Source organism: Manihot esculenta, chromosome 2, assembly GCF_001659605.2.
Source record: "Manihot esculenta cultivar AM560-2 chromosome 2, M.esculenta_v8, whole genome shotgun sequence".
Classification (NCBI taxonomy): domain Eukaryota; kingdom Viridiplantae; phylum Streptophyta; class Magnoliopsida; order Malpighiales; family Euphorbiaceae; genus Manihot; species Manihot esculenta.
This window is the reverse complement of record NC_035162.2, coordinates 24,960,924-25,033,012: the sequence shown is the minus strand read 5'-3', so window position 1 is coordinate 25,033,012 and position 72,089 is coordinate 24,960,924. Positions and strand designations below refer to the sequence as shown.

The following is a 72,089-nucleotide window of genomic DNA, read 5'->3' as shown; positions in this document are numbered from 1 at the left end:
TTAATATGATTTAATAATAATAAATTTATTACTAAGCATATTAAATTACCATTAATAAAATTTAGTGACAATTATTCTGTCAATAATAATGTTAAATATAAAAATTTATGTAAAATCATAAATTTATAAATATATTTAATTATTAATAATATTATAATTAATTTTAATAAAAGTTAAAATTATTTTAAAATTATTTTAATAATAATTTTAATTATATTAAAACCTCTATTATAATTTATAATTTAAATAAATTTATTATCTAAATCTAATAAGTAATACTAATTAATTTAAATTATTTTATCTATTAGAATAAAATTAATAAAATTATATATATTATTAAAATTACTCATGATAATTTAGAATTATTATATAAAAACTAATTTTAATTAAAAAATAATATAAATTTACTATTTATATTTATAAAAATTTAAAATTATTATTTATATACTTATATTCTAATTTTATTATTTTTATATAAAATTATATAAAAAATAAATTATATAAAAATTAAAATTTTATTATTTATAAAATAAATCATGAATATTATAATAGTATAAAAACATATAAGGCACTTAAATAAAAGTTAGTAATTATAAAAGAGTATGCGTCTTAAAAATATATACTAAAAGTGGTAATTTTTTTTTTATGAATATAGATAAATATGCCAAATAATTTTTATTAGACTGATAATGAAATTGCAAATACTTAGCTAAATTATTTTAATTTTATTAGTTTGCAATTTTATTTATTTTGTTGGAGCATTTATTATGGAATATTTTATTTGTGATATGTTTATTCATAAGAAAATATTATTTATCAAAAACTATATAATAATGAAAATAATTTTAGAAAAACTATAATAGTAATTTGGAATATTTATGATACAAATACAACCAATTGTCCATACACAAAATATACAAGATAAAGAAATGAAAGATGTTTATTTACAAAACAATTGGACTAATATAGCATTACATATAATAGGAAACCAATTAGACAGGATGGAAGAAAAAATAGATACAAACCATGAAGCTATAACAAACATAGAACATATAGAAGTACCTCAAACACCATCTCCTATAAATTTAAAACCAAATACAACATATTTATCGCAGAGATATAGTAATGCAAAACCATATGATATAGATCCTGCTAAAAAACCAACAAATAAACCATTTACAAAAATGATACCACCATCAAAAAATCCAATAGACATAACAACTATAAATCCAAAAACAGAGTTAAATGATATGTCTAAATTATTACAGAAAATTATAAATAAACAAAATAATTCTCCACGAACTAGTAACTCAGGAGGAATTAAAATAAATGAACCGTTACCAACAAAAGAAGAATTAAGCAATAGTAAAGACAAAGGTAAAATTACAATTTTAACTGAATATAATGAGTCCTCTTCCTCAGAAGACGAAATCATAAATAATCCCTTGGAAGCATCAGACTCTGACCAAGACATAGAGTATAAGATCCCTTTAAATGCCATAGAACGACAATATGAAAAGAAACCAGATGATCTAAAAATTTTAGATAGGAAACAAAAACAATATAATGCTAAAAATATATATGAGTGGAATATAGATGATAGATCTGAAGTAGAAATAATACAAATAACCAAGGAAATGGTAATTGTAGGAAATATATATAAACAAAGAGTTGGAGTCACTGAAAGAGAAGCAGCCGAAAATATAATATTAGGCTTTACCGGTGAATTAAGAACTTGGTGGGACAAATTACTAAGTAATGAAATAAAAACTAATATACTAACAGCCAGAAGAATTGACAGTACTACAGGAGAATATATTATAGACCCATCTACAGGACAACCACAATCTTTTACTCTAACTTATTTAGTTTACAATATTATCTCACATTTCATAGGAGATTTAGATCTATATACAGAAAGAAATAGTGAAATATTACAAAATCTTAAATGTAGAAAACTAGAAAATTTTAGATGGTATAAAGACAATTTCTTAAAAAGAGTATATGCATTAGCAGATCCAAACGCTTACCATTGAAAAGAGAAATTCCTAACAGGATTACCTAGGTTATTTTCAACAAAAGTAAAAGAAACAATTGAACAAAAATATGGACACATTTCATATGATGATTTAACCTATGGAGATCTAATCACATGTGTAAACTTAACAGGAATAAGATTATGCAGAGACATGAAATTACAACAGAAATTAAAAATGGAAAATAGACAATCTAGAAAAGAATTAGGAAATTGGTGTGAACAATTTGGTTTTGGACCAATAAAGAAACATAAACAAAAGAAATATAAACCTTTTAAGACAGACAAAATTTATAGGAAATATAAATGTAATACCCGGCATGTTCAGACATCAGAATTCCTATCGTTCGGTGGAATCGAGGATGTCAGAGCATCCCTGAAGGGAGAGTGGAGGTTTTCTAAAATGTTTTTAGATGTTTTAAGCTTTTGTTTTAGCAAAGGAATAAGTTTTGAAGAAACAAGGCTAAGGAAAGTTTTGCCACTTTCGGCCCCCTAAAGTGTAAGTTCGGCCGCCTAAAGTAACTCATGTTCGGCCCCCTAAACTCAATGTTCGGCCCCCGAACGTGATGAGGTGTTACATGTAGCTTTGGCCACCGAACGTGAAGCGGTGGTTCACTTTTTTTAAGTGGATATGGCCGACTATGGAGGTGCTTAAGCTCTCCTTTGGGTCAGGAACAAGCACATGTTTCCCCTTGGTGATTTTCTTGAGTTTCTAATCAAATCTTTCAAAGAAAAATAAGTTTATGGTGAGTTTTAACTAGTTTTGAGAAGTTGTGGAGTTTGAGAACTTGTGAAGCTTGAATCTTCATTTCTTCAAGTTTGGGGTCACGCCAGCCTTTGTTCTTCAAAGGGTAAGAGTGAATCCTTTGTTTTTATCATGTTTTTAATGAGTTTGATGATGGGAAAGGGGAGTTGTGCTTGAGTATGCATAAGTTGTCCATATTAGGGTGTATGGATCCTATGCTTTGTGTATGGTTGTTGTGTGTTGTTTGTTGGAGTTTAATTTATTTGAAGCTCCTTTATGCTTATTGAAGTGTTTATGCATGTTTTAGAAGGGTTAAATGCATGTGTTGAGGTCTGAGCAGGTGATGGAGGGATTGGCAGGCGTCCTTGTGCACGAAACTGAGTTCTGGATGAACTCAGGTTCGGCCCCCGAAAGTCCAAGTTAGGCCGCCGAACATGCCTGACTTTCGTCTCTGGAAGGGACATTCGGCCGCCGAAGGTGCCCCCGAAAGTGCCCTGTCCAGCCTTCCTTTGCATGTTTTCTATGTTTGGTCTAAGGTGTTTTAAGGGGTTTTAAGGGGAGATGTTTAGCGGTATGTCCGAGTATGTTTGGTCCCTCATTTGAGTCTATCTGTGTAGGCACAGAGCAGAGGAACCAGAGAGAGCAGCAGTGAGTACTGCTCCAGAGTTTTCAGAGCCTGCAGAGTCAGTCAGTCCAGATAGCCAGAGGTGAGTGGAACTAAACTTAATGCTTTTTGAATTGATCAAAGACATGTTTTAGCATATCTCATGCATCATGATTATGCCATAAGTTGATTGCATTAGTATCCACGAATATGTTGCATTGCATTGTTATTTGTTGATGTGGGTAAATGCTGAATGATCCCATAGTCACAGACAGGAAGACCAGGAGCCTTTGACTACGCCCTGGCAAGTATAGCAAAGACCAGGAGCCTTTGACTACGCCCTGGCAGGTATATAGTAAAGTCCAGGAGCCTTTGACTACGCCCTGGCAATGGTAAGTACAATGGTGTTATATACACATATACATATATGACAGGAAGTCCAGGAGCCTTTGACTACGCCCTGGCACAGAGTTACTGGGACTATGTGGTGACAGGTTTACTCTTGATGTGAAATGTTTGTGTTATGACGCATTCCATGAGAGCATCTGTTAATGAATTGTTTTACTGTTCTACTCACTGGGCTATAGAGCTCATCCCACTCCCTTAACCCCAGTTTTGCAGGTTCAGTTTACCGTGTACAGGGACAGTCCAGCAGGGTTCAGAGAAAGAATAAAGAGAAATGTAATAGTCTAGAGTGGACATGTACTGTTAAAGAGATGTAATAGTTATATATGTGCTTGACTTAGTAGTTGTAAATCTATTGTGTTGTACATGATCGGTATATGTATATGTTTTACTGTATGTGGACTACCAGGCTTAACAGGTATGAATGAACCCATCTAGAGCAAGCTCTAGTCAGGGGTACAGAGTACAGAGTACAGAGATAGTGCATGCACAGGTTAAGCCTTGGGCCAGAAAAGAGTTTTCATTTTCACAGAAAATGTATGATCATGTATGAGATTTACAGGTACACAGAGAGTATAGCAGGCTTGCTACGGGTTCTGGCGGCCTTAAGCCGACCTGAATCCTAGCGCCGGTGACGGTCCATTTTGGGGTCGTTACAATAAATATAGAAATAAACAATATAATAAACAACTAAATAAAAAACCTTTTAAAAGAAAACAATTTAAAAGAAATAATTACAGAAAAAATAATTTCAAAAATAATAAAAATAATATAACATGTTATTTATGTAACCAGAAAGGACATTATGCAAAAGAGTGTCCTGCAAGAAGAAAAATACATGAGTTAGGATTAGAATTAAAAATAGATAACATAGACCAATTGTTAGAGAAAATTGACCAAATTAAGTTATCTTCATCAGAATTAGACGATGAATACAGTAGTGATTATTCTGTAGAAACAATAAGCAGCACAAATAGTAGCCATAATTGTAACGGAGAAATTTGTAATTGTAATAACAAAATAAATGTGTTAACAGAATATAACCAAGTGTTAGAACAAATAGAACAAGTACAAGACTCAAGCATTAAAAGAAAGTTCTTTAAAAAACTAACAAAATTAATTAATGAAGAAATAAAACAAGAAACCGAAGCACCAACTAACTTTGAAGAAATTGAGCAAATGTTTAGGCATAAAAATTGAAAGATCTCAAATTTTATTTTCCTAATTCTCAATTTTTATTTAAAAAAAAATTTACAAAATAATGTAAATTTTTAAAAATATAATTCGAACAATTTCAAACAAAATTTTATTTTAATATTTTTTCAATAAATTTAACAAAACACCTCTTTGGTTAATATTTAAGTCATTAATTATCATTTGATATTATTTTAGTAGATACCTTTTTTATTATTGTTTTAGTAATTAACCTAATTTTGTCCCTTATGTTTCGGAACTTTACTAAAAAAGAAAAATCCCAACAGTTAGCAAAATTCATATATTTATTTATTTTTTTAAATTAAATTGAAAATTCCTTAATTTTAAAAAGAACATAATCCTTTTACTCAAAATTTTCATTTTTCATATTTTCCTTCTATTGAATTTAAGAATACAAAAATGCATTTTTAGAAAAATAAAAATTATTTTTGTTGGACCTAAATGTCCTAATCCTTGTTTTGATGATTAATAAACAATTAGTGTGCTACTAATTATCTTCAAAGGTGTTTGTTTTGAGCTTGCAGGTTCCCTATTGAAATAAATGAAATTGCTTCAATCACAAAAGTGAAAAGTGCCATACATGGAAGCATACCACAAGAAAGGGATAAGAAATTATTTTATACTTTGATAAATTCTATTCATTGTGAATTTCAAGTAATTGATTGTGATGGCTCAAGGTTTCTTTCATTTCTAAAAGTTCTTTTAGATATGGCCAATTTTTTTTAAGTACTTGACCTTCAGGGACCAAAATGAAATTTTCCAAAAGAAGTGCTTTTGAAATTATTTTTTCATCAAAATGAAAGATCTAAAAATATAGGTTACAAAAATTCAAACGGTTTGAAAAATGGATTTTTACAGCCTAAGTTATGATTTTTCAAAGTTTTAAAGAAGGGATTTTTGTGCCCCCTAAACTCAACCTTCGGCTTCCGAAAGTCAGGGACAGAAACGAAAGTCCCCTATGTTCGACCGCCGAACATTGACTTTCGGCCGCCGAAAGTGGGTTTTTAAACCAGCCCCCAAAGTGTAACCTTCGGCTTTCGAAAGTGAGGGACAGAGACGAAAGTCCCACACTTTCGGCCGCCGAACTTTTAACCTTCGGCCGCCGAAAGTATGTTTTGGTTCTGCCTCCGAAGCCTAAAGTTTGGCTTCCGAAAGTGAGGAACAGAAACGAAAGTCCACCATGTTCGGCCGCCGAACCTTGATTTTAGGCCGCCGAAAGTTCAGTTTTAAGGGAATAGTTTCTTCACCCCAAATGGTTCGGCCGCCGAACTCTAAGCTTAGGCCGCCGAACCTGAGTTTTTCTGAACACGGTGTAACGGTTATTTCTGAACATAAACGGCTTTATTTGCATTTAATGCACCCCAACAGTCATATTTATGATAGAACTATAAATACAACTTGCTTTTGATGTGAAGAGGTTACAACAACCATCTAAGCAAATATTTATTGAGATCACAGTATTTTTCATTCTCTCTCTCAAAACCTTGAGCCAAAGCATTAATTTCTTGAAAGCTTGTTTTGAGTTGTAATTGGTTGGCTTTTCTGAGTAAGTAAAGGTTGTTGAGAGATTCTATTGTTGTGAGTGTGGCATTGAGCAAAGTATTGCTCTTGAGTGAAAAAGGAGATTTGTAAAGAGCAAAGGCTTGCTCTAAGATTGTAATGGTTTTGATCTTCACCCAAAGAAGATTTGATAGTGGAGTTGAACTCTCAAGGTGGACTTGAGGAGAGGACGTAGGCTTGGATAGCTGAACCTCTATAAATCATTGTGTTGATTTTTCTCTTCCCTATTCTCTTCTAATTTCTTGTCTTTGCCTTTAAATTTTTTATAAACCCAATTCACCCCCCCTCTTGGGTTGCCTCAAGGGACAACAAGTGGTATCAGAGCTAAGTCTCCCTATATTGAAGATATAATTATCTTGGAGTAAAGATCAAATGGCAGCCCTCAATTCTCAAGAAGGTCAATCGGTTGTGAGACCACCTTTCTTTGATGGAAATGACTTTCTATATTCGAAAAATAGAATGTATTATTTCCTTAAATCGGAAGGAGTTGATTTGTGGGACATTGTAGAGAATGGTCCTTTCTTTCCCACAAGATTCATTGACGGAAATCAAGAGCAAAAACCTAAGAGTGAATGGAGTGAGCTAGAGAAGAGAAGGGTAGCCCTCAATGACAAAGCCATTCACATCTTGTTTTGTGCCCTTAGTAGAAGTGAGTACAACAAAGTATGCATGAAGTCCACCGCCAAGGAAATTTGGGATGCTTTGGTTGTCACTCATGAAGGTACCAATCAAGTCAAGGAAAACAAGATGGAATCCCTCATCTATCAATATGAGTTGTTCAAGATGAAATCCGATGAAACTATTAGCCAAATGTATGATAGGTTCATTGAGATCATTGGAGGGATGAAATCTCTTGGGAAGACATTCACAAATGAAGAGTTGGTGAAGAAAATCCTTAGATGTCTACCTAAAGAATGGCTACCAAAGGTAACTTCCTTAAAGGATGCCAAAGACTTGACCAAAGTGCAATTGGATGAACTCTTGGGGAATCTCATTGACTATGAGATGACTCTAAAAAGAGAGCAAGTGGAGGAACCTAGCAAGATGAAAAAGAACATTGCTCTAAGGGTAGCCTCCGAAGATACTAGTGAGGAAGAAGAAGAGATAAGTGAGGAAGAATTGGCTTTGGTAACTAGGAGAATAAGGAAGTTGCTTCTCCAAAATAAAAGGTTCATCCCAAGGAAGAATTTTAGAAAGGAAAAGGGTGAATCAAGCAAAAAGGAAGTAGTCATTTGCTATGAATGTAATAAGCCGGGTCACTACAAAGTGGATTGTCCCAAGTTGAAGAAGCCTATCAAGAAGTTCAAGAAGAAGGCCTTCAAAGCAACATGGGATGAGTCAAGTGATACCGAAGAAGAGGAGGATGGTGATGAAATTGCCAACATGTGCTTCATGGCTCTAGAGGAAAGCTCCGATGAGGTAACTACTCTTGATGAATTTACTTTAAATGATGATGATGTTGAGTTTTCATATGATGAACTTGTAGGTGCTTTAAAATTGATGAATGATGAGCTTGAAAAGAGTCATAGGAAAAATAAAATTTTGAAATGTGAGTTAGCTAGCTTTAAAAAGGAAAGTGAGAACTCACCTAAGGAACCTTTACCCTCAAATGATTCTTTACAAAAATCCTTAGATGAGCTCTCACTAGAAAATAAAAATTTGAAAAATGAAATCGTTGAGTTGAAAAATTCTCTTTCAAAATTTTTAAAAGGCAAGGACAAACTTGATGAAATTTTAGACTCTCAAAGGTCTCTTAGCATCAAGTATGGCCTTGGCTATGATAAATCAACTCAAGCAAACTTTTCTAAAACCGTTTTTGTTAAAGCTACTAACTCACATGAACCTACGGTTTCTAGCTCAAATGGAAATGTGCCTAAAGTTTCTAGTAGCAATATGTCTATGAGGAATGCACCTACAAGGAATGCACATGTACACCAATTCACTAGTTACAACACTCATATAAGACACACACCTAGGCAATTTGCATATAAGAGAAATGATCATTATAGAACACACACTTCTAGTTCACAAAATCACCACTCTAATCATATCTCTTGCTCACATGCTTTTAATAAGCAAAGGAGAAATGGCCACATGAGAACTCAAACATACTCACTCATCTATGGACCTAGAGTAAGAAGGTTCAATGGTCATTGTCACTATTGTGGCAAGTTTGGTCATACCAACTATAAGTGCTCTATTAGAAAATTGCATCTTGGATATGGTAGCATATGGAAATTGGATAGTGGAATGACTAACCCCCAAGGACCCAAGTACATTTGGGTACCTAAAAGTGTTTGAATTCTTTCTTTTAGGTGTGCTTGAAATCCTCAAAAATTGAAAGCAAATGGTATCTAGATAGTGGATGTTCAAGGCACATGACCGGAAATTCAAGTCACTTCATCTCTCTTGAAAAGAAAGACGGAAGTGGACAAGTAACCTTTGGAGACAATGGAAAAGGTAAAATTGTTGGTATAGGTAAAGTCGGTAAGGAAAACTTTTCTATTCTTGATAAAGTTCTCTTAGTTGATGGTTTGAAGCATAATTTATTAAGTGTAAGTCAATTATGTGATAAAGGTTGTAGAGTTATCTTTGAACCAAAATCATGTTTTGTTTCTAGAATGTCGGATAACAAAATATTGTTTGTTGGTGAAAGAGTTGAAAATATTTATCTTATTGACTTACAAGCTATGACTAACCTAGATTTGAAGTGCTTTGTGTCTATTAGTGATAACTCTTGGATTTGGCATAGAAGGCTTTCTCATGCTAGCATGGATCTCATCAAAAATTTGAGCAGAGATGAGCTAGTTGATGGTCTTCCAAAGATCAAATATGAAAAGGACAAAGTATGTGATGCATGTCAAATGGGTAAGCAAGTTAAGAGTTCCTTTAAAGCTATTAATAAGGTAATCTCTTCTAGACCTTTGCAACTCTTGCATATGGATTTATTTGGTCCAACTAGAGTAGCTAGTCTTGGTGGCATGCATTATGGGTTTGTAATAGTTGATGACTACTCTAGGTATACTTGGGTTGTGTTCCTTGCTCATAAGGATGATTGTTTTGATGCTTTTAAAAGTTTTACAAAGAAAGTTCAAAATGAAAAGGGTTTTCAAATTTCTTCTATAAGGAGTGATCATGGTAGAGAATTTGAAAATGAAAAATTTGAAACTTTTTGCAATAAGTTAGGGATCACTCATAATTTTTCATCTCCTAGGACTCCCCAACAAAATGGTGTTGTTGAAAGAAAAAATAGAACTCTTTTAGATATGGGGAGGACTATGTTAAGAGAGTATAATTTACCTACTTATTTTTGGGCGGAAGCCATAAATACGGCTTGTTATGTTTCAAATAGAGTTTTAATTAGACCTCTCTTAAATAAACTCCTTATGAGCTTTGGAATGGAAGGAAACCTAGAGTTAGTTATTTTAGAGTTTTTGGTTGTAAATGCTTCATATTAAACAATAAGGATAATCTAGGCAAATTTGATTCCAAAACCGATGAAGGTATCTTCTTAGGATACTCTATATCTAGTAAATCATATAGAGTATTCAATAAAAGAACCTTGATAGTTGAAGAGTCAATGCATGTTATTTTTTATGAATCTAATCCTTTTGCTCCTAGAAAGGAGGTATCTTGTGATGATGATCTTGTAGGTAACCTTGATGAGTTGACCATTGAAGATCCTCAACCTCATGGAGATCAAAGTCAACCCAAGGAGAATTCAATAAAGGCAAAGGAAGATGAAGTTGGACCTCAAGAGCAACAAATGCAAATTACACAAAGTCAAGGAGTCCAACATGACTTGCCAAAGGATTGGGCCTACAAGAAGGATCACCCCAAGGATCAAATAATTGGTGATACATCAAAAGGGGTAACTACTAGATCCTCTCTTAGACATGTATGTAATAATATTGCATTCATATCTCATATAGAGCCAAAATCTATAGATGAGGCTATTGGTGATGAGAGTTGGGTTCTTGCTATGCAAGAAGAACTCAACCAATTTGAAAGGAACAAGGTTTGGACCTTAGTGTCTAGACCAAAACATCACCCCATCATAGGCACCAAATGGGTGTTTAGAAATAAGCTTGATGAAGATGGCAATATCATTAGAAACAAAGCTAGGTTGGTAGCTAAAGGCTATAACCAAGAGGAGGGCATAGACTATGATGAAACTTTTGCCCCCGTAGCTAGATTAGAAGCCATTAGAATCTTGCTTGCATATGCATCATACATGAATTTTAATCTCTTTCAAATGGATGTAAAAAGTGCCTTTTTAAATGGTTTTATTGAGGAGGAGGTTTATGTTGAGCAACCTCCGGGGTTTGAAAATCATGAATTTTCAAATCATGTTTTTAAATTGTCCAAAGCTTTATATGGTTTAAAACAAGTTCCTAGAGCTTGGTATGAAAGACTAAGTAATTTTCTTTTGCAAAATGGTTTTTCAAAAGGCAAAGTGGATACAACTCTTTTTGTCAAAAATCATGGAAATGACATCCTTGTAGTGCAAATATATGTTGATGATATTATATTTGGTGCTACTAATGTGTGTTTGTGTGAAGAGTTTTCAAAAGTTATGAAAAGTGAGTTTGAGATGAGCATGATGGGAGAACTCAAATTCTTCCTTGGGCTTCAAATCAAACAAGCTAAGGATGACATCTTCATCAACCAAGCCAAATACACAAAGGAGCTAATCAAAAGGTTTGGAATGGAGAATAGCAAGCCAAGTAGAACTCCAATGAGCACAAACACCAAGCTTGACAAGGATGAAAAGGGTAAGCCTATTGATGAAAAACTCTATAGAGGTATGATCGGAAGCCTTTTATATCTCACTGCATCTAGACCGGATATCATGTTTTCCGTATGTTTATGTGCACGTTTTCAATCATGTCCTAAAGAGTCTCATTTGCATGCCGTTAAACGCATTCTTAGATATTTACATGGCACATTGCATTTGGGGTTATGGTATCCTAGAAGTTCATCCTTTACTTTATGTTCCTACTCGGATGCCGACTTTGCCGGAAGCATTCTTGATAGGAAGAGTACCTCGGGTACTTGTCAACTTCTAGGACAATCTCTTGTTTCTTGGTGTAGCAAGAAACAAAATTCGGTTGCACTATCAACCGCCGAAGCTGAATATGTGGCGGCGGGTCTTTGTTGTAGTCAAATCCTTTGGATTAAACAACAATTAAGAGATTTTGAAGTATCTCTTGATCACATTCCTATTAAATGTGATAATACAAGTGCAATCAATCTAACCAAGAACCCCATTCAACATTCTAGAACTAAGCATATTGACATTAGACATCATTTCATTCGTGATCATGTGTTAAATGGTGATGTTGTTCTTGAGTTTGTGGATACAAACAACCAACTAGCTGATATTTTCACTAAACCTTTAAATGAAGAAAGATTCAACTTCATTAAAAGGGAATTGGGAATGCTAGATGGTGGTTGTTGAGTGTATATTTTTTTTGTATGTATCTTTTTGAAAGCATGTCAAAATTGTTTGATATAGTTTTATTTTTTTTCTAAACAAAAAGGGGGAGGGGAAGCCCAAAAATTCCAGGTTCGGAGGCACTTTCGGCCCCCTAACCTTCAATTTCAAGGGCAATATGAAAAGCGGGATATTTTCTGTCTTTTTTCTTTTCTCTTTTTCGACCGCCTAACATTCTATTTGGCCGCCGAACATTGTGAAGTTCGGCCGCCGAAGTTTAAGTTCGGCCTCCTAAACCTGCCCAGGTTCGGCCGCCGAAGATTAGTTCGGCCGCCGAAACTGCGCGTCCCTTAAAAACCCCCCGCGACAGCTCATCATCTTCCTCGCGCGTCCTTTCCCTCTCGCCGAAGCTTTCTCTCTCTCCCCCGTAGCTCCCTTCGTCTTCCTCTCCCAAATCGCCCGTTTTGAGCCTCATTTCCCTCAAAAACTCCATTTATACTCTGTTTTTCTCTCTGAAACACCAAAAATCAGCTTCGTTTCTTCCCACGGAACCCATTTCGAACTTTTTCATTTAGGTAAGTTTTGTTTTTCCCTTTCTATTTTTCTTTATCATTGTTTATTTTTTTTCTGTTGATTTGATCTTTAGGGTTGTGATTTTATCATGTTTTGTTGATATGGGTATTTAGTATCTGCTGAGTATATTTTTTATATATATGCTGTTGTTAGCTGGGTTGGGTTATTTGGTTTGTTTGGTTTACATTTTTTTGTGCATATTATGAAGCATCAGTATTTTTTTATTATTATTATTTTTGGTTTTGAATGTAGGCATTTTTTTTGCAGTAACTGATTAGCTGGGTTATTGATAGCTATGTTTTTTTTTAAACTGCCTATTTTTTTCTGTTTATGTTAGCTGAACAACAAGTAGCTGCTATATACATATACTCTTTTTGTGTTTTATTGCTCTCTGTTAGCTTGTTAGCTAGGCTATTGATAGCTGGTTATATACATATACTCTGCCTATTTTTTGTTGTTGATCTCTGATTAGCTGGGTATATATATATATTTTTTTTGCTATCTTTATAATACATGTTAGCTGGGCCATTTGTTTGGTTTGTTTTTATTTAGCTGGGTTATTTGTTTATGGGCTGAGTCTTGTGGCTGTCTTGTGCTTTGTTGCTTATAGTTAATCTTGTTTTTCTTCTTTGTTCATATGCCTCTGTAGCTGTTGTTTGGGTAAAATGGGTAGAAAATCCACAGCCCGTAGACACCCATACTTTAGAGGTCAGTCTAGTAGGCAGCCTCCTAGGTCTCCCTCCCCTGACCCTCCTACCTCTCCACCCTTTGAGTTCCCTGTTGTTAGAGAGCATGATCCTGCTTTTCAGCCTTTCTCTCTCAGGTTTGTTCATCCTGGGAGAACCATTCATGCTAACAGTGTTCAGCTCTTTCGTTCTCATGGTTTTTTACAGCCATTCATTGTTCAGGGTTGGGAGCACCTTCTTATCACTCCATCAGACACCCATCCTAGGATTGTTAGGGAGTTCTATGCAAACCTACACACCTTTACCCGTCACACTCCCCCCCACCTGGTCAGCTTTGTAAATGGTCAGAGAGTTTTCCTCACTTCTGACATCATTGCTCGGCATCTAGGTGTCTCCAACTCTGGGGCTGTTGTCTCTACCACTCATAAGTGGATCACTGGTGAGGTCTCTTCCCTTCACCAGACTAGGATTATTTCAGGAGACGTAGATCGTGAGGAGCCCTCTAGGCTTAAGGCCTGTGACCTCAACACTCTCCCTAAAGTTATTCACCACATAGTCACCTATGAGGTTCTCCCTAGATCGGGTCATAGGACTGCACTCTCCTACTCTGACATGTTTGTAGTGTCTTGTCTGCTAGAGGGTCGAGCCCTTAACCTGCCACATATTATGATTCACTCTATAGCAGACTCCCTTAGGCTGAGTCGAGGCTGTCTCCCCTTTGGTCGTCATCTTACTCTTCTTCTCCGAGCCCTAGGTGTTGACCCAGGTACCGAGTCGGCCTTACCTTTGTCTAGTGAGTACACCCCCTATACTGAGGCTACCCTCCACCACATGGGTTTGACTAGGAGAGGCAATGAATTTTATAATTCTAGGAGAGATTTTGCAGCTCGCAGAGCAGCACATGCAGCAGCACAGGCACATGATGGTTTTGATGAGGAGTCAGATGATGCTTCTCCTGCTGATCTTGAGACAGAGCGAGCTCCCAGAGGCGATGCTAGTACTGGGCGGTCCACCGAGCAGGGTACATCTTCACGGACTGCATCTGATTTGTATGATGCCATGGGTCGTCTGGAGCTGCAGGTTGCTCAGATATTTGATCGCCAGGCTCAGATGTCTGATCACCAGACTCAAATATCTGATCGCCAGACTCAGATGGAGCAGCAGTTAGCACGACTTACAGACCAGCAGCAGACCCTGATTGAGCAGCAGAGCCAGATTTTGCACCTTCTTCAGCAGTCATCTGGAGTGCCACCTCCTCAGTCTCCTCAGTGATCTTTTTGTTTATTTAGTTACTCTTTTTTCTCTCTCTTTTGGTATTGCAATATTTTTTTTTGTTTTTGATGATGTCAAAAGGGGGAGAATGGTATAATGGTATCATATATGTATATATTTGATGTTTTGGATTTGGATATTGGCTATATTAGTTTAACTCTTTTGGTTTTATGGATTTTGATACATTGTGATATCTATTTGACTCATGATTATTGTGTATAATTATAACTCTTCTTGAGATGCATTTTTTGTTGGAACTCATTCATTCATATAGGATCCATCCATTGCATCTCATTGCATTGAGTCAAAACCTCCCTTATGTGCCTTCTCACATTTTAAATATGGCATAAAGTATTTTTGACAGGGGGAGCACATTAAGGGGGAGTAATTTTTAAAATGCACACACTACACCTATGATTATTATTTTATTGATTACCAATTGTTTGTCATCATCAAAAAGGGGGAGATTGTTGGACCTAAATGTCCTAATCCTTGTTTTGATGATTAATAAACAATTGGTGTGCTACTAATTATCTTCAAAGGTGTTTGTTTTGAGCTTGCAGGTTCCCTATTGAAATAAATGAAATTGCTTCAATCACAAAAGTGAAAAGTGCCATACATGGAAGCATACCACAAGAAAGGGATAAGAAATTATTTTATACTTTGATAAATTCTATTCATTGTAAATTTCAAGTAATTGATTGTGATGGCTCAAGGTTTCTTTCATTTCTAAAAGTTCTTTTAGATATGGCCAATTTTTTTAAGTACTTGACCTTCAGGGACCAAAATGAAATTTTCCAAAAGAAGTGCTTTTGAAATTATTTTTTCATCAAAATGAAAGATCTAAACATATAGGTTACAAAAATTCAAACGGTTTGAAAAATGGATTTTTACAGCCTAAGTTATGATTTTTCAAAGTTTTAAAGAAGGGATTTTTGTGCCCCCTAAACTCAACCTTCGGCTTCCGAAAGTCAGGGACAGAAACGAAAGTCCCCTATGTTCGGTCGCCGAACATTGACTTTCGGCCGCCGAAAGTGGGTTTTTAAACCAGCCCCCAAAGTGTAACCTTCGGCTTCCGAAAGTGAGGGACAGAGACGAAAGTCCCACACTTTCGGCCGCCGAACTTTTAACCTTCGGCCGCCGAAAGTATGTTTTGGTTCTGCCTCCGAAGCCTAAAGTTTGGCTTCCGAAAGTGAGGAACAGAAACGAAAGTCCACCATGTTCGGCCGCCGAACCTTGATTTTAGGTCGCCGAAAGTTCAGTTTTAAGGGAATAGTTTCTTCACCCCAAATGGTTCGGCCGCCGAACTCTAAGCTTAGGCCGCCGAACCTGAGTTTTTCTGAACACGGTGTAACGGTTATTTCTGAACATAAACGGCTTTATTTGCATTTAATGCACCCCAACGGTCATATTTATGATAGAACTATAAATACAACTTGCTTTTGATGTGAAGAGGTTACAACAACCATCTAAGCAAATATTTATTGAGATCACAGCATTTTTCATTCTCTCTCTCAAAACCTTGAGCCAAAGCATTAATTTCTTGAAAGCTTGTTTTGAGTTGTAATTGGTTGGCTTTTCTGAGTAAGTAAAGGTTGTTGAGAGATTCTATTGTTGTGAGTGTGGCATTGAGCAAAGTATTGCTCTTGAGTGAAAAAGGAGATTTGTAAAGAGTAAAGGCTTGCTCTAAGATTGTAAGGGTTTTGATCTTCACCCAAAGAAGATTTGATAGTGGAGTTGAACTCTCAAGGTGGACTTGAGGAGAGGACGTAGGCTTGGATAGCTGAACCTCTATAAATCATTGTGTTGATTTTTCTCTTCCCTATTCTCTTCTAATTTCTTGTCTTTGCCTTTAAATTTTTTATAAACCCAATTCACCCCCTCTTGGGTTGCCTCAAGGGACAACAATTTTATTATTTAGATAATTACTATTGAATCTTTGAGTTTTTTAAAAATTCATTAATTTATTTTTATTTTAAAATTATTTTATTAAAATATTCATATAATTTATAAATATTTAAGAAACAAGTAAATAAATTTTAAAATATAATCTTCAGCAAAGAAGCATCAAAATTTGCTTTTATCTTTTTGTTTAGAGAAAGTTGCCCCATGTGAGGTATCTCAGATATATTATAATTTCAATTATATATATTATTTAATTTTTATAGTTTTAATATTTATATTATTCCGTTCTCAAATTAAAATTAAAATAATTTTATTAATAGTTTCTTTAACCGAAGAATTATATAATTTAATTTTATAAAATATAAAAATATTTTAATTAAATAAATTTTAAAATATAATAAAATAATTAATTTCTTAAAAATTTAGCAATTAAATAATATTTTTATTAGTATTTTTAATTTTAATTAACTTTTAATATTTTTTAATTAATGTCTAAAAAAATACTTTTTGACGATAAAACTGATCAATCCGAATTCTTTTTTTTCTAAAATCTCATAGAAGTTTATCGCGTCTTAGTTAGAAAGAGCACCGATCCATTTAAGTTTAATAGTTCGGTTAATCGAAATATTATGTTTGATTTAATTAGTATTTTTTTCAGTTTATTCAATTATTTTCGGTTTGGTTTAAACGTGTTAAATAATCGACAAACTGAATAATCGATTTTATATATAGTAAAACACTGATTTTATATGTGCTTTTAAATTTCATATGAATTTATATAGATTTTTTAAATATTATTATTATGTATTCAGACAATATTTATTGATAAATTTATATGAAATATTTATTAAATTATTCGTAAAAAATTAAAAAATATTATAAATATCGGTTTGAAATAACCAAATCAAATCAAACCAATTTTTATCGATTCGATTCGATTTGATTATATCTTCATAATCGATTTTTTCAGTTTTTAATATTTTTACAATTCAATTTTTGATTTTTTCGATTCAATTCGATTTAAAATCAAATCGACCGATTCCATAATCCTAATCTAAATTGAGTCTAGAAGTGGTAATTATATTTTAATTTGAAAAATGAAATTTAATTACTTATTTTAAAATTAAATTAAATTAAATTAAATTGAAGTATGAGATTAAAAAAAGCTCATTTAACCTATATTTTTAAAGTAATAAAAATAGTAAATAAAACATAAAAAATAAAATAAAATGATAAGGCATTCCATCATTTTCTTGTTTAAAAGATGAAGGAAAATATGAAAAATGAAAATTTTGAGTAAAAGGATTATGTTCTTTTTAAAATTAAGGAATTTTCAATTTAATTTAAAAAAATAAATAAATATATGAATTTTGCTAACTGTTGGGATTTTTCTTTTTTAGTAAAGTTCCCGAAACATAAGGGACAAAATTAGGTTAATTACTAAAACAATAATAAAAAAGGTATCTACTAAAATAATATCAAATGATAATTAATGACTTAAATATTAACCAAAGAGGTGTTTTGTTAAATTTATTGAAAAAATATTAAAATAAAATTTTGTTTGAAATTGTTCGAATTATATTTTTAAAAATTTACATTATTTTGTAAATTGTTTTTAAATAAAAATTAAGAATTAGGAAAATAAAATTTGAGATCTTTCAAATTTACTCAGATCAAATACACTTACCATCAGATTAAGCCTATGAGTAAATATTATTTCTTAAGGTTAAAACTTAAGAAAAATTATACAAGAGAATACTTCATGATATACAAAATTAAAGAATTTATATAAATATAATTAATGTAATAATTATAACAAAAAGTATATTTAAAAATATATATACAATTTCGGTAGAGTGTATATTTAAATTTATTTATAAATCCAACTATTAAATTAAAGAGTATGAAAAATAATATAAAAAATGGGTTAGATCAAATAATATTTTACAGTCTAAAAAATAAAACAATTCATATACTAATCTAATTATCCTAATTTATATTATATATAAAAATAAAAAAAGCAAAAATAATAAAATTTTCATAATATTTTAAAATTTAAAATTATTTAAAAATAAATAATTTATCTTATAAATTAATTTATTTTTTAAATTACTTTTTTAATAATATACTTATTTTAATTAATAATCTATACTATATATAAAAGTGAGAATGAGAAACTATATAAATTTTTAAACCACTCGTATTTAAATATAATTATTGATTGTTTTGACCAACCAACATTTAAAATATAAAAATTAAACGTACTTCACTTATAACTATTTCATTAATAAAAATATAAAAAGTCTTAATTTATTGATGGTCTCTTCTTGATTCGTGTTTTATAATTATATTGAAAATAAAATATCATTAGAAATAGATCACATAAGTGTTAAGAAAATATTAAAAATACTGGTATCAATATTAAATTAATTTTTAGAAAAACTGTTAATTAAATTTAAGGCAAAAAATAAATAAAAAAAATAAAATTCTTAATTAAAATATATATTACATACTTACCATACAAATAAAACCATTCTCTCTTCCTATTTATTAGAATCTTATTTTATAAAATTGATATTTTATTTTAATGATATTTTTGTAAAATGTTGATTATCGTATGCGTATTGACGTATTTTTTATTTACTCCATTCATATTTTCCTGAACTTTGTCCTATTTCTACATTTTGCGTTAATTTTTGATTTTGTTCTAAATAATCACATCTTAATTTTAATTGTCTTACTTCCAATTTTAATTGTCTTATTTCAGATTGTAAATCCATAGAGGAAATTGTTGTTACGGGTTTCTTCTGTTTAAATAATTGTTCAATATCTTCGAACTTAGTTGGTGGTGCAGTTTCTTGTTTTATTTCTTCATTAATTAATTTTGTTAATTTTTTAAACATTTTTCGTTTAAGATTAGAATCTTGTACTTGTTCTATTTGTTCTAATACTTGTTGATATTCTGTTAGAACGTTTACCTTATTGTTACAATTGCAAATTTCTCCTTGACAATTATGGTTGCTATCTGAACTACTTATTGTTTCTGCTGAATTATCACTACTATATTCATCATCTAATTCTGAAGAAGATAACTTATCTTGGTCAATTTTTTCTAACAATTGTTCTATATTATCTATTTTTAATTCTAAACCTAATTCATGTATTTTTCTTCTTGCAGGACATTCCTTTGCATAATGTCCTTTTTGGTTACACAAATAACAAGTTATATTAGTTTTATCATTAGATCTTTTAAAATTGTTTTTCCTATAAGTATTTCTTTTAAAGGGTCTCTTTGTAAAAGGTTTTTTAGTAATTTGCTTATTATATTTATTATATGGCTTCCTAGGATACTTATATTGTCTATAAATTTTTTCTTTAAAAGGTTTATATCTTTTATGTTTCTGTTTCTTTATGGTTCCGAATCCAAATTGTTCACACCAATTTCCTAATTCTTTTCGAGATTGTCTATTTTCCATTTTTAATTTTTGTTGTAATTTCATGTCTCTACATAATCTTATGCCTGTTAAATTTACACAGGTTATTAGGTCTCCATATGTTAAGTCATCATAAGAAATGTGTCCAAATTTTTGTTCAATTGTTTCTTTTACTTTTGTTGCAAATAATCTTGGTAGTCCTGTTAGGAATTTTTCTTTCCAATGGTATGCATTAGGGTCTGCTAAAGCATAAACTCGTTTTAGGAAATTATCTTTATACCATCTAAAATTTTCTAACTTTCTACATTTAAGATTTTGTAATATTTCACTATTTCTTTCAGTGTATAAATCTAAATCTCCTATAAAATGAGATATAAGATTATAGACTAGATAAGCTAAGACAAAAGCTTGCGGTTGTCCTGTTAGTGGGTCAATAACTGGTTCGCCAGTAATGCTATCGATTCTTCTAGCATTTAGTATATTTGTTTTTATTTCATTGCTTAATAATTTGTCCCACCATGTCCTTAATTCTCCTGTAAATCCTAATATGATATTTTCAGCGGCATCTTTTTCTGTAATGCCAACTCTTTGTTTATAAATATTCCCTACAATGACCATTTCCTTGGTTATTTGTATTATTTCTGTTTCAGATAGGTCATCTATATTCCATTCATAAATATTTTTTGCATTATACTGTCTTTGTTTCCTATCTAATATTTTTAAATCATCTGGTCTTTTTTCGTATTGTCTTCCTATGGCATTTAAAGGAATATCATTACTTTGGTCAGAGTATGATACTTCTAAGGGATTATCTATAATGTCATCTTCTGATGAAGAGGTTTCATTGTATTCAGTTAAAATAGTTATTTTATTTTTATCTTTGTTAGTACTTTCACTTGATATCTTACTCTGTGTAGGTTCTTTTATTTTGATGCCTCCTGTCATACTAGGTTTTGGAGACGTACCTTGTTCTCTTATAATATTTTGCAAGAATTTTGACATATCATTTAATTCTGTTTTTGGCTTTAAAAGTTACTATTTCTATGGGATTTTGTGATGGAGGTATCATTTTTGTAAAAGATTTATTAATGGGTTTTTTCGCTGGATCTATATCATATGGTTTTGGATTGCTATATCTCTGAGATAAATATATAGTGTTTGGTTTTGGAGTTATGGGAGATGGTGCCTGAGGTGTCTCTATGTGTTCTATATTTGTAATTTCTTCATGATTTCTATCTATTTTTTCTTCTAGTCTATCTAATTGTTGGCCTATGATATGTAATGATACATTGGTCCAATTGTTTTGTAGGCTGATGTCTCTTATATTGTTTTCCTCAATATTGTCAGTTTTTACTATTGGTTGCATGCCATGAGCTTTGAAACTGTGTCACGAAAACCATAAGTCAGGCAGAGAGTGGTAAGACCTGCAGTGTGAGTAGAGAAGGAAGTGTATGTGCCAACCCTAGAAATTTAAGATGAATATGTTTAGGAGAAATAGATCTTCTAGGTCTAGGAGACCAGACGACGAACTCATAAATGATTTAAATATTCATACAGATCATAATCAAACAATTTTATCAAGAGAAAATATATGGAATGACCAGCAATTAACAAATTGGAAACCTCCAAAGACACCAGTAGATACAATTTATAAAACAGGTATATTAGATTTCAAATCAATTAGAGCAATTAAAACGAAAGAAAAAGTTATACCCTTATATGCTGATAAACAATCTATGAGTTTATTAAGTCAAAAAACAATAATAAAATATTTAAACCAAGGTTATAAATTTATGCACATAGGATTAGTACAAATTGCTATAAAACCATTAACTGTTGAAGGATTAAATACTAGTATGCATGTAGCTCTACGGGATTGTAGACATATTAATTATAAAGATTCACTATTAGGATTATTTGAAACCAGCCTCACAAATGGACCAATTTATTCAAATTGTTTTCCAAATTTCACTATATCATTAACAGATCCTCATATAATGAAGATTTTAACATTAGATATTCTAACTCATAATTATAATATGTTAAAAGGATCTCACATATATGAAATATTTTATAGATTAAATTATAAAATAATGAATACAGGATTATGCCCTAATGCCATAAATCATAAAAAGGCAGATGGAGAAACAATATTTTGGGAAATTGATCACTCTAAAGCAAATATAACCATCCCCAGAACTATACAATGGAAAGATGTAACTTTACCAGAAACTTGGAAATATCCAGTCAAGACAATCCCAAACAAACCTTTTAAGGAAAATAAAGAAATAGACTATATTATTCAAAATGATGATGGATCATTAGAATTAAAATACAAGAGATCAAATTCCTTTAGACAAGCAACTCCTAGTATATACCAACCTTCTCGACATTCTTTAGATACATCTCGTAGAAGACATAGTATAGAGATACAACCAGATAATAGTATATCAGAAGACTCTACTATTCCTCTTCCTCATTATTAAGGACCTTTTGTAGGAGAAACCTCTGGAACTAAACCAATAGAAGAAACATTTGACCAACATACAAAACCACAACATACTACGCAAGGTATTAAAATACAAGAAGGTGTCTTTCGACAAGGCCAATTTAGTCAACCATATGAAGATAGTGATTTTACTATAAATACCTTAACCCAACCTTTCACCCTTGATAAGGACCTCATTCAAGCTGACTATATGTCAGATCAAAACCGGGGGAAAAGGGACCTATTTTTGCAAACCTATTCCAGAAAAGAACAAAGTTTAATTAAAAAACAATTCTTTACATTCTGTAATCAAGTAGAAAAAACTATACCATTCTTTACATATTTAAAATATTTCCATGACAAAAAATTAAATGTATTAGAAAAGAAAATACATAAATGGCACAAAGTAAATAATGAAGGAGGAGTTAGTGATCTAGCTCATGAATGTGAAAGACCACCATTAGACAGAGTATTTTTCAAAAAGAACCAAATAGCTCATGGCATGCAACCAATAGTAAAAACTGACAATATTGAGGAAAACAATATAAGAGACATCAGCCTACAAAACAATTGGACCAATGTATCATTACATATCATAGGCCAACAATTAGATAGACTAGAAGAAAAAATAGATAGAAATCATGAAGAAATTACAAATATAGAACACATAGAGACACCTCAGGCACCATCTCCCATAACTCCAAAACCAAACACTATATATTTATCTCAGAGATATAGCAATCCAAAACCATATGATATAGATCCAGCGAAAAAATCCATTAATAAATCTTTTACAAAAATGATACCTCCATCACAAAATCCCATAGAAATAGTAACTTTAAAGCCAAAAACAGAATTAAATGATATGTCAAAATTCTTGCAAAATATTATAAGAGAACAAGGTACGTCTCCAAAACCTAGTATGACAGGAGGCATCAAAATAAAAGAACCTACACAGAGTAAGATATCAAGTGAAAGTACTAACAAAGATAAAAATAAAATAACTATTTTAACTGAATACAATGAAACCTCTTCATCAGAAGATGACATTATAGATAATCCCTTAGAAGTATCATACTCTGACCAAAGTAATGATATTCCTTTAAATGCCATAGGAAGACAATACGAAAAAAGACCAGATGATTTAAAAATATTAGATAGGAAACAAAGACAGTATAATGCAAAAAATATTTATGAATGGAATATAGATGACCTATCTGAAACAGAAATAATACAAATAACCAAGGAAATGGTCATTGTAGGGAATATTTATAAACAAAGAGTTGGCATTACAGAAAAAGATGCCGCTGAAAATATCATATTAGGATTTACAGGAGAATTAAGGACATGGTGGGACAAATTATTAAGCAATGAAATAAAAACAAATATACTAAATGCTAGAAGAATCGATAGCATTACTGGCGAACCAGTTATTGACCCACTAACAGGACAACCGCAAGCTTTTGTCTTAGCTTATCTAGTCTATAATCTTATATCTCATTTTATAGGAGATTTAGATTTATACACTGAAAGAAATAGTGAAATATTACAAAATCTTAAATGTAGAAAGTTAGAAAATTTTAGATGGTATAAAGACAATTTCCTAAAACGAGTTTATGCATTAGCTGACCCAAATGCATACCATTGGAAAGAAAAATTCCTAACAGGACTACCAAGATTATTTGCAACAAAAGTAAAAGAAACAATTGAACAAAAATTTGGACACATTTCTTATGATGACTTAACATATGGAGACCTAATAACCTGTGTAAATTTAACAGGCATAAGATTATGTAGAGACATGAAATTACAACAAAAATTAAAAATGGAAAATAGACAATCTCGTAAAGAATTAGGAAATTGGTGTGAACAATTTGGATTCGGAACCATAAAGAAACAGAAACATAAAAGATATAAACCTTTTAAAGAAAAAATTTATAGACGATATAAGTATCCTAGGAAGCCATATAATAAATATAATAAGCAAATTACTAAAAAACCTTTTACAAAGAGACCCTTTAAAAGAAATACTTATAGGAAAAACAATTTTAAAAGATCTAATGATAAAACTAATATAACTTGTTATTTGTGTAACCAAAAAGGACATTATGCAAAGGAATGTCCTGCAAGAAGAAAAATACATGAATTAGGTTTAGAATTAAAAATAGATAATATAGAACAATTGTTAGAAAAAATTGACCAAGATAAGTTATCTTCTTCAGAATTAGATGATGAATATAGTAGTGATAATTCAGCAGAAACAATAAGTAGTTCAGATAACAACCATAATTGTCAAGGAGAAATTTGTAATTGTAACAATAAGGTAAACGTTCTAACAGAATATCAACAAGTATTAGAACAAATAGAACAAGTACAAGATTCTAATCTTAAACGAAAAATGTTTAAAAAATTAACAAAATTAATTAATGAAGAAATAAAACAAGAAACTGCACCACCAACTAAGTTCGAAGATATTGAACAATTATTTAAACAGAAGAAACCCGTAACAACAATTTCCTCTATGGATTTACAATCTGAAATAAGACAATTAAAATTGGAAGTAAGACAATTAAAATTAAGATGTGATTATTTAGAACAAAATCAAAAATTAACGCAAAATGTAGAAATAGGACAAAGTTCAGGAAAAGATAAAGTAAACATAGAACAGAAACCAACAGAAATAACGTCAGAAAGTGAAGGAGAAACAGCATTAAAATTTAATGACATTACAAGAATAAGATACCAAAAATGGTATGTAAAAATAAATTTGACAATAAAAGACTTTACACTCGAAACTATAGCAATGTTAGACTCAGGTGCAGATATGAACTGTATAGACCAAGGTATCATACCTAGTAAATATTTTCATAAAACAAAACAGACCCTATCAGCAGCAAATTCTACAAAAGTAAAAATAGATTATAAAATACCAAAAGCACATATCTGTAATAATGGGATATGTTTTAAAACCAGTTTCATGTTAATTAAAAATCTCAATACACAAATTATCCTTGGAAATCCATTTTTACAAATGTTATACCCCTTTAAAGTCACACAATTAGGTTTAGAAACCAATGTATTAGGACAGGATATTATATTTCAATTCCTAACACCAATTAATTACCATGATGTTAATTTATTTCAACAAGAAAACATAAGTAAAATTAATAATTTAGAAAACCAAATAAAATTTTTAAAGAAAGATTTACATTATATCCGAATAGAAGAACAATTAGAAAATCCAAACATTCAACAACAAATTAAAAACTTGCAAGAACAATTTGAACAAGATCTATGCTCAGATTTACCAACAGCATTTTGGGACAGAAAACAACATATAGTAACGTTACCATATGAACCAGACTTTAAAGAACAAGATATACCAACTAAAGCCAGACCTATACAAATGAACCAAGAAATGGTAGAATTTTGTAAAAAAGAAATTCAAGACTTATTAGCCAAAAAATTAATCAGACCAAGTAAGTCACCATGGTCATGTGCAGCTTTTTATGTAATGAAAAATGCAGAAATTGAAAGAGGAACACCTCGATTGGTCATAAATTATAAACCTTTAAATACAGCTTTACAATGGATAAGATATCCGATACCAAATAAACAGGATTTATTAAATAGATTATACAAAGCACAAATATTTTCAAAATTTGACATGAAATCAGGATTTTGGCAAATTCAAATAGCTGAACAAGATAAATATAAAACGGCATTCACAGTACCATTCGGACAATATGAATGGAATATTATGCCTTTTGGATTAAAAAATGCACCAAGTGAATTTCAAAAAATAATGAATGATATTTTTAATCCATATAATTTTATAATAACATATATTGATGATGTTTTGATTTTTAGTGAAAATATAAACCAACACATTAAACATTTAAATATTTTTTATAAAGCTGTAAAACGAAATGGTTTAGTCCTATCAAAACCAAAAATGAAATTATTTCAAACTAAAATTAGATTTTTAGGACATGAAATATACCAAAATACTATAGTACCAATACAAAGAAGTCTAGAGTTTGCTAGCAAATTTCCTGACGAAATTAAAGACAAAAACCAATTACAAAGATTTTTAGGATCATTAAATTATGTTGCTGACTTTCTACCAAATCTAAGAATTTTATGCAAACCTTTATTCAACAGACTAAAAAAGAATCCTAAACCATGGACAGCTGAACATACGAAAATAATACAAGAAATCAAAAAACATGTTACAAGATTACCATGTTTAAATATTTGTAATCCAAACTACCAAAAAATAGTTGAAACTGATGCATCTGACCAAGGATATGGCGGTATACTTAAACAGCATATAAACCATAAAGATTATATTATTAGGTATTATTCTGGAATTTGGAACTCTACACAAGAAAAATACTCTACGATTAAAAAAGAAATTTTAGCCATTGTCTTATGTGTAACAAAATTCCAAAGTGACTTATTAAACCAAAAATTCATCATTAGAGTAGATTGCAAGGCAGCTAAGGATGTATTAACAAAAGATGTCAAAAATCTAGCAGCTAAACATATTTTTGCACGATGGCAAGCTTTTTTCTCTATATTTGATTTTGAAATTATTCATATTAAAGGAACTGACAATTCTATTGCAGATTTTTTAACAAGAGAATTCTTGCAGGGAAGATGACAGACAAAGGAAAGGAAGCAGAAAAGATCTCTTTGAGATCACAAAGTTCACAAACAAATTTGACAAAATTACAATTATTTACTCCAGGACATAGTTCTGTCCAAAATATCACGGGACAGTTATCTGTACCCAGACCATTGTATACAAATACTACTAGTATAATAAATAGACCCATTGGTCATATATCAAGTGCTTTGATCACACAACCACATTATGCAAGACCAAGATCGCCCAGACCTCATTTTACTTCCTTCAACAAATTCAGCCCATTACAAACAGTACCAATAACTCCATCCACATTTAAACAGGCCGTCACTAACACATCATCTCCAAGACACACAATACCTACAAGCCCATCTTCTTCAAGCCAAACTGATTTAGCCCAATATAAATATAAGCCCATTGAAGACCAGATTATTACCATAGAACCAGAATACTGGGCACAAAATCCTCATTTAAATGAATATCAACTTTGTGAAACCATTTTTCCCAAAACTCATTATTACATCCCTGACAATTTCCAAAAATCCCAAATCTATTATGAAGCCATTCTTACTCATACAAATTCTATCCTCATACAAAACAATTTTGATCCTCACAATCATACCAAACTCAGATATTGCAAAGTAAGACTACTCAAGGTATGGACTCTTACTGAGTGGGGACAAGAGCCCCATAAAACAAAAGAATTTACTTATACCAATGGACAATTGAGACAAAATGCAAAATATAACTATTATGATTATCAATTTGCTTGGGAAAGAACATTTTTCAAGCAAAATGAACAATTATCCATATCTTTCTTCTTTTATATTTCTGACAATTTTACCTATCCCATCCCATTTTGGTTTCACCAATGGTGGAACAAATTTGGTATCCATGATGATATTATCCCAGATCAAATTACACCTGCGAAAACCCAATTTTTTGATAAACAGCAATTACCAGAAACCATTATTTGCTCTCCCCAGTGGCTTATTTATTCTCATTACTTTCATATACCTTGGATTTTCATGACCGAATACCATATTAAAGACCAAATTATTGACAATTTCCAAATTCCCATGTTAGTCAGAAAATACAAAACTAAATGGTGGACTAAAACTAATCTCCAAGGTTGCGACCAAATAGCAGTAGACCAGTTCTTTGTAAACAATCCACAATATTGCAAAACACCTAGCCCAGCCGCTATTACTAAACAAGAAACCTTTTTAGCAAGAAAACAACAAATTATGGCACACATGGCTGCTTGTACCTCTGAACAAGAATATGAAAAATTACTTGAAGAAATAAAAGAAACAAGGAGTACTGCAGCATCACCATCACCAATTGACCTATCTGATGACAATGATGACTTTTTTACACAAGCAGAGATATAAGACACATTGTAACTTAGCAAAAAAGCAGATACCCGACAAAGTGGCCGACAGAAGAAAGAGAAAAAGACAAAAGCATGATGATGTCACAACACATGTAGCGGACAATTGGCCGACAAGATAAAATGATGGCCGACAAAGTTAAAAGTAAAAGTAAAAGTAAAAAGAAAAAGAAGAAAAAAACAAATGACTCAGCAGCAGACAAAAGAAAGTGGCGCACTAACCGACATTCTTCACAAATGAAGGAAAGACAACTCAGCACGCACTATCATGGACCGCTCAACCAAATTCAATAAACATTTGACATCCGCGGCTATAAAAAGGAACTCTCCAGACCAACGAAAACACACCGAAAATTCATAGAGCAAATTTTCTCTAAATGTATTTTGCAATTAGCCTAGTTTCTATTGTTACAACTTGTAAGGAGTTCCAAGTTTACTACAACTGGAACGTAGCAGTTTATTTTTAAATCTGTATTGTACAAAGTAAGTTGTATTTTCTTTTCAGTCTTTAATACAAAGTATTTTATACAACTGTTACTATATAAGTCCGTGTTGACGGCAAACTATTCTCTCTCTCTTCGCGTACCAATCTGAGTTAATTCTGGGATTCCAGATTAACATTGCAGGAACCCTGACCATAATAAGTATGCTCTGTGCTTGCAGTATCAACTGATCTGGCACATCAGAAATTGTCTTCACCATGGAAATTGAAATAGGCATATTCTATTGTCATATTTGTAAACAATTTTATATACTGTATTATTGTTATGATTGTAAACAGTGGTATACTGTTGATATTACCGACCCTTATTGTACTCTTAATATTGTATAAATAAAAGAATGTTTATCATTTTATTTGATATTATTCAATTAGAACATGGTTATATTCTTAAATATTATATGTCAACTAGAACTGATTATGTTATTGCTTATTGTTTTTATGAATACCTAATATAACCATGAGATTTATTAAATCAGCATTAGAAGATTTAAGTCTAGTTGATATTAAAAATTATTATTATTTGATTTTATGATATGAGAAAAAATTATTAATTAGTTTTTTAGTTTTAAAAAATACATTAAATTTTTTTTAAAATTTTAAAAAGTTCATCGATATGTTTTTCAATTAGTTTTAGCTATTAAGTATTATAAAAATAAAAATTATTATTTAGTTAGTGTAGTATAGAAAAACTTAATAATTAATTTATCAAATTAAAAAATAAATTAAAATATTCTTAAAATTTTAAAAAATTTATTAATTAATTTCTCTATCAAATTTAACTTTTAACTATTATAAAAAAAATTTTAAATATTTTCAACATGAAAAAACTAATTAATAGATATTTTTATGAAATTGAGAGACTAACTAGTGAATTTTCTATTGCTACAAAGATTAAATAGTAAAATATTTAATAGGTAAAACTAATGAAAGACTAATTAATATATTTTTAATATTTTAAAAATATTTTAGTGTATTTTCTAAACTGAAAGACGAATTAATAAGTTTTTTTATATTGTAGAAATTAAATAATAATTTTTTTTTGTAAAAAATTTAAAGTGATTAATTAGTAGATATTTTTATAAAATTAAAAAATTAATTAATAACTTTTTTATATTATAAAAATTAAATAATAAAATATTTAACAAGTAAAACTAATAAAAGAACTAATTAATATATCTTTTAAAATTTTAAGTGTTAATTTTAATTTATTTTTTAAAATCGATGAATTAATTAATGAGTTTTTTTATATTATAAATAATAAATTTTTTTATAATAATGAAATAAAAATATATGTTATAAATTAATTAAATAAATATGTATTTTTAAAAATATGAATTTGATTAATAAGATAAAACTTTAAAATTTGTGATAATAATTTAATAAAAATTATAAAGAAAAATAATAATTCAATAGAATATATAATAAAATAACTAATATTTATAGTTCTAAATACTAATTAATTTAAATTATTTTATCTATTAGAATAAAATTAATAAAATTATATATATTATTAAAATTACTCATGATAATTTAGAATTATTATATAAAAACTAATTTTAATTAAAAAATAATATAAATTTACTATTTATATTTATAAAAATTTAAAATTATTATTTATATACTTATATTCTAATTTTATTATTTTTATATAAAATTATATAAAAAATAAATTATATAAAAATTAAAATTTTATTATTTATAAAATAAATCATGACTATTATAATAGTATAAAAACATATAAGGCACTTAAATAAAAGTTAGTAATTATAAAAGAGTATGCGTCTTAAAAATATATACTAAAAGTGGTAATTTTTTTTTATGAATATAGATAAATATGCCAAATAATTTTTATTAGACTGATAATGAAATTGCAAATACTTAGCTAAATTATTTTAATTTTATTAGTTTGCAATTTTATTTATTTTGTTGGAGCATTTATTATGGAATATTTTATTTGTGATATGTTTATTCATAAGAAAATATTATTTATCAAAAACTATATAATAATGAAAATAATTTTAGAAAAACTATAATAGTAATTTGGAATATTTATGATACAAATATTTAATCTATAAAAACATATAAGGCACTTAAATAAAAGTTAGTAATTATAAAAGAGTATGCGTCTTAAAAATATATACTAAAAGTGGTATTTTTTTTTATGAATATAGATAAATATGCCAAATAATTTTTATTAGACTGATAATGAAATTGCAAATACTTAGCTAAATTATTTTAATTTTATTAGTTTGCAATTTTATTTATTTTGTTGGAGCATTTATTATGGAATATTTTATTTGTGATATGTTTATTCATAAGAAAATATTATTTATCAAAAACTATATAATAATGAAAATAATTTTAGAAAAACTATAATAGTAATTTGGAATATTTATGATACAAATATTTAATCTAACAGTTTCTTTTAATATAGATAAATGTGATAAATATTTTTTGTTATTTAATGATAAAATTATAAATAATTATTAAATTATTTTTTATAATTTTATTAGATGTAATTTTATTTATTAGAGTTTTCATTATTGATATTTTATTTATCATATATTTATTCATATCACAATATTATTTATCAAAAATTATATGATAATAAAAGTAATTTGAAGTTTGATAAATAATTTTTGATAAAAATATTTAATGTGATAATTTGTTTATGAATATTGGTAGGCATAATAAATATTTTTTATTACTTTAATAATAAAAAATTTAGGTAAACACTTGTGAAGCGTAATTATTTTTTTGAGAAAAAAGATATTTAAAACTATAAAATTGAGAATGTTGTAGTTAAAATTATCATAAAAGTAAATATTTTTTATTACTTTAATAATAAAAAATTTAGGTAAACACTTGTGAAGCGTAATTATTTTTTTGAGAAAAAAGATATTTAAAACTATAAAATTGAGAATGTTGTAGTTAAAATTATTATAAAAGTAAATATTTTTTATTACTTTAATAATAAAAAATTTAGGTAAACACTTGTGAAGCGTAATTATTTTTTTGAGAAAAAAGATATTTAAAACTATAAACTTGAGAATGTTGTAGTTAAAATTATCATAAAAGTAATCATTATTTTAAAATCCTCATCCGTTTTCCTTTGTCCCAAAAATTTCTATGTATCACGTGATAGGCACACGCTAAGCTATCTGCGACTAATGACCACAGTCCATTGGTCAGCAAAAGTACTCCATGGCTCCAGCCATAGAGCGTGAATTATAAAATGGGAAAAGGGCTGCGATTGCTGCCTTCTCTCGCTTTCACTCTCACCCACTCGCACAGCGGAAATTGCCTCCCTCGTGGCTCCGCCGTAGGGTTCCGATCCATCTCCTCCACATCCACCACCACCAAGGTAATGAACGCAAACCATTTTTCTTCTCCTCCTCGTTTGCCTATTCATCCCTTTTTCTTTGTCATTAAATATCTTTGCTTGCACTTTCTGCATTTCCTCAATTCATCAAACACTTTATGATCCATTACTCCACCTATAATTATGTGCGAAGCACAGATGTCGGCAGAGCACTATAAGTTCGGGCCTTACAAAATAGAGCCGAAGGAAGTATTTTACTCTTCTGAGCTCTCCTATGCCATGGTCAACCTTCGTCCTGTTGTTCCTGGTACTCGGTCCTTTTGCATTATTCTATTTATGAATGCCTAGTATTGTCTTTGCTTTCACTCTTCATTATTCTGGTGATCCTATTGGTTTATAACGTGCATTTCACTCTGTTTATTGGTGTTCCGGTCTTCTGTGCCCTATTTAGCTCTTTTGTCTTGCCAATTTTCGAATTATTTCCTCACTTTCTGGGTGGCTATCACTTGTTGCTTGGCCCTATTGAGTTATTTTTTATTTAACTAAGTTCATATTGTAGAAAGTGGTTGGTCATTACAACTTATTCCTGGCAGCTTTTGCTCTTACATAAATATCTTGAAGATCAATCTCACCATTTGCTTAGGATTTTGGAAGCACAGTTTGCCTAAAATGATTAAAACTAGATCATCAGAGCACATTATTTTGATCACAACCTTGATGATAATTCTTTTTTTCCTCTAGTAGTTGCATGTTGTAGCCTATCTCTTTTCTGGATGCATTTGTCGGTTATTTTCTCTCCCCCCAAAATTTTTTCTTGGATGCTTTGCAATTTTTTCTTGGATGCTTTGCTGCCTTTTTGCTTAATCTTTTATAAATAATCTACTATCAAGTATCAATTAATCTAGCTTGCTTGATATAATGATAAATTAGGGAAAGTCAAGAGGTTAGACTACTGCCAAAAACATTTTACTTTATTTTATTTTTTTATGGTTCACAAGATTGTTGCTTTTTGTTGATGAGTTGTTATCTTATGGTTCTAGATATTGTTGCTATTTAGTGAGACTGAGGATTTAGGGTTATTAGTTTTAACGTCATTAGCCCTTTTTTTTTTTTAATTTGGTTTTCAGAAAACATTTGTTCTAGAATTCTAATTTCTAAGAGCTTGTTTGCTACCACTTTTTGTTTTACTGTTTGCTTCCCAAAAAACCAAAATTTGGTTTATCATTTTCTATTGTTACTTTCTAAAACTTAGCTTTTCTTTTCACAATGACAAATATTTGAGATAGGAAATTCATTATTAAATAATGACAACCCCTCCAGCATCAAAATAAAATTTATGTAGTCATCATCCTCCAAAAGTGGAAATGCTTAGCCATCATAATGTGAGAGAGAGAGAGTCAAAATATCAATGCACATATCAAAGGAATTTCTGGTTGTGAAATCAAGCTATGCTCAAACCCATTGAAGATTTGCAAATTGAGTGAAGAAAAGTAGAGATCTTAGAGCAAGAAGTATTGATAATTGGGAGAGAATGGTACAAGTACGACAAAGGAAAAGAATTGATATGATACCAAAAGTACTGAATAATGACAACCCCTCCAACATCAAAATCAAGCTATGCTTAAACCCATTGAAGATTTGCAAATTGAGTGAAGAAAAGTATTGAGAGATTCAAAATATCAAGGCACATATCCAAGGATTTTCTGGCTGTGAAATCAAGAGATCTTAGAGCAACAAGAAGTATAGATATTAAATATGAGTATGACAAAGGAAAAGAATTGATATGATACCAAAGTATTGAATCTTACAGCAAAAAAAGTAAAGTAAAAGAAGATGACGCAGCATGAAGCTCACAAGAATAACACACAATCACACATGACAGTGAAAATTGAAAGAATAAACTCACATTCTATTAATCAAAAAGCTGAAAAATACATGTAGATCTAGGGTATTTATAGAGTTTTAATTCTCCTAAACATATTACAAAATAATACTCTTGCAAAATAGGAATTGAATACCTAACTAAAATAGGAGTAAACTAATCCTAATTAAAGTAGAATTACAAAATAACTTCCTAAACAAAACAAAAGACATTAAAAACTAAAATAGGATTAATAACTAAGCTAAATAGAACTTCTAAATGAAGTAGGAAGCTGAGGAACCAAATTTGGACAAAGTCAGCCTGACACTAGGGTGTGTAAAATTCCTTGGAACACGATCTAGGGCTTGTTGGACTAAGGACTGGGCTTTCAAGCCCTTCTTGCCTTGAAGATGCCCTGAGGCGTGCTGCAGGCCCTCTGGAACGCCCTGGGGTGTGTTGCTGGCCCTTCCAGCAGCTGTTTGCTGCAAAATTCTGCCCTTTGAGGCCCTTTTTCTTCCCCATGGATTACCACTAATATCCTCTGCATCAGAAGATAAATTAAACATTGAGAGAGAGAATAGTACAAGTATGACAAAGGAAAGGAATTGATAGAACACCAAAAGTTTTGAAATCTTATGGCAAAAAGGAAAAGGAAAAGGAAAGTCAGAGAAGACAATTTAAATATCGAGGGAGAGAGAGAATAGTACAAGTATGACAAAAGAAGGATTAAAGGAATTGATGGAATAGCAAAAGGATAGGGAGAGACTGAAATAAACAGAGATGGAAGAGGGAAGAGTGGTAGGATAGAAAGGCTGAAACAAGAAATGGAAGAAAGGAATTGTAACTTTATTTATTTACTTCCTTTTTTATTAGTTTTTGCTGCATTTTTTTTTTGCTATGAAAATAAGCTAAGTGATAAATGCTAAAAAATTGCTCTTCCAAGTCCTAATCAATTTTTTAGGATGAAAAAAAGGAAAAATCAGTTCATCATCATCATGGTTTCTTTTGTGCAATAACTCTTTCAGGTGTGCATCTGTGCCTTTTACATAAGCATTTAAGTAATAGGATGGCTGGACATCTTTGCACTTTGTACTTTTGATAACTATGGTGATCTCATTTTATTTGAGTATCAAAATTTGCAATTGGATTGATAATCTTGTTTCTGTGGAAATAAATAATGATTATCAAGTGGGTGAGGGAGGATGAGAAGTAAGATAAATTCTCAGCTCGTAATAAATTTAGAAGAAAATAAAGAGAACTGATCTAGAAGCAGAGATGCCGAGTGTTCTCCTGTGAATTTATCTATTTTAACTACCTTTGGGTGAGGGAGGATGGTCAGTGAACTGAATATTTAATGTTTCTATGATTTCTTCTCTTTTCTTGATATGATCACATAGTAAAACTGTTAGCAAAAGCCCAATTAAGGATCCAGGAAGCATGGGCTGAGAGCCTGGTATTTTAAGAATTTACTACAGTAGAAAATTGAAGAAGAATCACTACATTGAAGGGAAGGATTATTCCGGAAATCAAAGCTGAATCAGTTAGGGGGAATCATGGAACAAACTTCAACAACAATGATTAGCAAATTATATTTCTATTCATGTGTATAAATAAGGGAGTGGGTAGCTGATAGAGTGAGGAGCGATTAAGAAACAAAATGGGGAAAAACAAAAGTAATAGGATTACTTAAGAGAACTATTTCAGTGAATACAAGAAAAGGGTTTCAGGAGTAGTCTCCCATTTAAAGAGCCAAACAATATCTAAAGACAACAAGAAAGATATCAGATACCCTTGCAATAGCAATTCCTTTGTTTAAGTGTACTCCATGATTCTGAGCAGCAATCATTCTCTAGTAATTGATTTCCGAGAATTTTGCTAACTGTATAATCCCCTCTTCTGTCTCTATTCCAGCTGTCCCATTCCCGAATCTTCTATATTCTCAGGTTGTGCTCCTGTGTTTCTCTTCCTTTGCCTGCAGTAGACTGACTTATTTAAAAAGATATAAGAGTCGAAAGGTTTTGGGTCTTGGCCCATGTTTGTTGGACTGCTGCTAACAGTATCAAAGAAGGGCATTGAGGGATTTAGCTTTTAAACAGGCTTAGCTGTAGACTTGCATAGCTAGTTTGAGAAAGTTGTTCTTGGTTATTTTCTTATTATCATGAGTTGTAAATATTGTGTTGTTATTGAGAAATAGCCACTTGTAAAGGCATTTTACCAAGTTAATTCAATACAATCTCCAAAGTTATGCTCATTTCTTTCTTTAGGTTGAGACTTTGTCCTTCACTTATCATTATTGGTTTGACTTGCTGGGACTTTCCACCCCGCCATTACCAAAACTTGCGAAAGGATGGGTTGAAGGATGTGTTTATCAGATAGAGAAGAACATGTTGAAGTTAGGATGGGTTGAAGGATGTGTTGAAGGAACTTCCAACTTTTGAAGGTGTGGATCCTATTAGGTGGCTTGTGAGAGTAGAACAATATTTTGCTCTTAATAATACATGGGAAGATATGAAGATACAACTGGCTTTAGTATGCATTATGGGACCTGCTCTTCGTCAAATGCGTTGGTTGTGGTAGCGTACGCTAGACCTTTCTTGGACCTAGCTAACCTTTGAAATCCTTCACTGCTATGGAGTTGATATATAGGATAATCCATAAGAACATATGGCCACCATTCACCAAGACTTAATTGTGGATAATCTACAAATGCTTTTGTCGAATTAGCAGCTCAAGTTGATGGGCTAATCCATAAGAACAACATTTTGCATAGTTAATTCAAGTTATACTCATTTCTTTCTTTAAGTTTAGACTCTATTTTTTACTATCAAAAACACTAAAAAGAACTATAAAGTACTCTATAATTTCCCCACTAAACTATTCATTAGAATTGAACTGTAATATTAAATTTCTTGAATATTCGACAATTATTTTTCTTGAATTCCTTCATTGCCTTAGTCTCCTTCGATTGGAGACAACTCGGCCTCGCATTTTGGATGTCAAGTTAAAGAAAATGACAGTTTCTTGACTAGTGATGTTGCCTTCTTGTTTTTCAACGATGATAGGAACACTTGGAAGTTGTCTTTAGATTTGTTAATGAACTTTGTGGGAACAGTAAAATGCATTTCTTGAAAATTAGCTGGAGGCATCACAAAACCATCGTGTTGATGTATTGAACAATTAATCCAAAATCCTTTATTCCTTTCTACGTTTTGTTCAGTAGCATTCTTGAAAGAGAATTTCTTGCGTTGATGCTCAATCTCCTTCTGTTGTAAATTTGGGAATAGGTGTTGTTGTTGAAGCTTTTGAGATGACAACTGGAGCTTTTTTGGTTCTTGTTCTAGCTCATATTGTCTAATTTTTGCCTCCTTTTTCCATTTTTTTAAGTTGTTCACGAGGCTCATCTAATTGTATCAACTATTAGGGCCAACTACTTGTATAGTTCCTTTTATTTTTTTTTCTTTTATGAAAATTTGCATTGTTCATTTTATTGCTTGGCTTTGAATGCAGCAGTTAACATGCTGGCCCTTTTAGAATTACACATCCTAGGATCCATCTTTTTCAAATAATAGGCTGGCGTATACTTCGCTTGTCTTAGATTTCATCTCATCCTACGTGACAATTGGCGGTCGCTTGGTATTTCGTATCATGCTCAACACCATACCACCATAATTTTGTAAATCCAGTAATCTTTTCTAACCTCACTCTATGATCTTCCCTCATGTTATACTTATCAAAGAATGATTCATTAAAATTGAGCAATCATAATAAAGCATGATCCAAGAAACCTTCAAAAGTAGGAATCTCTATCTTGCCTCTCATGTCAATGCTCTCCTTTGTATATTTTGGTTGAAATTTCCCTTTATCATGTCTAGGTCCAGCTTGAGGATATTGACTAGCTCTATTGTATGCTTTTTGTTAAAGAATTTGAGTAGTTGTGGTTCCTAATAGTTTCTCTAGACTTCATAGATTAGATGACATAATCTTAAGCATCCTATCCAGCTTTGCTTCCATTGAGTTCATTCTTGCCTTTGTTTCTTCATTGTATCAACGAAAGGAGTCGAACTCTTGTTGAAAAGAGTCAACTTTGAATTTAATTCAGCATTCATCACCATTTTTTAGATGATAAAACATAACTTCAGGGATCTTGAAGCTTTGATCCCAAACTAATGCAGGACAGCCTGCAGTTCTTAGAATTGAAGTTGAAATTTGAGGCTTTGTGAAGGCTTAAATGAGTAGGAATTTAGGCGAACAATTAAGGGTTTGTGAAAGGATGGTACTGAGGAGAGAAATTAAACGAGCATGTTCGTGAATGTGAACATTAAAATAAAATGTTTAGAAGGGTCATGGTTTTAAATCGCGGCCACGGTCGCGGGTAACGGAAATAGGTCTGTAACAACCATAACGTAACGGTAACGGTCTGGCGCTACACAAATTTTTCAAATCAATTTGCAAAGTTTATAAAATGATATGATATCAATAGATTTAATTCAGAACAATGTATACAAATATATAATAAACATAAATATATCAAATATATACTATTTAGCTTAAATTAAATACCATGTAGGAAATTACCAACCTCACTACCACTAAAAAGAACGCCGTGCAGGTTCTTGTTGGTCTTGACTTTGGCTCTCTGAGCTTTGATCATTAAGGTGATGCTGCTGATGTTGATAGTATTGCTGTGGATCAAAACTGAATAAGGAACCACCACCCATAATATCATTAGGATCACCATAAGTTGGCTGATGGTATGATAAAGCTGACTCTGCTCCTGATAAGGGGTAATATGAATATGCAGGAGGATAATTTGTTGGATATGGCACCCTTCTAAATTGGCCATGGAACCTATAATACTTCAGATGATGAGCTACCACCAGTTCCACCACCATACATAAAATTTGGATTATACGTGCCAGCATTGTATCCATAATTTAATGAATCAATTGACCTCTCCTCCTCATATGCAACACCCTCACCCCTTGTTTGGGATGTTTCAGCACCACCAGTACTAGAACTATGAGAGTCTTGTGATCTTTGATATGTACGCATCAGAGATGGTTCAGAAGCAATTCTAATTCCATTTTGTCTTTGACTAGGTGGATCTTGTGAACTACGACTACCACCTCCTTCAACTGTGGTTCCTCCTCCACCTTGATCACCACCACCATCATCATCATCACTACTAGAGCTGGATAAAATAAAAGAATCATCATCACCAGCAGCACCTTGTTGTCCTTGAGTTTGAGTGGCAGATTCAGACTGTGATTGAGCATTACTCGCCTCTTCACCATCTAACCATGGATTTGGTTGCCCATCAAGCAATGGAGATTCCCTTTCCTCCAACCAAGAGTTTAATGGATCATCTTCTTCAAAAATATAATCCAAATTAATTGGATCATAGCTCCTGTCTAACTCCTGTTGGCTTTTTCTTGTCACATTTCTGATTTTCAGCCTCATGTTGTAGTGCACAAAGACAAGTGCATGTAATTTTTGATACTTCAATCTGTTTCTTGTCTTTGTGTGAATGAGAGAAAATGTGCTCCAATTTCTCTCGCAGTTTGAAGCTGAAGTTGTTTGGCTCAGTACTTTAATAGCAATTTTTCTCAACTCAAGAGCACTTTCTCCATAATTAATCCACCACTCAGCTGCAAAATATTTTTAAATTTTTATTATTTTAATGAACTTGGTTGTATAAAAATGAATGAACAAAAATAATTTATACTTATTTTATAAACTTAGTACTTGGATTAGTGAACTTAAAAGCGCCAAAGCTGTTCCAAAACTCTCTATTTTGTCCCGAAAAAGTAGGGCCTACATGTTTCAAATTCTAACAAGTTAACTTCAAGTTCATAAGTAACTGTTCAAGCTTCAAGCCTTCAACTACACTAACATAGTAACACTTGAGAATTAGCTTGTTACTTACTTGATTTAATGCTTTCCCTTGATTTACTAAATCCCCCTCTAGACGTTGAATCACATTTTTGAGACCCAATATGATCTCATTATTATTTCCAATATCATGTGGACCATATTGATATTGAGGATTTAGAAAATATCCTGCAAAATAAAATATGAAGATAGATAATAAGTTATCTCTTAATTTAACAATTTAATTTTCCAAACTATCAAATTATAATACAATATTCTTACCAGCGGCATGTAAGTCATGATGCAATTGAAAATTCCATCTATGATCGATTATTCTCCAATATTCCAAATAGCTTCTGGAATTTTTTTGAATAGCCAACTTTGCTCGCTCCATTGCTTCATATATAAATCCCATTGTTGGCTTGTCATCCCCCTTAACTAATCTTAAAACCTTCATGAGAGGTTATTGAACTTTCATTATTTATTGTGCCCTTTCCCAAAAGTTTCTTCCTTCGCTGCCTAAGCCAAGCACAATTTTCTTGGCTTCATGCGCCGGACCACTTGTTGCTTGTCCATATTTACTCATCATCCATTGCTCCGATTCAAACATATTCCTTAGCCCCACCCTATAACGGACAATAGACTCTAAAGCAATGAAGTTTGTGGCAAATCTAGTGATGCCAAGTCGAAAAATATCTCTATTGTCCGTGAATTTCTTCATATAATTAACTACCCAATTATGATTATAAATAAATTAGGTAATTACCTTGGCTTGGTCAATTATTTTTTGCACACTCTTCTTCTTTCCAATATCTTCCAAAATCAAATCAATACAATGAGCACTACAAGCAGTTCAATATAGATTAGGGAATTTCTCCATCAGTTTCTTCCCTCCTAATTTAATGGCAGCTTCGTTGTTCGTTACCACTTGGACAACTTTTTGAGGCCTATTTCTTCCACTACTTCTTTCATAATTTTAAAATAGTATTCTCCATCTTTATGTTCCACATTGGATGCATCAATAGACTTGTGGAGCATTGTGCCTCTGTTTGAGTAGACAAGGAAATTTACTATACTCATATGTGTTGGCCCACTCCAACCATCACACATTATAGTAACTCCCCTCTCCTTCCATATTCCATCAAATGAGGCTATATATTTTTTCATCTCATTGTACTCATTTTTTAGATAAACTTCTACAATTTCATAAGCACTAGGTGGAGATACATTAGGCAATGAGGCTATATATTTTTTCATCTCATTGTACTCATATTTTAGATAAACTTCTGCAATTTCATAAGCACTAGGTGGAGATACATTAGGCCCGATTTTTGCTGCTGTTCTTAAAAGTGGCTTTGTCCACGGTGACCCAACAATACTGAAGGGAAGCCTATTATGTATAAAAAATTTCCAAATGCTTTAGACCCTATAACGGCATCTCGGTGTCCTCCTCCTCTTCATCATCTTCGATTCTATTTATATTCATAATTTTTTCTTCTAATTCTCTCTCTTTTTTCTTTATCCTTTTTAGCTAATTGGTATTCTTTCAGGACAGCGGCCATATCTTTCTTAACTTGGGAATAAACTTTCTGACAACCTGCAATTTGACCAGGTATGTTAGCCAAGTGCAATTTCAATATTGTTATTCCACATGTGACTTTTCTCCCACAGAAATTACAAATCAGTTCTCCTTTTTTCCCTGTAGGTGTTGCAAACTTCCACCCAATATTATCACTTGGTTTACCACCCCTTGAGTAGAACTAGAACCACTTCCACGAGGCATTTTCAATACAAATATTTAATAACTGTTCATAAAAATTAAAAGATATCAAATGTCAAATACATTGAAGGCAAATATTTTTTTTTTCATAACTAATATTTTAATTTTAACCTAACTCCATACATTAATTTCTATTTAACACAAATTATATAAATATAAAATTTTTAATTGTCAAACTACAAGTCTTAGTCTACCACTATTAATTTAACTCAAAACTAACACTTTAATCCACAAAAATTAAACAAAAAAAATACAGCAACTAAAAATAATTTAATTTCATAATAATTTCTGAAAAATAGTCTAAACTAAACTAACAAAAACCATACAATTTATAGATCGGACAAATTAATAGCCTCAAAGTATATTCTTAACTCAAAACTACAAATTTAATCTAAAAAAAAAAAGAAAAAATACAGCAGCTCTGATTCCTCTGAATTCTGAAAGTAAAAATACACTATTAATTTAACTCAAATCTAACACTTTAATCCACAAAAATGAAATAAAAAAAAATACAGCAACTAAAATTAATTTAATTTCATAATAATTTCTGAAAAATAGTCAAAACTAACAAAAACCATACAATCTTTATAGATCGGACAAATTAATAGCTCAAAGTATATTTTTAACTCAAAACTACAAATTTAATCTATAAAAATTAAAAAAAAAAAAAAAATACAGCAACTGTGAAAGTAAAAATACAGAGAAATATTAACTCACCTTTTAGAAGAAATTGCCTTGAAATGATGTAGTTAATGGTAGATTTAAGCTTGTAATTGTAAATGAGAAATGTTTAGGGAAGCTTGAGATTGAGATATTTGAGAGAAAAGAAAGAGAAAGTTGGAAATTTTAGTTGCAAAATGAGGCTTTCTGCTGTGCTACTTGCTGGAGAAGAGGGACAAAAGTGGTCAAATTCAATGCATAGCTGGTTTCTGAAATCTGAATTTTGTGTTGGGATAAAGTAACGGCCGTTACCGTTACATCACTATCGGTAACGGCCGTTACTGTTACGGACGCAATTCAAAGGGAGCCGTTGGTTAATGGGTAACGGCCCTCCTTGATACCGTTACATAACGGCAGTTACATTACGTAACGACCGTTATTTAATACCCTGAGAAGGGTGTAGGATAGGAAGTTTTTGACTTATTAATTCTAGTAATTTGATTTGATTACTGATTCTAGGTACAAATTAGAATCCTTAATTATCTTTCATAATTATTTGATTATTTACTGTAATCCTTGGCCTATAAATAGGCATGTAAATTACTTGTAAAGATCAATAGGGAAATACAAGAATATTTTAAAATTCTCTAAAATTCTTCATAGTATTAGTTTTTTTTTATTTTATTTTAGGGTTTCAATTTATTTTTTTTCCTTTTTAGGGTTTCTAAACCTAGGTTTATTATTTTGGTATTGCCTTAACTAGGGGCCTTTTTTCATCTCACACCATCAGCAGTTGTTGGCCTGTCACCCCACTTTGATTCCAGAATCCCGTGCAAGTGAGGCTCATGCACCTCTCCTTCCTGGCGCGTGAGGTTCGATTCGACACTGTTTGTCTACCCACTCAACTCCGGTTTCATTTCGGACCTGATTACGGCCACCTCTTGCCGCTACCTGATCCTTTGGTAATTTGGTTAGGCTCTCTTGTGTGCAAATCTTGGATAACTCTTATTCTTTTATGATTCATTCTTTTCATCATGGTAGAAGGTAAAAAGGTCTCAATTATTAATTCTGATAATCCTTCCTTACAAATTAATCCTGTAAAACTTGATGAAAATAATTATCTTGCTTGGTTGAGGCTTGTTTGTTGTTTATCAAGACTAGAAGATTGCAGGGCTATATCAGTGATAATAAGATACAACTGGATGAGAGTAATCCAAAATTTCCTTAACGGGACTCAGATAATTGTCTTGTTATGATGTGGTTGCTTAACAGTATGCAACTTCATATCTCTAAGTCTTATTTATTGCTTGATACTGCTGCAAAGATATGAAAGATATTGTCCTTGACTTATTCCAAGATTTGGAATGATGCCTAGATTTATGATTTTCGAAATAAGATCCATGACACTAAGCAAGGAGAAATGCCTGTCTCCCAAATTTATTCTGAGCTATGTGGCTTACAGCTGGAGCTTGACTACTATCAGCACTTCCAGATAGACTATATCGGGATGCAGTCATATTTCGGAAAATGATTGAAAAGAAGCGGGTTTATGATTTTTTTTGTAGGTTTGAATAATGAATATGATCCAATTTGGGTCCAAGTTTTGGGTAAAGACCCCCTTTCCTTCGCTAGAAGAGGCACATACCCATGTTCAATAAGAGGAAAGTCGCTGACATGCTATGTCCAATACTGCAGCAGTTGAAAAGGCTAGGTTGGCTACTAGTTTGAACACACCACAACCTCCTAATTTTGAGAAAGATCACTTTCATTAATGACTACCATGGAAAATTGAGACATTAAGGAAACTTGTTGGAAGTTACAAGGTAGTCCCACTAGAAGCCATGGGGAAACGAGTTACCTCCAGAGTTCAAGCTAATTTATGAGAAATTGTGGAGGAGCCCTCTAAGGAGACAACTGCTTTTGAGTTCTTTTGGACACTTCATTCTCCTATAATGCCACATCTAATTTTGTTATTCTAAAGACTTTCTCAATTATTTTCCTTCTCTGACCAAGGATAGTGTCAGAATTGCTAATGGCTCTTTTACTCCTATATTTGGAACAATTCTGTTATTTGCACACCCAATCTTAAATTATCATCTATCCTTTATGTTCCCCGTTTTCTTATCAACCTTTTATCTGTTAGTGCTATCACCAATGTTCTTTAACTGTAAAATTAAATTTTTGATCATTGTGTTATTCAGAACCTTCGCATAGAGAAAAGGATTGATAATGGTAGACTGCATGATGGATTATATATATTGTAAAGTGATCCAAGTTCTATGGTATCTAAGCCTATTTTTGGAGAAAATATGGCACAGGCAGTCTGAGCATCCATCCTTTTTTGTTTTAGAAAAACTTTATCCTTGATTGTTTGTTAGAACTCAGTTTGGTTCTTTATTTTGTGATGTTTATGAGTATGATAAACACATTAGAAACTCCTATTTTTTGAGTCAATAATAAAAGCCAAATTTCTTTTGTGACTTCATTATGATGTTTGGGGGCTTACTTTTATTGATTGTTGCTCTTGGATGACTTTGGTATATTTGATTCAAGCTAAAAGTGATGCTTTGTCTTGTTTTTAATTTTTTCATCAGATGATTTTTATTCAATTTAATGTTAAGGTGAAAATTTTGAGAACTGATAATGGATAATATATAGATATTTGGTTTTTTGCTTATGTGGAGTCCAATGGGATAGTCCACCAGACAAATTGTCCCTATACTAGTGCACAAAATGGAGTTGCTGAAAGGAAAAACCAACTGGTGGTAGCTCGATCTCTTTTATTCACCATGAATCTATCAAAAACATATTGGGGAGATGCAATCCTTATATCTGCTTATCTTATCAATCGAATGCCTCACAAGCATGGTTTTAAATCGCGATCGCGGCCGCGTTCGCGGCCGCGGTCGCGGATAATGGAAACAGGTCTGTAACAGCCGTAACGTAACGGTAACGGCCTGGCGCTACGCAAATTTTTCAAATCAATTTGCAAAGTTCATAAAATGATATGATATCAATAGATTTAATTCAGAACAATGTATACAAATATATAATAAACATAAATATATCAAATATATTACTATTTAGCTTAAATTAAATACCATATAGGAAATTACCAACCTCACTACCACCAAAAAGAACGTCGTGCAGGTTCTTGTTGGTCTTGACTTTGGCTCTCTGAGCTTTGATCATTAAGGTGATGCTGCTGATGTTGATAGTATTGCTGTGGATCAAAACTGAATAAAGAACCACCACCCATAATATTATTAGGATCACCATAAGTTGGCTGAGGGTATGATAAAGCTGACTCTGCTCCTGATAAGGGGTAATATGAATATGCAGGAGGATAATTTGTTAGATATGGCACCCCTCTAAATTGGCCATGGAATCCATAATTTGATGAAGTATCTTCAGATGATGAGCTACCACCAGGTCCACCACCATACATAAAATTTGGATTATACGGGCCAGCGTTGTATCCATAATTTAATGAATCAATTGACCCCTCCTCATATGCAACATCCTTACCTCTTGTTTGGGATGTTTCAGCACCACCAGTACTAGAACTATGAGAGCCTCGTGATCTTTGATATGTACGCATCGGAGATGGTTCAGAAGCAATTCTAATTCCACTTTGTCTTTGACTAGGTGGATCTTGTGAAGTACGACTACCACCTCCTTCAACTGTGGTTCCTCCTCCACCTTGATCACCACCACCATCATCATCATCACTACTAGAGCCGGATAAAATAAAAGAATCATCATCACCAGCAGCACCTTGTTGTCCTTGAGTTTGAGTGGCAGATTCAGACTGTGATTGAGCATTACTCGCCTCTTCACCATCTAACCATGGATTTGGTTGCCCATCAAGCAATGGAGATTCCCTTTCCTCCAACCAAGAGTTTAACGGATCATCTTCTTCAAAAATATAATCCAAATTAATTGGATCATAGCTCCTGTCTAACTCCTGTTGGCTTTTTCTTGTCACATTTCTGATTTTCAGCCTCATGTTGTAGTGCACAAAGACAAGTGCATGTAATTTTTGATACTTCAATCTGTTTCTTGTCTTTGTGTGAATGAGAGAAAATGTGCTCCAATTTCTCTCGCAGTTTGAAGCTGAAGTTGTTTGGCTCAGTACTTTAATAGCGATTTTTCTCAACTCAGGAGCACTTTCTCCGTAATTAATCCACCACTCAGCTGCAAAATATTTTAAAATTTTTATTATTTTAATGAACTTAGCTATATAAAAAGGAACGAACAAAAATAATTTATACTTATTTTATAAACTTAGTACCTGGATTAGTGAACTTAATTGCCTTTTGCGCCAAAACTGTTCCAAAACTCTCTATTTTGTCCCGACAAAGTAGGGCCTACTTGTTCCAAATTCCAGTAAGTTAACTTCAAGTTCAAAAGCAACGGTTCAAGCCTTCAAGCCTTCAACTACACTAACATAGTAGTAACACTTGAGAATTAGCTTGTTAGTTGTTACTTACTTGATTTAATGCTTTTCCTTGATTTACTAAATCCCCCTCTAGACTTGAATCACATTTTTGAGACCCAACATGATCTCATTATCATTTCCAATATCATGTGGGCCATATTGATATTGAGGATTTAGAAAATATCCTGCAAAATAAAATATGAAGATAGATAATAAGTTATCTTTTAATTTAACAACTTAATTTTCTAAACTATCAAATTATAATACAATGTTCTTACCGGCGGCATGTAAGTCATGATGCAATTGAAAATTCCATCTATGATCAATTATTCTCCAATATTCCAAATAGCTTCTAGAATTTTTTTGAATAGCCAATTTTGTTCGCCCCATTGCCTCATATATAAATCCCATTGTTGGCTTGTCATCTCCATCAACTAATCTTAAAACCTTCAGGAGAGGTTCTTGAACTTTCATTATTTGTTGTGCCCTCTCCCAAAAGTTTCTTCCTTCGCTGCCTAAGCCAAGCACAATTTTCTTGGCTTCATGCGCTGGACCACTTGTTGCTTGTCCATATTTACTCATCATCCATTGCTCCGATTTGAACATATTCCTTAGCCCCACCCTATAACAGACAATAGACTCTAAAGCAATGAAGTTTGTGGCAAATCTAGTAATGCCAGGTCGAATAATATCTCTATTGTCCGTGAATTTCTTCATATAATTGACTACCCAATTATGATTATAAATAAATTGAGTAATTACCTTGGCTTGGTCAATTATTTTTTTCACACTCTTCTTCTTTCCAATATCTTCCAAAATCAAATCAATACAATGAGCACTACAAGCAGTCCAATATAGATTAGGGAATTTCTCAATTAGTTTCTTCCCCCCTAATTTAATGGCAGTTTCGTTGTCCTTTACCACTTGGACAACTTTTTGAGGGCCTATTTCTTCCACTACTTCTTCCATAATTTTAAAATAGTATTCTCCATCTTTATGCTCCACATTGGATGCATCAACAGACTTGTGGAACACTGTGCCTCTGTTTGAATAAACAAGAAAATTTACTATACTCATACGTGTTGGCCCACTCCAACCATCACACATTATGGTAACTCCCCTCTCCTTCCATATTCCATCAAATGAGGCTATATATTTTTTCATCTCATTGTACTCATTTTTCAAATAAACTTCTGCAATTTCATAAGCACTAGGTGGAGATACATTAGGCCCGATTTCTTCTGCTGTTCTTAAAAGTGGTTTTGTCCACGGTGACTCAACAATACTGAAGGGAAGTCTATTATGTATAACAAAATTTCCAAATGCTTTCAACATTTTCTCCTTCTGTGCCTTCAACCATTTACTTTTTAATTTTGGCTGCTTTTGTTGAGCTCTGCTTCTCTCTATCTCAACTTCTGTGGCAGCCAACCGAGATGCCGGTGTAGATACTTCTGCATATCTTTGTGCTTCTCTACCTCTCTCACGTGTAGTAGCAGAACGACCCAACACTTGTCTGCTACTACCACCAACATCAAATCTAGATCCAGTTCTCCTTCTAAATTCATCTTCTTCCAACTGTCTCATACTCGCCCGTCTCGCCATTTCCATTTCGATGTCCTCCTCCTCCTCCTCCTCTTCATCATCTTCGATTCTATTTATATTCATAATTTCTTCTTCTAATTCTCTTTCTCTTTTTTCTTTATCCTTTTTAGCTAATTGGTATTCTTTCAGGACAGCGGCTATATCCTTCTTAACTTGGGAAGAAACTTTCTGACAACCTGCAATTTGACCGTGCAATTTCAATCTTGTTATTCCACCTGTGACTTTTCTCCCACAGAAATTACAAATCAGTTCTCCTTTTTTCCCTGTAGGTGTTGCAAACTTCCACCCAATATCTTCACTTGGTTTACCACCCCCTTGAGTAGAACTAGAACCACTTTCACGAGGCATTTTCAATACAAATATTTAATAACTGTTCATAAAAATTAAAAGATATCAAATGTCAAATACATGGAAGGCAAATATTTTTTTTCATAACTAATATTTTAATTTTAACCTAACTCCATACGTTAATTTCTATTTAACATAAATTATATAAATATGAAAATTTTAATTGTCAGACTACAAGTCTTAGTCTACCACTATTAATTTAACTCAAAACTAACACTTTAATCCACAAAAATTAAAAAAAAAAAATTACAGCAACTAAAAATAAATTAATTTCATAATAATTTCTGAAAAATAGTCTAAACTAAACTAACAAAAACCATACAATTTATAGATCTAACAAATTAATAGCCTAAAAGTATATTTTTAACTCAAAAATACTAATTTAATCTACAAAAATTAAAAAAAAAAATTACAGCAACTAAAAATAAATTAATTTCATAATAATTTCTGAAAAATAGTTTAAACTAAACTAACAAAAACCATACAATTTATAGATCTAACAAATTAATAGCCTAAAAGTATATTTTTAACTCAAAAATACTAATTTAATCAACAAAAATTAAAAAAAAAAATTACAGCAACTAAAAATAAATTAATTTCATAATAATTTCTGAAAAATAGTCTAAATTAAACTAACAAAAACCATATGATTTATAGATCTAACAAATTAATAGCCTAAAAGTATATTTTTAACTCAAAACTACAAATTTAATCTACAAAAATTAAAAAAAAAAAAAATACAGCAACTTTAAGTAAAAATACACAGAAATATTAACTCACCTTTTAGAAGAAATTGCCTTGAAATGAAGTAGTTAATGGTAGATTGAAGCTTGTAATTGTAAATGAGAAATGTTTAGGGAAGCTTGAGATTGAGATATTTGAGAGAAAAGGAAGAGAAAGTTGGAAATTTTAGTTGAAAAATGAGGTTGTCTACTGTGTTTGCTGGAGAAGAGGGCAAAAGTGGTCATGCATAGCTGGATTCTACAATCTGAACATATTCTCTGCAGGCTGAAATTTTTGTTGGATAAAGTAACGGCCGTTACCGTTCACTGTCGGTAACGGTCGTTACCGTTACGTAACGGCCGTAACGGCCGTTACGGCCGCAATTCAAGGGGGGCCGTTGGGTAACGGCCTAACGGGTAACGGCCCCCCTTGATACCGTTACATAACGGCCGTTACGTTACATAACACGGCCGTTATTTGATACCCTGCTCACAAGGCCCTCGACTTTATGAGTCCTTGGAGGTTCTTCAAGGAAAGAATGCATATATTGTTCTTCCAAAAGTATTTGGGTGTGTTTGCTTGGTTAAATTTCACTCAATGCCATTGTAATAACATTGTCTCTAAATTTGAATTTGTAACGTATAACTCTCTAAACTTTAGTGAATATATAGCCCTTTTTGACCTATAATAACTGGTTTTCCAGTTAAAATAACTAATTTAGTATATTTTAATTAATAAAAAAAGAAAAAGACTTGAATACCCTTTTTATCTCTTCTAAACTATATCTCTCTCTCCCTCCCTTCCTCTCTCTCTCCCTCCCACCTCTCTATTTTACACGCTATCCATTCTCAATTAAAATGTATAGAAATAATATATTATCAATAAATATAATTTAAACTATAATACAAACAATTAAGTCAAATCCAAAATTATCCAATAGAATCAATTAAATATCTATAACTATATAATCTCAGAACTCATAATTCTAAGAAAAATTAAATCAAATTTACAATAAGAATGGAATCAATTTACAATCTCAAGAACAATAACCGTTGTAAAAGATGGTGAAAGGTCAACTCCATTAGGCAAAACTCCCTTCACGCATAATAAAGGTCTCTCTCTCGTCTATCACATAATTTCACAAATCATTTTCTAATATATTATCTAGGCCTTTATAGAACTCCAGTATATTCCACACCACCCCTTCCTATTCCTCCCTCACCTGCATACTGGAAGTTGGGATGTGTTTACTTCTTAAATTCATGTATCCATATGAAACCCATGTCCTTCTCTCTAAAACCCTCTCATCATTCCTCTCAAACCTATTTCCTCTCATATGTGAAACCCTTTCTACCATGCACCAAATGATACAGACACTAGCTGTATTCATCTCCATATTGTCGTTTCTCTATAAACACAAATATCAAAACCCAAATCAACCCACCACCTGCACGAGATTGCCATCAAACCTAGCCACATCATACCTTCATCTTCACTCCTCTAAAATCACAAAATCTCTAGACTGCTTGCATATAGCATCATTCTCGATACCTTACCAACCTCACAATCCAAGTCTTCCAATAGCATCATCATTCAAAGCCTTGAAATAGCTCTTTACATGGATCTGAAGTTTATGGAGTTGGTTTATTGAGTTTCGGTGAGGGTTTGGGAGGGAGAAAGAAGTGAGAGAGAAGACAATGGACTGAATGGGTAGAAATAGGTATAGATGGGATGTAAGTAAAAGGGAAAAGGGTATTTAATTCTTTTTATTTCTTTATTAATTTAGAAAATGTTAAATTAGTCATTTTTAACCGAGAAACCGATTATAATAGGTCATAAGGACTTTTATGCTAATTAAAAATTAAATCAAAGTTTAGGGAGTTTTATGTTAGAAATTAAAGTTTAAGGACGACATTGTTACAATACCTTAAGTTCAAGGATAATAAGTTTAAATTTACCAGTATTTGCTTTGTCCATACTAGGACGGCAGAAAAGTTGGATCTAAAGGTCCTTAAATGTGTGTTTGTTGGGTATTATCTGACACAGAAGGGATGTAGATCCTATCATCCTCAATCTAGGAAATACTTTGTCAGTATGAATGTCACCTTTAGAAAAATTGAATGCTACTTCAGTATCAGCCACTTACCTTTTTAGGGGAGAATAATGAGAAAGAATAAGTGATTCCTAATTCTGTGATTCTGAATGATCTGACTTAGAGGGAGAGTTTTAGTAGACAGGGGAGAGAATTGGATGTTTGGATAAGCCAGATTTGAGGAGGTATTCAAGGAGAGAAAAGATGGAAGAAACTATTATGCAGCCTACTCAAGGTCAAGAATTTTTTCCCTTTTTCGTGAGTTATTCTTAATTCTTAAATGCTCCAATGATTTAGATAAACCCATTGCACAAAGAAAATGGGTCAGATCGTGTACCAAACACTCTGTTTCTAATTTTGTTTCTTATGATTCTCTATCTCCCTCTTACAGAGTCTTTGGTTTGTCTATTTCTTCTATGTCTATTTCACAAAATTGAAAAGAAACTTTTGGAGATTCTAAATGGAAGGGAGCAATGATTGAAGAGATGAAAGTACTCGCCAAGAATGAGACATGGGAGCTTGTCTTTCTCCTATCTGGAAAGAAACTAATTGGTTGTAAGTGGGTATTCACAGTGAAATGCAAAACTGATGGCACAATTGAATGGTTTAGGGCCAGATCGGTTGCTAAAGGTTTCACCAAACCTATGAAGTGAATTATCAAAAGACATTTGTCCCAGTTGCAAAAATGAACTCAATCGAGTTCTGTTATCTTGTGCAGCTAACTTGGATGGGGACTTACAAAAGTTTGATGTGAGAAGAAGAACACATTCTCGAGGGAGATTTAGAGGAAGAAGTATTCCTAGAGATCTTTCCTAGATTTGCTGATGAGAAGATATAAGAAAAGGTGTGCAAATTAAAAAAGGTCTTGTATGGGTTAAAACAATCTCCTAGAGCTTGGTTTAATAGGTTTAACAAAGCCATATTGTTTTTTGGTTACCAACAGAGCAATGCTAATTATATCTTATTTATTAAACATCACAAGGTTAAAATCACTTTTCTTATTGTGTATGTTGATGATATAGTGGTGACATGTGATGAGAAAGAGGAAATGACTTAACAAAAAATATTATTGGCTCAAGAATTTGAAATCAAAGATCTAGGAAAACTTTAATATTTCCTGGGTATTGAGGTGACCAGATAAAAAATTTTTTTTTTTATCTTCCAAAGAAAGTAATTCTGGATCTTTTGGAGGAAACTGGTATATTGTGGTATAAACCAGTAGAATCTCCCATTGAAAGTAATTACAAGATGCAAGTAGGAACTGGTGAATCAGTGAATATTAGAAAATACCAGAGATTAGTAGGGAGATTGATTTATTTCTGTTAGCTTAGTCAGTCAATTTATGCATGACTCTCGCAAGAGACTCATATGCAAGTTGAATTTCTCATCTTGAGATATCTAAAGTCTATGCTAGGAAAAGGACTTTTTTACTCCAAACATGGTTATCTCCGAGTTGAAACTTTTAGAGATGCAAATTGGGCAAAATCTCCTGATGACAGGAAATCAACATTCGGCTACTGCATAGTTGTAGGGGGGAACCTTGTCACTTCGAGATGCAAAAAACAAAGTTTTATTGCTCGATTAAGTGATAAAGCACAATATAGAGTAATGGCCCAAAGTGTGTGTGATGTGAACTTTTATAGTTGCAAAAGTTATTAGAAGAGCTGAGGTTGCCTGAGAAAGACAAATAACTTTGTATTGTAACAATAAAGCTGCCATTAGTATAGCACAAAAATCCAATTCAACATGACCAAACGGAGCACATTGAGATTGATCGGCACTTCATTAAAAAAAATTAACAGATGGTACCTTGAGCTTTGTTCATATGACTTCTATCATAATCTGATTACTAAAGGGCCCAACAATAAGACTTATCATAATCTGATTTGCAAGTTGAACATGTGCGATATTTATGCACCAACTTGAGGGGAGTATTGACTTATTTACTGATTTCTAGTGATATGATTTGATTTGATTATTGATTTTAGGCACAAATTAGGATCATTAATTATCTTTGTAATTATTTAATTATTTGCTTTCTGTTTAGTTGTAATCCTTGTTATATAAATAAATATGTAAATCACTTGTAAAAATCAAGAGAGAAATACAAGAATACTCTAAAATTCTCCAAAATTCATCAGAAGTAAAATTAGTACAAGAAATAAGGTTTTGGGGACTGTTTGCTGGATTGAATTAGACCAACTGATCATTAGAATACTTTAGGCTTTATACCTAAACTTCCTTTTGCGTCACACCTAGGGTTGAAATGCATTACACACCTTGAAGCATAATTGTTAGAATTTATATTGATCAAAACTTTTCAACAAAATTACAAACATGATAATCCCAAAAGTAAATGTTAACCAACAAGGCTCTGAATAGACTGCTATTGAAATTTAGATATTTCTAGCAAATATGAAATTACAAAATTATTCCTTTGATTTAAATAGAAGACTAATATATTTAAACATACACAAGTAAGTCACTAAAAGAACTAGAAAGTACTCTACAATTTCCCCAATGAACTCTACATTAGAACTGAAACATAATCCTAAGTTTCTCGAGTATTTGAAAATGTATTTTCTTAAATTTCTTGGCTACTTCATTCTAACTACATGATTCATTTTTGTTTTCCTTTGCAGGTCATATCCTTTTGAATTCAAAATCTATGATGATGTATTGGGATTTACACTCACATCTTTCTTGTGTCCACAAGTAAATTTATCTTAAGGGTAATCATGTTTAGCACTTAATTTTGTTTTGGCAATAAGATAGTTGCAATCGATTGATGTGATCTGTTGACATTTTTTTGCGTTCTATGCACCTATTAGGGATGCAAAATTATGCTTCTACAAAGTGGTTGATTGATAGGAAAACCATAGAGAGGGTGCTCATAAAAGTTCAGTAACATAACATCATTATAGGTTGCTTGGGGTTCAGAAACTTAACCAAAATGTTGCTGGTGTGTGAACTAAAACTGTATGTAATAAGGTAAGGAATAATTGGGTAATTTTTGTATCTTTCTTTATTGAAGTAAGTGTGTATATATACAGATTACAAGGTCTTGTTAAGGCCACTCCTAAGAATCCTCTATCAATCAATTAGCATATAATTATGTAATCTCCTATGATTATGTACAGATTATGTTCACACTCTAACACTCTCCCTCAAGTTGGATCATAGATGTTTATCGTGCCCAACTTGTTAGAAAGATATTATATTCGAAATTCATTTAAAGTTTTGGTGAGTAGATCACCCAGTTGCTCTCCTGTCTTCACATAACTGGTGAAGATTAAATTTTCTTGAATCTTTTCACGGATGAAATGACAATTAACTTCAATATGCTTAGTCCATTCATGGTATACTGGATTGGAAGCAATGTGAAAAGCAACCTAATTATCACACCAAAGTTTTGCGGGTGACGCAACATCCATACCAACTTCCTTCAGCAGATGATTTATCCATAAAATCTCACAAGTGGATTGAGCCATGGCCCTGTATTCTGACTCAGCACTGGATCTGGATACCACATTTTGCTTCTTACTTTTCTAAGACACTAGGTTTCCTCCAACAAATACACAGTAGCCTGTAGTCGACCTTCTATCACTTTTGGATTCTGCCCAGTCAGTATCAGAAAAACACTCAAGTGCAGTATGCCCATAATCACTGTAGAGTATATCGAGTGCAAGAGTCCCTTTTATATAACATAGAATTTGTTCTAGAGCGGCCCAATGTTTCACCATAGTTGCAGATATGAACTGGTTTACAATGCTTACTGCAAAAGCAATATCTAGCCGAGTCATCACCATAAGGTAGTTCAGCTTTCCAACTAATCTCTTGTACCTCTTTGGATCATTATAAGAGTCTCTGTCATCCTTGGTAAGACATATATTAGGAATCATTAGTGTGCTACATGGTTTAGCTTCCATCTTCTCAGTTTCTGTAAGCAAGTCAAGGACATACTTCCTTTGAGATAGGAAAATTCCCCTTTACTCCTCAAGACTTCGACTCCTAAGAAATACTTAAACTGACCCAAGTCTTTGGTATGAAAACTCGCATGCAAGTAGTTTTTGAGAGAAGAGATCCATGTACTATCCTTTCTTGTAATGACTGTATCAACATATACAATAAGAAGAATACCGGTATCTGAATTTCTATAAAAGAATGAATGGTCACACTTGCTTTTTTGTCTGAATTTCTATAGAAGACTGAATGGTCACACTTGCTTTTTTCCAACTCAAATTTTTGAACAATTTCACTGAACTTGCCAAATCATGCACATGGACTCTGCTTTAAACCATACAAAGATTTCTTCAAATGGCAGACTTTCCCATAAGTCCCCTTGAGCAACAAACTCTGGTGGTTGCTCCATATACATCTCCTGTTGGAGGTCACCATGTAAAAATGCATTCTTGATATCTAACTAGTGTAAAGGCCAATGCTGAGAAGCAACTAGGGAGATGAACAAGCGAACTGAGGTCATTTTTGCCACAAGAGAAAAAGTGTCAGAATAGTCAACGCCATAGGTTTGGGCATAACCTTTGGCAACAAGACGGGCCTTAAGCCTCGCAATGGAACCATCTGGATTGACTTTGATGGCAAAAACCCATTTACAGCCCACAACCTTCTTGCCAGAGGTTAAATCAATTAGTTCTCAAGTATGATTTTCATCTAGAGCCTTGATCTCTTCAAACATTGCATCACGCCATCCAGAATGAGCTAGGGCCTCTTTAACTGTCTTAGGCAAAGAAATGGAATCTAGAGAGACAATTAAGGAGGTAGAAGAAGGAGACAAGTGATCATAAGACAGAAAGTTAGCAACAGAATAGGTAGATTTATATTATCGTTTACTTTTACGAAGACTAATGGGGAGGTCAAGGTCACTCGGTGGTGGATCCGATGGCGAAGAAGATTCTGGTATAGGACATGTATCATCAGGTACTGGTCTCTGGGAGTAAACTTGAACAACTGACGGTTTAATAGGAGGCTGAGTACTAAAAGGAATGTTACCATCGGATTGTACAGCAGACGGCATACTCGAAGAGGTCCCACCATCATATATGATTCTATAGATGAGCCACTCATCGTTCTCCTCTTGATTGAGAGAGGTTTGTGCAATAGGATAAAAAGGAATTTGTTCGGAAAAGGCTACATCTGTTGAGACCAGATATTTATTGAGGTTTGGAGAGTAACAGCGATACCCCTTCTGAAGGCGAAAATATCCCAGAAAAACACACTTCAAAGCTTTAGGATCAAGTTTAGTCACGAGGTCTGATATCGCGAACATAGCAAGTGTTGCCAAACAGTTGTGGTTCGAGAGGAAATAATAGCTTCTTAGGAAAGAGGATATTAGGAGTATTATCGTTTAGTACTATGGAGGGCATGCAATTAATGAGAAAGCATGCAATAGAGATAACATTGGCTCAAAATTGCTTAGGAACTTGCATTTGAAACAACAGAGCTCGAGCGGTCTTAAGGAGATGTTGATTCTTCCTTTCAGTTACCCCATTTTGAGCGGGTGTATCAACATATGACAATTGGTGAAGAATACCATGTTGAGTCATATAAGCCTGTAATGATTCTAACATATTCTTTAGCATTGTCGCTCCGCAAAGTTCGCACAGAAACATTAAATTGATTCTTGATTTGAGCACAAAAGGCAGAAAAATGAGAAAAAACTTTCGAATGATGCTTCATAAAATAAATCCAAGTCATTCTAGAGTAATCATCCACAAAAGTAATAAAATATCTGAATCCAATCTTAGATCCAACCGGACATGGGCTCCAAACATCTGAATGAACTAATTTAAAAGCAGACTCAGCTCGAATATTGACTTTAGGACTTAAAGAGCTTCGATAATGTTTTGCAAAGTGACATGGTTCACATTCCAGTAAAGATACCTCAATTTTGATACCTCATGAAGTTGAGGACATAGCTTCTTCAAAACCGGTAAGGAAGGGTGTCCCAACCGACAATGTGCTTCAAATGAACACACGACACCGAAGCAAGCAACAGACCGAGGCACCCATGCATCCAAAATGTAGAGACCTCCAGATACATATTCTTTACCAATAATCTGCTTCGTTACAAGATCCTGAATGAGATAATGATCAAGAAAAAAGGAAACACAACAATTTATGTTTTTGGTAAGTTTACTCACAGAGATTAAATTAAAGGTAAGATTAGGTAAACTTAGCACAAATGATAGGATAATAGGAGTAGATTTAACAGTCTCAGAACCCTCAACATTATAGGTTGACCCATCAGCTATAATAACTGGAGAATGTGCTTTATGAGATCGAAAGCTAGTAAAAATATAAGGATTACCTGTCATGTGATCCGTGGCACCAGAATCAATTACTCATTTATATGAAGAGAAAATAAGACAGGTAAAGCCGCTACTGAAGACGTTAGGATAATTTTAATAATATGGGTCTTACTGTCAGAAACCATTTCAACCAAAACCCTATACTCATATATCTTCAAAAGAATTAAAAGAAGATAACAAAATCTAACCCAGTAAACAGTAACCCAGTGAACAGTATTAAAAACTGTCTTAACCCAACACTCAAACAGCAAACGAATCACAGATCTGACAAGGGGGTTGCAAGACGACTCCGGCGTCCTTCCTTGGTGGGCGGTGAGAGACGATTTTTACCCTAAATGGGTAACCCAAAAAAACAGGAGTCCTAAGTCTCCAAAAAAATTTAAAACTCGACGAGAGAGAAAAAAAAAATCTCTATGGGAATGGCTTTGATACCATGTATTAAGATAAAGAATAATTGGGTAATTTCCGTATTTTTCTCCATTGAAGTAAGTGTGTATATATACAGATTACAAGGTCTTGTTAAGGCCACTCCTAAGAATCCTCTATCAATCAATTAACTTATAATTATGTAATCTCCTATACTTATATATAGATTATGTTCATACTCTAACACTGTCCAAAGTATCAGTTGGGATCTTGAAAAAAGTGATCAAGTTCCCACTCTATGCAGATTAACTTAATTTTTTTTTTTTTCAGGTTTTTTGTCTAGTTTCCTTTAGGTTTTGAATTATATTGAGCCTAGGATGGACATTTTGACTTATGATTATTGGATTTGATTTTGTGGTGGTTATCATCAAGCTTCAAAATTCTCCTTTTGTGAAATGATAATTGAATAAAAGTTGTAAGTAAATTCTCAAACTCATTTGACAACAATATAAATCTATGTCAAACAAACAAAATGCTTCAGAACATGACATATTTTGACAAGTATAGAGTGAGCATATGTGGGTTAAGAGTCGTAACATCATAAATTTTTCTAGAATATAAATGCATATATAAATTAAATAAAAATTGAAAAATTCTCTTATTCATTTGGAAAAATTTTTATAATCCTTTATATTTCATATTGCGTAGCCATATGTGGAAAAAGTTGGAAACCTCACTCTTTGTTTCTACTTATGATCTCTATGCTTTATCAAGCTAAGTGTTAGTTTTCATGACGTGGTTATCCATGCTCTTGATGTTGATACTGCCTAAACACAAAAAATAAAGCTGGGAAAACAATGTCAACATTTTTAAATTATATTATTTGTTATTGGTAGGAATATTGGAATATTTTGTGGGAATACTGAAACGAGAGTAGGAACTACATGTCAGGAAGAGCTGTTTGGATTTGGTCGCTTGTTAGGCATTTATTGATTTTTTTTCTTATATAAATTAATCTTTCCATTTCCTTGAGGAGGAGCGTTCAAGGAGGTTATTCTCATACTAAGATTGATTGTATGTAATCAGAATATTGTGGCAATACTGAAATGAGAGTGGAAAATGCATATCAGGAAGTGCTGTTTGGATTGGCTATTTGTTAGGTATTTATTGATTTTTTTTATATAATATAAATTAATCTTTCCATTTACTTGAGGAGGGTTTAAGGGGGTTATTCTCATACTAAGATTGATTGTATGTAAATTTTGAGTTTGAACCTGCGGGATTATACAAGTCCAAGAGGGAAAGAATTGGCAGAATTGACCAATTCAAATTCCTTTTTCTTATGCAAATGAACTTGGCCACCTGACAAAGGGTAGACAGAATAATGTCATTTGATGATCATACATTTGCCAACCAACCAAAGTACGGCTTGTAGCAATGCTTAAGGACATGATTTAATGTGCAAAGGGGACTTTTAAATTGATCAATTACCCTGCGTGAACGACTAGAGGCACATACTGACTTGTGTGTGAATTCGACATTTATGCCAGGTTAATTGCAAACTTATGTACTTGCATAGGTGTTGACCAATATAGAAAGTTTCTAACTAGGAGGATTCAGATATTTGAGATTTTAATTAGTCATGATTATAAGGCTTGATTATAGATATGGATCATTTGAAAGATTCAAGGCCAAACTAGTTCCTAAGGGATACACTCAAACCTATGGAGTGGATTACCAGAAGACATTTGCCTCTATTGTCAAAATAAACTCAGGAGTATTACTATCTTGTGCTGCCAATTTTGATTGGGACCTACAATAATTTGATGTGAAAAATGCATTCCTTCACGGAGACTTGGAGGAGGAAGTGTATATGGAAATCCCTCCTGGATTTGCTAATGAAAAAATACAAGAAAATGTGTGCAAACTAAAGAAGGCTTTGTATGGGTTGAAGCAGTCACTCAGAACTTAGTTTGATCAATTCAGCAGAGCTATAATTTCCTTTGGCTATCAACAAAGCAACGTTGACCATATCCTATTTATCAGACATCACAAAGATAAAATTACTTTTCTCATAATCTATATTGATGACATAGTAATGACAGGGGATGACACTAAAGAGATGACTTGGCTGAAAAAACTTTTGGCTCAGGAGTTCGAAACTAAAGATCTAGGAAAATTTTAATATTTCCTGAGAATCGAGGTTGCCAAATCAAAAAAGGGAATCTTTATTTCTCAGAGATAATATATTTTGGATATTTTGAAATAAACTGGTATATTAAGTTGTAAACCAGCAGAAACTTCCATTGAGAACAATCACAGGCTACAAGCAGGAATTGGTGAATCGGTGGATATTGGCAGATATCAAAGGTTGGTAGGCAGACTGATTTATCTTTTGCATACTCGATCAAACATAGTATATGCAGTCAGCTTACTCAATTAGTTTATGCATGATCCTCATGAGTCTCATATGCAAGCTGTTTTCGCGTTTTGCGATACTTGAAGTCTGCTCATGGAAAATGTCTCCTATTCTCTAAATACGGTCATCTTAGTATACACGCATTCACATATGCGGGTTAGACTGGATCCCTTGATGATAGGAGGTTGACTAGTGGTTACTGCACACTTGTGAGAGGAAACCTTGTCCCTTGGAGAGATGAGGTGGAATATAGAGCGATGGCACAAGGTGTTTGTGAACTCCTATGGTTGCAGAGATTGTTGGAGGAATTGAAACTATTGGAGAGGGACAAAATAAATGGTGTCTTAGATCATGTGACTTCCGATGACCAGCTAGCTGATGTGTTTACCAAAGGGTTAAGTAATAAGACCTATCACACCTTGGTTTGCAAGTTGGGCATGTGTGATATCTATGCACCAACTTGAGGAGAGTGTTGACCATTATAGAAAGTTTTTAATTACGAGAATTCAGATTTTTGAGATCCTAATTACGCTTGATTATAAAGCTTGATTATAGAGATTTTATTCTTATTGTAAATATTCTTAATTTAGGTTGATTCTCTGTGTCTAAATACTCAAATCTTATAAAGATCAATTCAATTGAAATAGAATCAATAATTCTTTCCAAAATTCTTCAATAGGTATCTATAGTTTCTCAGCTAGTCTTATTAGTAACTAATTAGGAATACTAGACAAACAAATTAAGAATACTGAAGTAAACTCAAACTAGGAAAGTAGTAAACATAATAGTAGTATAATACATTTCTAAAAACTCTAACTCCCTAGTTCTATAATAAACGATGAAATTAATGTAATTCCTAAATTGGATCTTCCTTGACTTTTCTTGACTGCATCACATGTGCTGGTCTGTCCAAAGCGAGAAGTGAAGCGTTTTGCTGATCTCACTGTTGATGAGACTAGTGATTTATGGTTTATGGCACAGAAAATTGGCAGTCGGCTTGAGGGCTACCACCAGGCAACATCTCTCACTTTTACCATCCAAGTAAGATTGCCTTTTTATTTTTATTTTTATTTTTATTAAAAAAAACTACATTCATTATATTGATTATTAATTTATTCTTGTTATTGCCATTATTATTACCACAATTAGTATTCTACTTAGGTAGCTGTCGCAGTTAGGTCTTTTTCTTCTGTTTGTTACTCAGTATGCTATTAAAATTAATAGCTGATACATTCCCATCGCTTACTTTTTTTTTTTCTCTCATAAATGGATATAGATGTGGAAGATCTTTTAGTATTTTGCATCTTTTTAACCTATTGATTTAGCGTGCATCCAATGTTGAACATGGAAGTTTTTCCCCCTTTGTAAAGATATAATGACAAAACTTTTTACTATATTCTTCCTTTTGGTGCATGTAGAAAGGTAATATTTGTTATCTATTACAATAGAGATTATAACATATCTATAGATGAGAGACCATATCTAGAAATGAAAGAAAGTCAAACTTATGATCATGCAATCCCTAAGTTTAAGCAACTAACACATTTATCAATGTTTACTTCCTATATTAATATATTTACTTTCTATAACCTATAACACTCCACCTCAAGTTGGAGTATAGATGTTAATCATGCCCAGTTTGTTACATATATAATCAACTCAAGTCCCATTTAGAGCTTTAACGAAGATATCTCCTAGTTGTTCTCCAGTTTGGATGTGTCCTGTTGAGATTATCTTTTATTGTACATTCTCACGAACAAAATGATAGTCAATCTCGATGTGTTTAGCCCTCTCATGAAATACTGGATTGGAGGCAACGTGGATAATTGCTTGATTATCACACCACAACTTAGCAGGCACTGAATTTGTAAACCCAACCTCTTTCAACAGTTGACGCACCCACAAGACTTCACATACGGCTTGTGCCATGGCTCAATATTCAGATTCAACACTAGAACGAGAAATCACATTTTGCTTCTTACTTTTCCATGAGACCAGGTTACCTCCCACAAAAACACAATATCCAATGGTTGACCTCCTATCATCCTTCGAGCCTATCCAATCAGCATAAGAAAAGCATTCAATATTTGAGTATCCATGGTTAACATAGAAGAGGCCTCGTACTGAGGCTCTTTCAAGTAGCAAAGAATCTGTTCCAGAGCATCTCACTGAGCAACAGTAGGAGAGGACATAAACTGACTTACCACACTCACTAAATATGCAATATCAGGACGAGTCACCGTCAAATAATTCAGCTTGCCAACTAATCTTCTATATATTCCAAGATCTACAAATGGCTCACTGTCTTCTGTGGTAAGTTGAAAATTAGGGGTTATTGGTGCACTACAAGGCTTAGCACCCAATTTTCCTGTTTTTGTCAACAAATCAAGATTATATTTTCTTTGAGATAAGAAAATGCATTTCTTATACTGCACAACTTCGATGCCAAAAAATATTTTAAGGAGCCCAAATCCTTTGTATGAAACTGTGTTTTGAGAAATTCTTTTAGGGATGTAATGTCAACAACATCACTTCCTGTGATAACAATATCATCCACATATACTACAAACAAAATTACTCCGATACTTCGTAAATAAATACCGATAGTCTTACTCCAATCCAGAAAATTAGATCCATTTAATTTGTGTTCCATGATTTTAGCCATCACAGGAATCACCTCAGCTACGGTGTTTTTAGTTTTAGCCATGAGAACAACCAACTTAAAGCAATAGCAACAAAAAAAAAAAACACAATCAGAAAACAGGATGTGAACAGTACCCCGAATGTGAATAGTACCTAGACATGAACAATACCCAAATATTAACAGTACCAAAAACACCTTCACCCAACACCCAAACGGCAAACGAACCACAGCGATGGACAGGCAACGCGCCTCCACACGCTGTTGAATGGGACGGTCGTAGAATCTTGTCGCGGTGCGTGAAGCTCACTTGTCGACCGGACACCCGTCGGCTCTTCAGGGCATCTTCATCGACACTCCGGCGTCCTTCCTAGGTGAGCGGTAAGAGACAAACGTTACCCTATATAGGTAACCCCAAAGAACAGGAGCCCTAAGTCTAATAAAAAAAAGAAAAATCTCTACGGGAGAGGCTCTGATACCATATAGAAAGATAATATTTGTTATCTATTGCAATAGAGATTACAACATATTTATACATGAGAGACCGTATCTAGAAAAGAAAAGAAATCAAGCATATGATCATGCAATCCTAAGATTAAGCAATTAATACATCTATTAATATTTACTTCCTCTATTAATATGTTTACTTCCTATAACCTATAACAGTGCACAATTATTAGGAGAAGAGAACAAATTATAGAACATGACTTCTACCTCCCTTTCTCCTTGCCTCTGGCTCCGCCATCAACGCCCAAATGCTGCTGCCTGGATCTCAAAATTTGTGGGGCTTCCCACTTTTCTCCATTCATAAAATTCAAAATCATTCAAGCTTTTTGGTGCTTAAGTTCAAATATGAGATCATCGTGCATATGGTTTGTTGGACCAACAATTTAGAATTCATGCCAAATACGAAAATGATCCAAAAGAAGGAAGTAGCTGAAGTTGTTTGTCAGTGGCAGCCTTGAGATTAGGGTTCTACAGAGAACAGTAGAGAAATTACAAGAGAGAAGAATCATAGGAAGAAATAGATGAGAAGAGATAAGGAGAGAATAAAGGAAGATATTGACAGAGAGAAATAGCCAATTGTTATTAGAATTCTTGGATGAATCTATTGGCATAGGTGACTTCTGTTTTATAGTACTTCTCTGCAACAACTGCCTTAGCTACAGTAACTGTTTCTGTAACAGCCTTAACAGCTTCTCAACTACTATTATTCCCTTCAAAACTACCAACTTATTTTCCTTTCAATTTTCAACTTTTTGAATCTTCCTAGCGTTCCTTCCTTTTCTTCCTCTTCTTCCTTCTACAAGTGACAATACCTCTCTCTTTGGAACCTTCTTATCTCTAAGAAGGTTGAAACTCAGGAAATTGGGAAATGAGGAAGAACTGATCTTACCATGCTGCATCCTTAATTGGTAAATTCAACCATTTGATAAGAGCTTGGTGAACAGAATGACTATTGCTATCAACAGTTCTAGTTTGTAGCAATCTGTTTGGAGTCACTGTCGCTGTTTGATTTGCTTGAAAAGCAGGCATTTGAAATATGGTGTAACATTAGTACCCAAACAAAAGAGACAGATGAAATACTAGATGAATTGTGGAAGTAGGTGGCAACTGAAAGTTATAAACAACTGCATCCAACCTTGCAATTACTTGGAAGGGTTCATAATTTTTGGCAGACAACTTCAAAGTTCTTGTGGATGGAGAGGTTTGTCTATATGTTGCAGCATGTGATAGTCCAATCTTCCACCTGAAACTCTCTCAGTCCTTTTTTATCAGTCTTTTTTCCTTTACTAGACTCGGGGCTTGTTGTCTTTGCTGGAACACCTGCCACGGCTTTGCATAGAGGTTGATTTCCCTTCAAAAAATGGAATTGACTTCGGTTGATATCCATATAATGCTCTAAATGGTGTCATTTTAAGGCTGCCATGAGGGTAGAGTTGTACAACTGCTCGACTAAAGAAAAGTTATACGCTGATTCAGCCTCATAGTTTGGCCATTAGATAGAGGGTGATAAGCAGTAGAATAGGCCAATGTAATGCCCAAATCATTGAAAAACTCCTTCCAAAAGAAATCAGTAAGGATCTCATCTCTGTTAGAGACAATGGTTCGGCTTCATGGAGTTTAAAGACATTCTTCATAAACAATTGAGCAATTATTGTAGCAGAAATTGAATGAGATAAGGGCAAGAAATGACCACATTTGGTCAATATACAAATTGTTACTAGTGTTGAGATACTTTCTGTAAATAGCTTAGATTTGTAGTGATTGTGTGCATAATTAGAGATATGATTATGTGATATGATTGGAATATGATTAGGCTATAATTAGGGAATTAATTTATTCTTGTAAATAGTATATAACACAATTGGCTTGAAGGGAATCATCAATCATTTTTCTCTCAAAGTTTATGCTTCCCTCTTCTTTTTTATCACCGTTTTCATATTATCAGAGGCAAGAAACTTGGTTCAGCTGTGAGTGGCGGATTTACCACCTTCCTTTAGAGACTTTCAGGAAATCAGCTGGTCTCACCACCTAGCCCACAATTCTCGCCGGCTTTCGATCGGTGACTTGGTGAAGCGCCGCCCCCAAAAGCGGCTCCACGCGCTGTCCAAGCTGTCTGACTTCGGTACACACGCCAGCACGTGAACTATTCTCTAGCGACTTTTTCACGCCGGCGACCCTTCTTCCAGCATAGCCCGACACCGGCGACTCCAGCCCACTCGGTCCGTTCACCTGTCCAGCTCTTCTTCACACATCACTTGTCAATAATAGCTTTGGGTATACTGTCTTTTTTGCATATTCTGTCCCCATAGCCCAATCAAATATTGCTCATTCTGGTAATTATTTCGCTTATCTAACTAAGTCTTTACCTATTGGTTCATGGATTCTCGACTCTCATACTTTTGATCATATCTTTGGTAATCCCAATCTTCTCTCTACTCTTGTTTCACCTTCTACACCATTTAAAGCCACATTAGCTAATGGTTCAAAAACTCAAGTTAAAGGGATCGGTAATGTATATTTCCTTCCTTCTATCCCTTTGACTAATATTTTATTTACCCCTGAATGTCCATACAACCAAATCTCTATTAGCAAATTAACTAAAGATCTTCACTGTTTAGTCATCTTTACTGCTGAATCTATGGTTGTACAAGACCAGAGTACTGAAAAGATGATTGGAGCAGGATATGAGTCACAAGGATTGTACTATTTTTCTATTTCTAACTCTCCAACTGCTTTTGTGTCTACCACTTTCGTTAAACTCATTCATAGTCGTTGGCGACATCCAAGTCTGAACATGTTACAAAAACTGATTTCTAGTCTCTCTTCCTTGCCTTCTTTAGAATGTGAGTCTTGTCAACTCGGAAAGCAAACTCAAAATTTTTTTCCCAAGCGAGTCAATAATAGGGCCACTTCTATATTTGACATTGTTTATTCAGATATTTGGAGTTCAAGTCGGGTTAGTACAACTCTGGGATTTCAATATTTTGTTACCTTTATTGATGACTATTCTTGTTGCATTTGACTTTTTTTGATGAAAAATCGTTTTGAGTTCTCTATTTTTCAGAAGTTTTATGCTGAAATCTATAATCAATTTGGTATTTGCATTAAGGTATTGCGGAGTGACAATGCAAGAGAATATTTGTCTTCCTCATTCACTCATTTCTTATCTACTTGGGGTATTACTCACCAAATTTCTTATTTTCATACCCCACAACAAAATGGGGTTTCCGAGCGAAAAAATCGATATTTGATTGAAACAGCTCGTACCTTACTCCTACATCACAATATTCCGTTGCGTTTTGGGAGGAAGCTTAATACGAGCAAGGAAATGACACGATGCTTCAAAGATCTAAAATGTGAAACTCCAAATGATGACAAATCAAGCTACAACAGCTTAATTCAAGGCTTACGAGATGAGAACTATATTTGGGAAGTATGGAAGAATAATGAAATAAGCAACACACTCTTCAATACATGTAGACGCGCTATACAATTTCAGATTGCGTAATGCATGTATGGCCAAATTGTAATTAGGCCAATTTTGTTCTTTTGGTATTTTAGTATTTTGTGGGACTTGTTTTAAATTAATTTGACCTATATTAGAAGCCAAATTCGTGCAGCCCATTTAGAAAGGAGATTTCTCCAAGATAATTTAGGAAAATGATTTTTAATGTAAGGTTTAACTATTTGATTAGATACCCTTCCTATATTGTAATTACACCTTCCTACAATAGAATTAGGGTTTTGAAGGCTATAAAAACACCCTTAAGGTGACAGCCACAATTGGCCAATGAATAAAGATGATATTTTGAACAATATTTTAGTTCTTCTCTATTATTTAGCAACTTATCAAGTTTTAACCTTGTGGCGTTCTAATATGGATCTCCTCCATGCTTAGTTAACTTATCAAGAATTTCTTGTGGCGTTTTCGAAACTGGAATCACTTGATTACCTATATTTTTAATCACATTAGTTGGTTAGGAGTGTGGTAGAGCAACTTTCGCTTGATTATCTATGTTTCTAATTACATTAGTTGGTTAGGGGTGTAGTAGAATAACTTTCTGGAAGATATTTTTGTCTTGTTCTTTGTCAAGTTCCCATATCATATTTCCCCACTTCGAATAAATTCAAATTATAAAGTGAAAGAGAATGAGAGCTTTCATTGGACAAGTAGGCCACAATGCCTTCTTTGATGAGATAGTCCATAGAAAACTAAGCAAGACGGAGTTGAAGAGCTCAATATCTTTCTTTTTTGCACAAAAAAAAATTTCCATGGAAAATATTTATATATATAAGTTATTTTTTGCAAATAAATAGAGCATTAAAATACACTTTTTTATATTGACATAAATTTTTCCCTTTGAGTTTCAGCTATATTTGGTAGAATGTAATCAAAGATGTAATTACATAACATATTTCATTACTCTGTAACGAAGTGACGGTTACATTAATTAATTACTCAATGTAATGACCATTACATACAAAAATATACAAAATCATGACTATTAATTCTTATTTATTTTATTTTATTGTCACTACTGTCATCACTTCCATCAGCTGCCTATGAGTTATATACTGTTACCACCTCCCGACTAAGATTGCTATTGCTACCATCACCCTGCCATTGCCACCATTACTCACTGGACTAGCCACTAGTATTGTCGCCGATCAGCCTCCACTAGTACTACCACCCCAATCCTCACTTGGCCACTGTCACTCCAATGCCACTACCACCATTATCACTACCTCTACTATTACTTTTCATTACCACCATCATTGCCACTTTTCTATAGCTGCCACCACCATCACCGCTCTACATCCACTGCCACCTCCCATCCTGCAACTACCTGTGTCGTTTGTATTGCTGCCACCATCGATGATATTAAATAGCATTATGTTATATCAAATTTTGCCTTGATAATTTTGCGAGTATCTCTTTAGTATTGCAAGTTTAATAATACATAGGCTTTCTGTTCTTCAAAACTAACAGCTTGGGAATATAAATGTATCAGGATGGTCCCCAGGCAGGACAAACGGTACCTCATGTTCATATCCACATCCTCCCAAGGAAAAGTGGTGATTTTGAGAATAATGATGAGATTTATGATGCAGTAAGTCGGGAACCTTTATTTCGTTGCTTGTTACTTTGATTTCTATGCATCAACACTGAATCGTGTTATTTTTGGTGCTCTTAATTTAGATTGATGTGAAGGAGAAGGAATTAAAGCAAAAACTAGATTTAGACAAGGAAAGGAAGGACAGAAGCATAGAGGAGATGGCTCAAGAGGCAGAGGCTTATAGGTCGCTTTTCTTTTAGATTTATTAAGAGAATTTAAAGCTCAATATTCAATGACAAATACCTTGAAAGGTGTATTGGAAATAGATGAGCCATAAAACTTCCAGAAATGATAATGAAAAAAAAAATTATTTCAAATTGAATTTTGACATTTAATCTTTACATATATTTTGAATCGTGTATTGAATAAGAGTTTGTGTTTTAGCTCCAGACCAATCGGATATAAGTAGAATTAGACATTCATAATTTTATTAATTTGTTTTGAATTCAAAAAGAGAAAATAATAATGACCAAAAAAAAAAAAAAAGAGCTTACCAGCTGCAAATTGACCAATGAGGAGTTTCCATTTTTAAAAGATTGCTTAGAATCGGGGATAAGTACTCATCTATTATACTCGAAAATTTTCTGCCAAATCATTATAATTTTATTATTTTCGTTTGGTTATTCGGCTTAAATGATTTGTTTTAGTTAATAATTTTAGAAATTTTGATTTGATTTGGCTACGAGGAGAAAAACCACCGGATATATATACACACACGAATTTATATATATTCTTAAAGACATTAAATTTATTTATTTTTTAACATTGCATTATATGAATGCTATTAGCAACAAAATATATCGATAATAAAATAATTAAATTCTTTAATTGAAACAACTGTCAATTAGTAGGAAGTAAGCCTCTAAGACAGTTTAACGATTATATCTGTAAAAATATTAAATTAATATGAAATACGATTGAAAAAGATCTTATGGAGATGAGGATATCTCTAAAATTGCTATTATCATGGCTCTAATATTCCATGGTAAATCAGACTTTATACAATGCAAAGTATCATATATAACTGTAAAATCTATTGCATACTCAATTGACATACAACCTGCTTCATATGCTAATTTAATCGTTGTTAACATAATTCGTGCCTCTTTTGCTGTAATAGATGAACACCAAACCCTTAAAGTAATGCCATGCATAACTATCCCTGCATTATTGGAAGCAAGCATAACAATAACAGCGGGTGAAAATTTATATTTCTATGCAACAATATAGTTAAGCCTAATACTCTCTTGAAGGAGGACTTCAAGCAACATGAGAGGATCTATAATATTAAAAGTGAGAAAAATTAATAAAAACACCACTCTGTTGTAACTATCTAAAATCAACAGAGATACGTTGTGACATAACAATAAGATTTGATTGTACTGAATTAAATATACCTCTATTTGTATCCTTCCATATATGCAATACGGTGAGTATGACCAGAGTCAATAGCAAAGGGACATCCGTCTCTAACCGAAACCTCTCCCACAAAGTTTTCCACCATAATATAATATTAGGAAAACCCATATAATTTGGTTGCTCAAACATATGGACACTAAAAGAAACACATGCTCCAAAGATTCAGGTAGAAACCGACAAATGGGGCATATAGAGTTGTACAATACACTACGTCTTACCAAATTAATAGAGACTAGCAGAATATTATGAAGTCGCCATAGAAAAATTTTCAATTTAGAAGAGACTTGAAGAGATCTATACCATTCTAAATGTTGAAATTAACAATAGTAGAAGAAAAAGGTTGGGGCACAACATGCTGACTAGATGAACAACACATTAATAACTTATAACTGGAAAGTACACTATATTGGCAATTACATGCATAATACTGCTGATACCTAAGTTTCTCTATCACAAAATATCCTTTCATCTCCTTTGCTCCTTTCAACTCCTCTCCCTTCTACGATACTCAATGCTCAAATCATCAAAGACCCACAGATCCACATCATCCTCAAAGCTCAAGGATTTCAATGGCCCTTCAACCTCCGGTCCTTAATTTCTACAATTTCTCATTTCATCTTAGCAATATTGCAAGCAAAGATCCTTGATAAGTAACTAAACATAAAAATACACAAAATAATCTATCTTTCAAATTAAAAGTATAAGAATCAAAGTTCTAATAATATATTTTGATTAAGAATAATATTAGCTTGCCAATAAAGGCTTGAAAATTAACCTATTTATAGTATTTTTATCCTAATCCTAATTGAAATAGGAAAAACAAAATAAATCCTAAATGGAAAAACGTAAAAGGCAATCCTATTTAAACTGAAAAATTAAATCTAATCTTATTAGCACAACCATAACAATAATAATTATAGTAAAACAATAACGATAACAATAATGTTCTTAAATATTTATTTTGCAATTATAAAATAAACTCTTTGGTTATTTTTTTTATGAAGGTACATATTATTGAAAAAGTAGTTGTCATAACCTGTTATAAAAATTTTGAAATAATATAATCAAATTCACAATAAAATTATAAATATTAGATTTAATAGGAAATTTAAATATTAAACTTGCAACAATTAAAAAGATTTTACAAATAAAATTTTTTATGATTATAAAATCTTACAAAATATTATAATTATATTTAAGATCTAAAATATTTAAAAGGTTAAAAACAATATTTATGGGTTAAAAAAACTTTTAAAACATATATATAATTTTTTATAACATAAACAACATCGAATCCTGAATTTTTTTTTTTTTGAAAGTAAAACTACTGATTGTATTAATAAAATTTCATCAAATAAAGAAGAATATCATTCCAAACAGAGAGACGATTATACCTAATAGATTCTCTAGCCAAAGTATGAGCAGCTAAAGCAGTATTACGACGAACCCATCTAGCAGAAATATCAGTTATAGAGTCTAACAAAGATCTACAATTATTCAAAATCAAACATCTGCATAAGATAATTTGGCAGAGATACTCCTCAAGTGCCTGTCTAAACCCCTGCATAAGATAATTTAGTAAAGATATTCTTCATTCTTTCTCATCTCTCGAGTATAAATCATTAAAGTCTCCCGAATAAAGCCACAGAAAAAAGTTTCTACGGGATAAAACTCGAATAAGATTCC

At 32.6% G+C, this 72,089-nt stretch overlaps 1 protein-coding gene across 1 annotated transcript; it reads left to right on the top strand.

Annotated features, from left to right (window-relative positions):
* The first annotated feature begins 32,108 nt into the window (after positions 1-32,108).
* LOC110609083 (bifunctional bis(5'-adenosyl)-triphosphatase/adenylylsulfatase FHIT) lies at positions 32,109-69,306 on the top strand. Its single transcript, XM_021748413.2, has 5 exons — positions 32,109-32,269; positions 32,426-32,536; positions 61,614-61,760; positions 68,880-68,978; positions 69,068-69,306. The coding sequence occupies exons 1-5, from the start codon at positions 32,141-32,143 to the stop codon at positions 69,182-69,184; spliced, it is 603 nt and encodes a 200-aa protein (XP_021604105.1). The 5' UTR covers positions 32,109-32,140; the 3' UTR covers positions 69,185-69,306.
* Positions 69,307-72,089: the final 2,783 nt, after the last annotated feature.

Bases quoted from the DNA above. Each gene is read 5' to 3' on its own strand.
- LOC110609083 (XM_021748413.2), top strand. From the start codon at position 32,141: ATGGGAAAAGGGCTGCGATTGCTGCCTTCTCTCGCTTTCACTCTCACC. The intron at 32,537-61,613 runs ACTCGGTCCTTT...TTGACTGCATCA, and splicing joins TTCGTCCTGTTGTTCCTGGT to CATGTGCTGGTCTGTCCAAA. The intron at 68,979-69,067 runs GTAAGTCGGGAA...CTCTTAATTTAG, and splicing joins ATGATGAGATTTATGATGCA to ATTGATGTGAAGGAGAAGGA.